Here is a 72,089-nt window from a genome sequence, read left to right on the forward strand (position 1 = left end):
AAGGTTGAGCTCCAGGTTTCAGTTTGATGTCGTACGGCTGACGTACTTCACCGAGACCACTGCATAGCTTTGGGTAGCACTTTTTAAGCGTCTCTATAGTTATGCTCTCCAGACGAGCCACAAGCTCCAGCTTGCTAATGGCAGGTCAGTAGTAATACACTTGCACTTTTTTTGCCCCCCCCCCCCCCACCACCCCACCCCCCACCCCACCCCACTCTGGGAAGTAGCATGGGAGTGTGAACCTTAAGGTGTGAAACAGTTGTGTACTGAGGCTAGACTAATTTTATAAATCTGACAATATCTCAGCTTGCTGCGATGCATGCAATTTATTTTAAAAATGGTACAAGTGGGAATTTCTTCCGAATGGATAATGTCGGCATGTTCACAAGCGTTTTATTTAATTTAACTAGTTTTTCCCACATCTACTGGGTTTCTTTCCAGGGTTGATGCGATCATTTTATTTAAAAATCGGGATTTCGCAATGTTGAACTAAGACAAACCTGCCTAGACAAATGGTAGGGGGGTGGGGTGTAGTAAGGTTGTTGGTGGGAAACAGGACCTCCAGAGTAGGTGTCTTTTGTCTCTTCGAGAACTCTGGGAAGTAGCATGGGAGTGTGAACCTTAAGGTGTGAAACAGTTGTGTACTGAGGCTAGACTAATTTTATAAATCTGACAATATCTCAGCTTGCTGCGATGCATGCAATTTATTTTAAAAACGGTACAAGTGGGAATTTCTTCCGAATGGATAATGTCGGCATGTTCACAAGCGTTTCATTTAATTTAACTAGTTTTTCCCACATCTACTGGGTTTCTTTCCAGGGTTGATGCGATCATTTTATTTAAAAATCGGGATTTCGCAATGTTGAACTAAGACAAACCTGTCTAGACAAATGGTAGGGGGGTGGGGTGTAGTAAGGTTGTTGGTGGGAAACAGGACCTCCAGAGTAGGTGTCTTTTGTCTCTTCGAGAACTCTGGGAAGTAGCATGGGAGTGTGAACCTTAAGGTGTGAAACAGTTGTGTACTGGCATTGTTCCTGGAGAAGGTATTTAACTGAGACCTATGCGAAGCTCAGGGTGAACTCAGCATTCGTCGCGACAACACCACTTTCTTTGAGACCATCAAAACTATCATCGTTCTTTATAACATGGACATCTTAAACGGTAAGTAAAACAAAACCTATTATTGTATTTTTAAAAGTGTTATGTTAACATATTATAGGATATTCAAACTATCTTTTTCCTAAAACAAAAGCTTAATTTTCAGGAGTTCGGGAGAACGGCACAGCACCCTTTTCTTTAGAAACGGGGGCTTTTACAGATGGAACAACTTCTCAAACAGGCACAAGGTGTGTACAGAATTACGCGATTTTTAATCGTATGTATGTTTTACGCTTGCGATTGTTTTAAATTATATAATAACAGAGTTTTTCTTTGATTTGTTCCAGGGTTAACAAACTGAGCAGGAAAACATTCAGACACCGCGACCACAGAGCCCATCCTTACAAAAGGTATGTATACAACGGGGTGTATAATTGTGTATATTAAAAAAAACAGCAAATGGGGTTAAACAATTCCAAATGTTCTAAAACCGACCGTTTTACACATACAGAGCCACGCCAGAGAACCTTATGTGCGGAGAACCAGGGCCGTCAGGAATAACGCACACTACAAGGTAAGCATAGGTATATATATAAATTAGATAAAAAGAGATAGAGAGGGAGACGCACTTATTCTGTTTGAAATGGGTGCATGTATAAATGTTTTAACACATATCTATCTTCACAGACTGCAGCACAGTACCCCTCCTCATAATGATCAGGACACCGTACTCCAGACGTTTTTGGAATGTTTAAACAGTATCGACCTCCCAGAACAACAAAAACCTGGAGCTTTGTGCAACAGTGGAGAATCAGAAGCGATCTTCATCAGCGGTCCTGCAACACCCCCGAGTGAGTGCTTGCCTCGTGATTTCTCTGATGTTTTTGAGTACAGTATATCAGATTTCGATCTTGTTCATATACCCACCACACCAGAATGTGTCAGAAATAGCATTGATTCACACATAGATTTTGAAGACGACGGTATAACAGACTCTCAAATATCAGCGGCGTATGATGCTTACATGAAGGTTTCAGACGCTCAACCTGTTGAACAGAGTCATATAGCTTCATTAGTTGATAAATTATGTTTGATTGAAGCTAGACTCAATCAATACCACCAAGAAGCACAGGTACAAAACCAACAGTTTATCAAATTCATAAAAAAAGTGTGTAGTACTTTAGACATCATCTGCAACAAAATTTCAAGACCCTGACTTTTAAAATCCAGACCATGGACCCTCCAAATAAATTATTTAAGCATAATAACGGAACCTCCACTCCTGTTAGATGTTTTGACTTAGAGACTTTTATGCAGTGGGCTGAAGAAACAGATAACAAATTAGACGATATTATAGCTAGACTTAATAGTGTGCCTGCATCAGCCTCATCTGATACACATCCTTGTCAGACTGTTCCTACGCCTGCTATTGCTGATGGGGCTAATGTTGTTGTTGTTAATAATAGTGATAGTACATCAGGTGTTGCTCGGACCACTGTTGTTACTGATGCTAACCGTATTGCTGCTGCTGCTGGTGTTATTGAGTCTGTTACCGCTTCTACCAGTACTACAGACACACATGCGTGTCCGGGCACCGCTGCAACACCACACACCCCCTCAGTCATTGTAAATTTCTCACAAAGTGATACTATCGTGATTGAGCCCGTTGTGCAATCTGGATCTGGCAGGCGCTCCCAGCCACACATTAGAGAGATACCTAATTTTAATGCTCGCGAATTGCGTGAGCGCCTTGATTTTAGGGGTATAAGTCTTGATCATCCAGAACAAGTACCTGCGCGAGTGCGCGAGTGCTTAGCCAATGTGGTAGACCGAGCTGTGGCTGGATCTCAACAGGGCAGTGTTCTAAACGTGGTCCTGCGTGGCCCCTCGCTGGCTTCAGATGTTCAGGCTGTTTTAAACGCTGATGATCGGTATGATCCGGAGCTGTTTCTCGATCGAATTGCACAAGTTATGCAGAGTAATGATGAATCTATCGGTGATGATGAATTAGAGTTTATTGTCACGGTAGCTCAGAACAGTAGTGGTGGGGCTCGCTTAAGACTGGCACAAATCCCTTATGATGAGATTCTCTCAAAGAAAGGCAGACATTTATACACACCAAACAACACACACAACAATTTGTGCTTCTCCCTATGTATAGCACATTCATTAAACTCATCAGCCTCTGAGCTAGAAAAACTCGCTACAGCTAAACGGATGCATGCTGAAGTAGGTCTATGCGACAAGCAGCAAGTATCATTCACCGATGTCAGTAAATTTGAGAAGCACTTCAACATTAAGATTGTAATCTATTACCACACAGAAGGGCGTAAACGCCTGGAATGTTTTTTCACACATGAAGAGCCAAACACAAACACGTTGATGATGTATCTCCATAATCAACATTACCACATGATTTTAAACCCAACCGCTTTTCTTGGTGCATCCTATGTGTGTAATTTCTGTTACAGTACATATAATACAGCATTACATCATAGCTGTAAACATAGATGTAACACATGTTATACACTCTGTCAACACCACAGGGGTCCCACAGTGAAATGCAGCGACTGTAACCGCATCTGCAAATCACAACACTGTTACCAGCAACACAAATTACCAGAATTAAAACACAACATGATCCCCTGTGATAATATGAAACATTGCATGCACTGTGGCACCACATATAGAGAATCCAAGAAATCGCCACACAGATGTGCCCAGCCTAGATGCGAGCACTGCCGCGAGCCTAAATTACCCGGAGACTCCGACCATCAGTGTTTCATACAGCCTGTTGAAAAACAGAAGCCTACCGACAAATACATTTTATATGATTTCGAGACTAGGTACCACAACGGTAAACACGAGGCTAACTTTGTGTGTGCGTCTGATCTGAAGGGCAATAAGTTCACATTTAACACATTAAAGTGTGTGGAGGCGTTTGTGCAACATTACAGACGCCCAAGGTTTCGTGGGTACACGTTCATAGCACATAATGCATCTGGCTTTGACAACTACATACTCCTCGAGTACTTTGTCAGACAGTGCATAACACCTAGTGTCATAATGAGCGGCAGCCGTGTGATTTTGATGTATGACAGGGACTATGACCAGCGATGGATTGATTCGTTCAGCTTTTTGCCCATGGGCCTTGCCAAAATACCCTCTGCTTTAGGTTTTCAAGACCTGCAGAAGGGCCATTTCCCACACAGGTTTAATACAAGGGATAATGAGCATTATGTGGGCCCGTACCCAGACCCCTCCTTCTACGGCTATGAGTACATGTCTGAAAGCGATAAGGTGCGATTCATGGAATGGTACCAGGTTGCCTCACAGAATCCCTTTGATTTTCAGGCTGAACTCAGGCGTTACTGTGTTAACGATGTTGATGTCCTGCGTAAAGCATGCAGCATTTATCGTGACACGTTACTGGGTTGTACACAAGTTGATCCATTCATGTATACCACCTTGGCTGCATTTAGTATGGGTGTGTATAAAACGCTGTTTCTGCCTAGAGACACGCTCGCTCTCACGTATGACGGGGCATACGTTGAGCAGAATAAGACGTTTTCTAACGTCTCTATCGAATGGCTTCAATACGTGTCCCACACCACCAACAAAGTGGTAAAACATGCTCTCAGAGGAGGCGAACAGAGGGTTGGACCGTATTTTGTGGACGGTTTTGACCCCACAAGTAATACAGCTTATGAATTTGCAGGATGTTTTCACCACGGCTGTGTTAAATGTTACCCCGAGAGTGAAGTTAATCCTGTCAGCAAAGCATCCTATGGACTGCTGCATCGCATGTTTTGTGACAAAGTTGATGCACTGAGATCACAACACAGTGTGAGCGTAATAGTGATGTGGGAATGTGAATGGGCTGCCTTGAAGCAGACAGACCCTACAGTTGTGGCTTTCATGCACACATACAGAAAGCCAGAACGCATGAATCCCCGAGACGCCCTTTTTGGAGGTCGCACAAATGCTATAAAGCTGTACCACAAGACTGGTTGTGATGAAAAAATATTTTACTACGACTTCACCAGTCTCTATCCCACAGTGCAGTCTAAAAAAGACTATCCTGTAGGACACCCTCAAGTCATTTACACCAACTTTGACAAGCTAGAAAATTATTTCGGCTTTGTTAAATGCACAGTGCTCCCCCCTAAGGGTCTTTTTCACCCCGTCCTTCCCTACAGGTGCCACGGAAAACTGATGTTTCCACTCTGCAGCATGTGTGCTGAAGACCAAAACCAGCATACTGCATGTGGGCACAGGGACAGTGAGCGGGTATTGAAAGGCACGTGGGTCTCATTTGAGCTTGAAAAAGCTGTTGAGAAGGGATACAGGGTTCTTGCTATTGATGAGGTGTGGCATTTCCCCAATAAGACCGACACATTGTTTAAAGACTATGTGAAAGCCTTCCTAAAACTCAAACAGGAGGCCTCGGGGTATCCTGAACACGTCAAGACACCTGACGAACAGAAGAAGTACATAGACGAGTATTATGAGAAGGAGGGAATAATGCTAGACCCATCCAAGATTTGTGTAAATAAAGCTGTTCGTAACTGTAACAAGCTGTTGCTAAACTCGTTATGGGGTCGTTTCAGCATGAGGTCAAATATGGCGTCATCTGAGCTCATTACAGACCCTTCCAGATTTAGCCAGCTAATGTTTAGCGACCAGTACGATGTGCGTCAGTTTTGTTTCATCTCTGACGACGTCGCAATGGTGCAGTGGCGGCATGCTGATGGTAGAGCTTCCCGTGTGAAGGACGTTAATGTCTTTGTCGGTGCCATGACCACTGCACACGCCAGACTCATGCTGTATGATTTGCTAGACAACTTGCAGCAGCGCATGCTGTATTGTGACACGGACAGTGTCATTTTCACGGCACGCCCTGGCGAGTGGATGCCTCCTCTAGGTCCGTTTCTGGGGGATCTCACAAGCGAATTAGACTGTGGAGAGGGTGGTGTGGAGGATTACATAGCGGAATTTGTTTCCGGTGGGCCAAAATGCTACGCGTATCACACATCGCTGGGCAAGACCCAGGTCAAATGTAAAGGCGTGACACTGAACGCACTAAACTCAAAAGTTGTCACCCATGAATCCTTGAAAGGTTTAGTCCACAAGTTTGTAACCAATCAGACATCAGACGCACACCTAGTTGCCGTGTCTGATAGCATCAGACGCGATAAAAAGAAGCTTCATTTGAAGAATAAAACCATTGTGAAAAAAGTTAAAGTTGTTTACAATAAGCGCCGTGTGCTCCCAGACTATACAACCGTACCTTATGGATTTTAAATTAGAACAGGGGTTTGACGCCCGGTTGCAGCACCCGTTCAGTATGGTGGTCAGCGGTCCCAGTAACTGCGGCAAGACTTTTTTTGTTAAAAGCATAATTGAAAATTCTTCCCGGATTATATCATGCAGCATTGACAATATTGTATATATATACTCATGCTGGCAGCCATTATATGACCAGCTTCTTAAGATAAGAGACATAAACTTTGTTAACGGTATACCCGAATCTCTTGCTGATGACACCCTTCTTCCTGCAGAAAAGAACAATTTGTTAATTATAGACGATGTAATGAACGATGCAGCTAACAATTTAGAAGTACAAAATGTGTTCACAAAGTATGTGCATCATAGGAATTTGAGTTGTATATATCTAGTTCAGAATTTGTTTATTCAAGGAAAATCCAGTAGAACCATTTCCTTGAACACTAACTATCTAATATTGTTTAAAAATCCGAGAGATAAATATCAGGTTATGCTTTTAGGTAGGCAAATGTTTCCGGGTAATACTAAATATTTTATAGAAGCGTTTAATGATGCCACATCCACAACATACGGGTATCTTTTAATAGACTATAAAGCTAAGACCCCGGACTATTTAAGACTCAGAACAAATTTACTATCAGAGCGTCCGGTTGTTTACATTCCAAAACAAAAATCAGCAAAGAGGTGAAAGGATGTCATCACGCATGCGGAGGAATCTGTCTCTGTTGGAGATGATATACAGGGCTCCTCCTACTCTACGCAGAGTTATTATTAGTAATTCAAACTTAGATTTTATCAATGCGCTGTGTGAGATAGCCTTTAATGTATTGCATGGTAACATACCACTGACCAATCAGCAGTAAAAACAGCTGAAAAAGAAAAAATCAATAATCAGACTGATTGCAGACAAAAAAATAAAAACTTTGAAAAAGAGAAAGACAATCAACCAATCTGGAGGGTTTTTACTGCCGCTATTAGGGGCTGCAATCCCTTTCATAACCAGTCTGATAGCAAACAGGTGAAAATGGAACATGTGCAAAAGATGTTTTTGGTACCCCAACACCAGTTGGACTTAATAAAGCAACAGCAGCAGCAGCAGTAGCAGCAAACAGGCAGCATCAGACAACAGTCTCAGAACGAGTTGGACAAGGAGATGTTACAAGTGTTACAAGATTCTGACATAGATGTGTATGAGAAGGCTAAAAAATACAGCGATATTCTCCAAAGATACCTTACCCTTGTGAGACAAGGTGCCCGTGAAAAGAATGTATTGTCTTTATCATTACCTGAACAATTTAACAGGGATGTGCAACCCCAGTCGGCGGACACATCGCCTGTTCATGGTGATGCAGGGGTGAGGGATCTTGTTGCGGAGAATGTTTTAACACACATACCTAAAAGGAGTAGGAGGAATGCAGAACTTATTCTATCAGCGGTGAGCCGTTCGCCACACTTGATCTCTTACAACGACAAAGGCGAAATTGTTGTTGATAAACACACCATCCCTGGTTCACACATTTATGATCTAATTAAAGGCGTCACAACCACACACACACCCTCTGAGGGTTTGAGACCTATCGGCTGGACAGAGTTTTTAAAAGCTGTCTCAGATTTAAACGTACCGTTATCAGCCATATCTAACACAGGCATACGTAAGACCGTCGCCATGTATAAAACCGATCACACACTGTCTGAAGACCCTGGTTTTTTAAAACACACACCAAAAAAGATCACCCCTGGCGCACCGCTGCGACATAGTACACTAAAAAAAATAAAGAATAAAAAAAACAAATTAAAGGGGGGTCCTGTAGAGTGGTTGGATTTTTGAATTCAGGTTTTTTCTTATTGCACCTGAAATTGTTTTTCTGCTAAAAATATTCGCTGTTTGGTGTTTTTCTACTGTAATGTTTTTTTTCACTTACTGCTGCTAAATTGTTTTGGTTTGTTTTATTTTATTACTGTTAAATATATTATGTCTTTATTACTGTTAAATATATGTTTTTCTTTTTTATTACGGGTTAATGTTTGATTTCTTTTATGTATGTTTAAACAATGTATGTTGTAAATCTATATATTTATATACGAGATTTGATAATAAATACCATTGACTCGATTATCATGCTCTCATGTTGTTTTTATTATTCTCATTAGTACATGTCAGTATCCGCATTGCACACACACGTAATCACTGCATACAGCAACAGGTTGTATGTTGTTGACAAATCGACACACCATAGCATCATTACAAATTAAATCAGACCCATACATGTTAAGCACACGCTCATAAGATACACCATTTTGCACATGATATAAAAAAAATACACAATGTTGACCGCATGTGATGGAGAAGTCGTTCTGCACTTGTTTTCCTGAATATAAAACAGTGGAACAGTTTTTTAGAAGAAACATCTTTATTGCTGGGGGAAAACTGTCTAACGAGTGACCAAAACTATCAAAAAAATAACCGCGTCTGTCTCTCGAAATATAAACAGCAAGCCAATGTTCCCCAGGCATCGTAGAAGGGTGGGTGTTTACAATACCCATAGCAGGGAGTCTTTGAAGCCGTTCAGTGGTTAGCTGATCATAGGCTAACACGCCTAGGAAATGTGTGTTTTTATTGATAATGCTGCCGATCACGGCTGATAGTTCTATAGTGTTCATGACCGTTTTTGTCTCAATAGTAGTCCAAGAGCACCTGTCTCATGTTAGATATTTCAATGACTGAATCAAATACCGAATAACACAAGAGGTTCACTGTACGGGGTAGTGGATTTCTGAAACGGGTTTCCAATCTCACGTTCCCAGTTTTAATTAACGACACATTCCCTGAATGTCCTTTGTCAGCTTCCAGATTGAAACAGAATAAAGTGTAGCCGTTACCAACGTCCGCACGTGTAATAGCTAAGGATCTGTCCTTTAAATGTCTTCCTGTGGTTTGTATCAGCTGGTAAAATTCTCTGGTATAGTGTTTTCTCTGGAAATTTGGCTGGAATGGTTTAGCAGGATAAGCCTGACTATCAGCATATAAAGACATAAATTCTATATCGCAGTTTTCAAAATGAAATGGATTACGCTGGTAGGAGCCAGTGTATGCTTCATTGTCTATAAATGCAATGATCACAAATTTAGGTATCCTACCCATAAATAAATTGTCATTTGTTGATATTCTAGCCCCTGCAGGTATGGAGAAGGTCTTTAAAGACACTCTGTCTACCGTGTATTTTGCGTTTGCATGGTGCAATGCCTTGCTGTGTGCAAGTCTGACGGTCGGTGATACACTAACTTTCTTGACAAAGAGACTGGCTGAGACAATTTTAACTCTGTATGCATTGGCATCCGCTGTCATGAGAGCAAATTCGTCTTTAGAGCGCACAAATTTCAGTGACAGGTCGATTCCATTCAGTAACAGTTTTTCTTGAAAAAACAGGTCTGCATGTACTGGTGCAATCAATTCAACAATACTGCTATTTGCTGTGTAGCCACCTCTGGTCACCAGGCCCTGGTTCTCTCCTTCTATAGATGTGTCATTCATGTGTGATGATGTATCCTTACAGAATAACCCGGTGCTGAACTGTGTGTCTAAAGTGTCCTTATTATAATTGATAAGACATTCTATCACACCTCTGTATGGATATGTGTTGGATGATTGACTAATGAGCCGGTCTCCCAAATTAACATCAACTTGACTAAATATGCTGCATCCAGGATAATTAATAAATCCTACATTAGCGTCCCTAGCCAGGTTTGAGCCATCAGCGTTTGTGATTCTCACACGTGTGTAGATATATGAGTCATTTAGATCCAGGTAATCTTCACCGGACGATGAGATGTAAAACTCGATCGGCCCTCCATCAGTGATTGCAGATACAGGTGGGATTTCGATAAATGTACTTTTCTCAATGCTAGTCTGTGTGTAGGGAACAGTAAACAGGTCCAGCTCTGTTTTTACACATTCTCCAGAATGACTGTGTAACAGTGCCATTTAGAATATGTCAAACGCTGCAGTTTTTGAACGACTGGTTCTGGGTCTTTTCACTCTGCGTGGCGGTGTCCGTTTGCTAGCTCTCTTGCTAGGTTTTGTGGTTTTACGCTTTTTAGACAACGGCTGCCCTGGGGGTGGGGTCTTAGATGGTCTGGGCGTATACACATACAATCCGCTACCGTCCTGCTTAGTGGTTGAGGGTCTGGTTATGTTGGTTATGACATCAGACACTATGCCCGATGCGGCTGTTTTTAGGTGTGGTTTGACTATGCTAACTCCTTTTTTAAACAGTGGTACAGCAAATCTAAACAAGCTGCGGAACAACCCACCCAGCCCTGACCCATATTGCGTACTGGTCCCAACATACCCTCCGAGCTCTCCACCAGCCTGTGATAAGTAGTATTTTACATATTTTGAGTCATCAGTGTTGTAGACGGCCATCCTTTTTTTTTTCAAAAATGGTGGGTTATCGGTCGGAAGTGTAACTTGACAAACACCTTGCCGTATAAAAAGGGTATGTGTTGATTTCGATCGTCTTTCAAATCAATTTCTATGTCGTCGATCAATGTCTTTGACACAGGTGTGTAGTGTGGGCTGTCAAATTGTAGAATAGGCAAGCGGCGGTCATCGTCCGTGATATTTATAGCTCTTAATAGCCTCGCGTGGGCGTCACCCACAAGCTGGTAATCAACGATATCTGCATAAATAAAGATGTTATATTTTCCCCCGTATATGTCTGCGGGGTGCGGGGCATATGTGTTTTTATAATGAAGTACAAACGGCTCTCCTGTTTTGAATCCTAGGATTTCCGCCAGTCTCCCTCTAAATGTGAGAATAGTCCCCCTAGGTCCCATAACACAGGCATGGTTAGTAACTGTGTTGTATTGCATTTTAAGGTCTGCAGTGGTTTGGTACTGCTGACATTTAAAATTAAATTCTTTTATTATCTGTTCCACAGATGCATAATGACCCACAGACAGTTCGATCATGGTTACGGCGATGGTTCCATCTTTGACTGGGTCATGAATTTCCACTTGCGAATCTGATTGTGGAAAAGACATCCATATGCGTGGGTACTGTATCTCTATAACAGCGACCTCATACGGCTGATCCAAAACGATAGGTTTTGCTAGCTTTGTTCTAAAATTAGATATCTTATTACCCGGGTAAACATGCGCCGAAGCATTCGAGAAGAGGCTTACATAGAAGCCTGCATTGTTGTTGTTCTTTTTATTCATGCTTTCTCTGTCTATGCTCAGTGTTGAATGAATGTGTGTAGAGCTGCGTCATCTGAGTTAATTACGCCTCAACGATGTCTTTCTCTGGAATCCACGAATTAAAGCTGTCGGGCCATCCTAGCCATTTCACTAGCACATGCTTTTTCCGACCCACTTTTTTTCTAGCCAATATGTTTTCAATTTTAAATGTTTTGTTTTCATCAACAACCACACGTTGTATCTCAGGCTCATAAAATGACCCTTTCAATACCTCTCCTGCTAGATCCGCTAGTCTGTACACTGGGGGCTGTCTCCCTATACGTTCCTTGACTGTGAAAATCTCATCGGTGTAGGTCTGCTCGTATCCTTTTCGAAACTTTCCTCTCAGTTTTGATATTCGTACAGTGTCGCCAATATTAAATTTAAAGCACAGTTCCCTCTGAGGCCTCGTTTTGTACAGCGCGTTAAAGACCGACTTCTCATTATCCTTATTCACCTCTGCCGGAGCCATTTGGATAGATCTGTGATAAGCATTGTTATATGCTTGTGTGAGATCTGGTATGACATCTACATATCTCCGGGAGTTGGCTGATGTTAAGTACTTCCACATTCTACCCTTGAAGCTACGATTGAATCTCTCGACAATACTGCATTTAACCTCGCTAGCTGTTGAGAAATGCTTGATATTATATCGCTCCATTAGGTGTTTAAAGGTTGTATTATAAAACTCTTTGCCTTCATCTGTTTGTAGTTTCACAGGGATCCTACCCTCACTAAGTATATCCTCAAAAGCAGCTGATACAACATTCGCTGTCTTGTTTGTTAGGCATCTAACCCATGCGTATTTTGAGAATACATCTATACATGTTAGCAGATATCTCACATTATCATTATCTGACACATATTCACACATGTCAACCAGATCGGCTTGAAACTGTTTGTCGATCCCTGTCACCAATACTCTATTTCTGGGGAAATGGATCCTCACAGGTTTATGGAGTGTGTAAGTGTCGTCTTGTTCTAAATAATGTTTGACCTGAGATATTGGAGGTGTTACACCTGATGCCTCCCCTGCCGCTATACGTAGCTTATTTAAACTGGCCAACCCCGCAGGATGGGCTGGATCATGATATATTTTATGCAATGTGCTTTCCATGACTGTGCAAACCACAAATGACTAAGAAGTTGGTGTTAACACGTCTTTTTATTTAATTTTCACACAGACACAATCACAGACAATGGATACTTGAACAGCACACATTAAACCAGGTGTCTCCCACCCCAGTAGTTTCCAATCATGCGGAGCATGGCTGGTTTAACACGTCGGGCGCAAGTACTTGCTTCTAGCAGGTCCACAATGTTGTCATTAATGGCGCATACTATATTTCGCTCTGATCTCAGTTCACACATGAGGTGTTCTGCAACTCTGCGGATTTGTGTTCCAGTCCCATCTGTGGTGTTTGAGCGTACAAACAGCTGGATGGCTGGGATGAATCGGTCTGTCTTGAGCCTTATCATCACATCGTCATAGTAGGTGTCGAAGAAATACTCAGACAATTCCTGCAAGCAGCTGTGTTGCACCTGACTGGGGTGGCCTGTTTGGCATCCGTAACATGTCTCTTGTAGAAACTCATTCAGCGCCAACATCAACAGGTGGAGAGTTGCGAGTTTGATGTCGATTACAGTTTCCTCCCACAGGTCTGATATGAGGGGGTCCTGCGAGCATGATGGTGAAGGTGGTGGAGTCTGGGGGGTCGGGATTAGCAGCCCTATTGATGGTGACTCTGACAGGTCCCACGATGGTGAGTCCTTCTCTGTAAAATGAAAACCACAAGCTCTTAATTTGTCACATAGATACACACACAACCCCACACACACACCCCTCACATTAAACCTACCAGTTTATTGTTTAGTTGTCGGAAGGTCTTATGATTTTAGGTTTGCACAGGGTAGCAGGCAAACCAGTCTTCGGACAACTCGCCAGATCGTCAAAAACAAGGCGTTTTCTAATACTCTCGTACGCAGTGTTGAGTCTGTCCCTCTTGATCGCGTCGTCAATCTGGCTAAACAGACGTGACAAACCTCTCCAGTCGTACCACTGTATAAAAAACAAGTCCTTAAACCATCTTGTGCGCTCTTCAAGGTTTAGAGGGTAAGGATTTAACCTCCAGTTTTCAAGCCCTCTGGAAGCAATAAGACTATCCCTGTCATCACATGCACTGAGAAAAATAAAGTCTTCAGGGTTGCGATTGAAACGATCAGCCTCAACCCTGTAAAGCTCAGGGCCTGATGCACTGTTCCACTGGGAAACATACAGCACCTCTGGGAAGCCCACATTGTCCAGGTCCGCACACACTACGGTCCGGAAGAGCTTCCAGTTTTTGGTAGAGATGTTTTGGGGTTCCCCCCAAAACAATCCCTCGCCACAATCTACACCAAGCATAACTGTCCCTTCGGTATATTTAATGGTATACACATACCCTTCAGCGCCGCGATATTCTAACTTAAATACAGTCCCATCTACGGCATTTTCACAGCGTTGCTTTTTACTTTTTGCCTGCAGACGAGCTCACCGCTCGTCTGCAGGCGAGCTCACCGCTTGCCTACTTAATCCAAGCACACAAGGACAACATACAACCAAGCTTGATGAAGAGCCTACATGACCACGGGGCAGGGTCAGCAGAGTCTCCCTGAGTCTAGCATGGCTCTCAGTTAAATACCTTCTCCAGGAACAAAAGGCAGTACACAGCTGTTTCACACCTTAAGGTTCACACTCCCCTGCTACTTCCCAGAGTCCTCGAAGAGACAAAAGACTGGTCCTCTGGAGTTCCTGTTTCCCCCAACATCCTTACTACACCCCCTACCATTTGTCTTACAGTATGAGTGTCAGACATGTTAATACAATAACATAATGTGATTAATACCTTGGTAAAAGAAATTCCTATACATGTGACTTGAGCTTCATTCTTCCTTTATGACACTTATAAACACAAAAATAAATAAACAAAACGCAAAAATGTTACTCTTCAGCGATTTTTTGCTGATAACTAATTAACTCACAGTAGTAAATAATTAAGTTACTGGAAAGAAAAACAAAATGTCTCAAATGGCAAGTCATTTAGGCCCCACCCATACTCACCCTTCTTCCTTAATGGTTGGTGTGCAAGATTAAACAACACAAAATGTCAATAAAAGAGAATGACATAGAAATAAAACCTAATGACTGCAATCAGTGATTCAGAAAGCTGTCATGTGCTCAACTTTGAGAACCAATTTGCTCTTGCTTGTTTTGCTGTCTTGCTACTTTACCTCGGTCATATCTTTTTCTCAGTTTCCCCTCTCATGTCAGTTACAGGGACAGTTTGATCTAAATGGGATGTACAAGACTGGAGATGTGGTTCTAGGGGGACTGTTTCAAATCCACTTCTTTTCAAGTGTTGCTATTCAGTCTTTTACTTCAGAACCACAACAGCCTACTTGCAGTGGGTAAGTATGACAGGAAAACAGCATAGAAAAAGAAAAAAAAAAGAAATGAAAATTATTGTAATGGAAATATGAGCTTTTAATTCATGCCTAAGGTAACTGTACTTTTCAGTTTAAAATCGTTTAGGATAAATGCATGTATCTTGAATCATAAATTTATATTTGTTAATCAAAATATCCTGTTAATTGTTATTCAGTTTCTTTATTTGTATATAAAAATAAGTAATTTTGCCACATTTAAAGTATCTTAGATAAATATCTATCTTGATGAAAAAGTATTTTTTTCAATAATTAACTTTTTCTTGTCTTAGTGTTTATGCCCTAGGATTTAAGCTCGCACAGACCATGGCGTTTGCTATTGATGAAATCAACAGAAACTCAAACCTGCTACCAAATGTGACTCTGGGATATACTCTGTATGATAGCTGCCTTGAACTTGGAATTGGATTTCGTGCAGCATTGTCATTAGCCAATAGTCAAGAAGAGAAAATTATATTAAATGATACATGTTCTGGAAATCCTTCAGTCATAGGGATTGTGGGCGATCAGTCTTCTACACCTTCAATTGCCATCGCCAACGTCTTAGGTTTGTACAGAGTACCTATGGTAAGTTTTCTGCTTGACCATGTAATAGTTTTCTTTGATTGTTTTCATTTAATAGCAAATGTAGAGCCACTTGTACAAAACAATGCATAACAAAGTTTAAAAAAAATGTTGGATATCACTGCATATAGTCTCTATTTTTCACAGGTGAGTTATTTTGCCACATGTTCCTGCCTGAGTGACCATCAAAAGTATCCATCCTTCTTTAGGACGATCCCAAGTGATGCTTTCCAGGTGAAAATCTGTCAACAAAGTTAAAATGGAAAAGCTAATGAATTCTGGTTAAAGAAATTACGTGCTTTGCAACAATATGCTTACAACAACGCAAAATGTTTTGTTTTTTTTCAGTTACAGTTTTTTTGTATGAAAAAAGCTAAATTGTGACCATGAGGTGTGCATTGGAAAGTGATGCAAAAACAATCATGTGGAAAATTGTTCTTGTTTATGCATTTACACTTAGGTACGTGCTATGATTCAGATTTTAAAACACTTTGGCTGGACTTGGGTAGGTCTGCTTGTCACTGATGACGATTATGGACTTCATGCAGCCAGATCCTTTCAGTCTGAGCTGAGTCTTTCGGGTGAATCTTGCCTGGCCTACACTGAGGTTTTGCCCTGGAACAAAGACACAGATGAACTCAGGAGGATTGTTGATGTTATGAAAAAATCCACAGCTCGAGTTGTCATTGTCTTTGAACATTACAGTCGTGTGATAAATCTTATGGAAGAGGTTTGGCTTTACAAATCTTTAATTATTACTAGTTTCATAGGTCTGAATCACAAAAATATATTGTGTGAAACATGTATTACATCCTACTTGAATGAGTACAGAAAACCAGTCATTCATTTGAAGATGAATAATGACTTCAATTGCATGATAATGCCACTAAAGAAGTTGTAGTTACAATATCCCTTCATAGATGGTGTAGGTGTATGTATGATATTAGGTGTAATCTAATTCACAGGTAGTGAGGCAAAATCTAACTGGCATACAGTGGATGGCCAGTGAAAGCTGGACAGTAACAGTACCTGATGTGCTCCAAACACCTCAGCTTATGCCATACCTGCGTGGTACACTGGGCATCGCTATTCGTCGAGGAGAAATACCAGGGCTCAGGGAATTCCTGTTACAAATACGTCCTGATCTACATCACAACAATAGCTATGGAAATAGCATGGTGGGAGTTTAACTTTTTAATATACTAGTTGGAAGAATCGTATATTTTCATGATGTGTAAAAAACAATATTAAAATATTTCAGGTGAACCAGTTTTGGGAATTTGCATTTCAGTGCAGATTTGCTCCAGCTCCAGCAGGCTGGCTGGAAGGTGGAGGAGCAATATGTACTGGACAGGAAAATCTGAAAAATGTGGACAATGAGTTCTTGGACGTTTCCGACCTGCGGCCTGAGTATAATGTGTACAAAGCTGTTTATGCACTGGCATATTCCCTTGGTGACATGCTGCGGTGCAAGCCAGGAAGAGGGCCTTTCAGTGGGAACAGCTGTGCCACTTTGCAGTCACTGAAGCCATGGCAGGTGTGATATAATTTTACACTCTGTTTATAAATTCTTTGCTTTAAAATTACTTTCAGGATAGAATTTACCACAGAATTTAACATGTAGGATTAAATACAATATGATAATATTAACTATGAAAAAGCTGGAGTGAGCTCAACAGATTTTCCGCACTCCCCCCAAAAATTAGCAGTTGATATGTTTAGATCAGAGGCATGTATGCATGAATCATTACTAGTAGGGATGCACCGATACCACTTTTTTGGAAACGAGTACGAGTACTTGCATTTCAGTACTCGCCGATACCGATACCGAGTACTTAATAAAAACATGATTTAAATTTACAGGTAACAGCTTTAGTCCTATAATTTAACAAAAAAAAAAACCCCAAAAAAACAAGGGACTGGTTTGGAATTAATAACATTTATTTAAAATGAAAAGCATGTTGTATGCAACATATTACAGAATAAATAATTATGAAAATTTTTTTAAACAGTGACAGTGCAACTCAGGTATTGTTTTCAGTTTATTGTAAACTCTGCCGCTTTGGACAACACAAGGGGCATTAATAAACATCTTTGCTATTTAGTGCACAATATTTGAATAAACTAACAACATCCACTGACATAGAACTGTGGCAGTCAGTGCAGCTGAGGTAGGTATTAACATCAAGTCTAAGATGACTCACTTAATGGAGAGAAAAAGTGAGTGGCAGGGTCTTTTGTTTTTTTTTTAAAGTAGCTTTTCTGCATTGTCAGCAGTCAGCCTGTTTCTGTTTTCATCTATAATGTGTGACACTGAGCTAAAAAGCCTTTCACTTTCCACACTGCTACATGGGGCTGAGAGGTATTTACTCCTCTGTTTCTCTGTTTAGAAGTCTCACTAGCACAGTCACAGCTGGGATGACATCAGAGGCTAGTGCGTCGTAGCTGCTCACTTTTTTAGTTAGTTCCTCAAAGGGGGCCATAAGAGCCCATTGGTGAGCGGTGAGATAGTCAGGGAGTTCGTGCTCGGACACGCCCAGCACTCGCTTTTGCTCAATGAGGGACTGGAGCATGTAATACGTGCTGTTCCAGCGCGTCTGTACGTCCTGCTGCAGTCTCTTTATTGGCTGGTTGAGCTGTCCCTGAATGTCCTCGAGGCGGGAGTAGGCTAAGGCGGAATGTTTAAAATGCCCAACTATTTCCCGTCCCACTGCTATAGCATCAGCTATGCTCCTCTGTGCTAATAAGCATGGGTAAATAAGCGTGGGTAAACTCTTTGTACTCGTTGTCGTGTTGGGATTTTAGGTGCTTGATTAAATCACTTGTGTTAAATGCGCTACCTTTTGAGCCTCCTCTGGACAATTTCGCTGAGCACAATTTGCAGTCCGCCTTTGTTTTCGCGTCTTCGTTCACTTTGAAATAGTTCCACGTGGCTGACTTGTCTCGCCTGCCCTTTTCCCAGCTCTGAGCTGCAGCCGGGGCCTGGGGGCGGGCACTCGGCGCCTGTGATTAACCCCTTACATGCCACTCAAACATAGACAGGTCTCAGACCGTGGTATCGGTCCCCGGTATCGGGGGACTTTTAACGAGTACGAGTACTTTAGAAAATGTGGTATCGAGGCCGATACCCGATACCGGTATCGGTGCATCCCTAATTACTAGTGATGTAATATTCTATTTGACTATTTAATACTGGATGCCATACTAGGTTACTTTTCACCTCAGTGTGAAAAGTAATTTATTTATTATACTTTCCTTTTTAACAGCTTATTTATTACTTGGAAAGAGTGAACTTCACCACTCCATTTGGTGATGAAGTGTCATTTGACGAGAATGGTGATGTGGAGCCAATTTATGATGTGATGAACTGGTTGTGGCTCCCTGATGGAAGCACTAAAGTTCAAAATGTGGGTGAGGTTAAGGGGTCAGGTGAAGGTGAAGAACTCATACTTGATGAAAACAGAATCTTCTGGAACTTTGAATCGAAAAAGGTTAGATAGGAGTTTTAAAAGTTAACTTTTGGCATATGCCCAGTATATATCAGTGTAAAAGCTAATTAACTCATAGCAAAGCTATGTAATTTCATCCTATAGCCACCTCAATCAGTGTGTAGTGAGAACTGTCCTCCTGGTACCCACATGGTGAGAGAGAAGGGGAAACCCCAGTGCTGTTTTGACTGCATCCCTTGTTCTGAAGGAAAAATCACTAATAAGAGCAGTACGTATTGTTGTTTTTGCATGACATATTTAATTTCATTATTATGAAGAATAATATGCATTTCACCAATGTTCCCTTTTGTATCAGACTCCTTGGAGTGTACCAGTTGTCCAGAGGATTTTTGGTCAAACCCCCAGCGTGACCACTGTATTCCTAAGAAGACAGAGTTTCTCTCCTATCATGACCCTTTGGGCATTTGTTTGACAGCAACCTCCTTACTGGGAACACTTATATGTGCTGTTGTTCTGGGGATCTTTATCTGCCATCGCAGAACACCTATAGTTCGTGCCAACAATTCAGAACTTAGTTTCCAGCTATTAGTGTCACTTAAGTTATGTTTCCTTTGTTCGTTGCTGTTTATTGGACGACCCAGGCTGTGGACATGCCAACTCAGACACGCAGCATTTGGGATCAGCTTTGTGCTGTGTGTCTCATGCATCTTAGTAAAAACCATGGTTGTTCTGGCTGTGTTCAAAGCCTCCAAGCCAGGAGGGGGAGCCAGTTTGAAGTGGTTTGGTGCAATGCAGCAGAGAGGAACAGTTCTGTTTCTTACATCTATTCAGGCAGCCATCTGTACTACCTGGCTTGTCTCTTCCTCTCCAACTCCACATAAAAACACCCAATACCACAATGATAAGATAGTGTATGAGTGTGCAGTTGGGTCCACTGTTGGTTTTGCAGTGTTATTGGGCTATATTGGCTTGCTGGCTTTCCTCAGTTTTCTAATTGCATTCCTGGTGAGGAATCTCCCTGATAGTTTTAATGAGGCCAAGCTCATCACATTCAGCATGCTGATCTTCTGTGCTGTGTGGGTGGCCTTTGTTCCTGCTTATATCAGCTCACCAGGAAAACTTGCAGATGCAGTGGAGGTATTTGCCATCCTGGCTTCAGGTTTTGGACTTTTGATCACACTGTTTGGACCCAAATGTTACATAATCCTGTTGAGACCAGAGTTGAACACAAAGAAAGCTGTTATGGGTCGTGGCGTTGAGTCATAAAGAGTTCACTAATTTCAAAAGAAAGAAAAGAGAAAAATTTCTCTCTCCAGTTTTTCTCCAGACAGAAAAAATGTGTATTTAAATCAATTTAATAGTTCTTTCAAATCTTGGCGCCGGTGTCACATGATTGCAAATGTACAAATATTGTGATTTATTCTACTTTCATTTATTTTTTAAGATGCAGCTAAAGTACACACTAATCTTACTCTTAATATGTAATTACCTACTCGTTGATGCTTACTCATGAAATTTAACCCCAATTTAAACATGCAGATTGTTGATTTTTTTTTGTTTATTTAATTAAAAAAATGTTCCCATAAATCTACATTTATTAGTGTTCAATTACATCATCCAAACAATTTTTGCATCCTCATGAACTTTGAATTAATCCATTAAAAATACATAGGACATGGATCTTCCCCCTTCACCAGCTTGAATAAAGTGGAAATCATTTTTCACCTAATTGCATTTTATGTAAATAAAGAGAGAGTGGGCACACACAGAAACACAAAAAAATTAACAGGAAGAAAATTTTTGACACATTTGATCAGATATTTTTTGATAAACTGGAAAGGTATGCGCTTAGAGATGTGACATTGGACTCGGTAAAGAGTTATTTAATAAACAAGTGACAACTTATGAATCAAACCAATGCTCAATTATCAAAATTTTTGAACAATGGTTTTCCCACAGAGTCCCATCTGCGTGAATATTGGGCCCAAAACTCATGATCTTGTGTAAATGTGATGATAAATAACATTAAAATGGAAACTATACCAGATTACATTTTTTATTATTTTGTAGACTACAAAATCAACTGGAAACTTAAAATAAAATGTGTGAAATCAGATGTATCTAGAAGTATCTGTTAAATCATTTAAATCATAATTCACTTCATATACTGCATGACACAGGAGCCAAGGAGACACAAGACAGTACACATGAAAGCAAAACACAACAATGACGTGACACAGAAGACATGACACTCAGGGGAAACATGGCATGACACATATGCAGGGAAACATGGGAACAGCAGAAGGAAACAAGACACAAAGACTGACACAAACACACAGAAACACAGCAAGTGACACACGATAAAGACACAAGGAGAGTCTAAATGTACGAGAAAATAAAATAGAATAAACTACTAAATGAATCTTAAATAATAAACCAGAATACAAAATGACAACAAAACATCAGAAATTCAAAAAGCTGGGTTACTATGTCCCAGAACCATGACAACCTTGAAATATGAAGTGCCTTGAGTTGACTGTTTGTTGGCGCTGTATAAATAAAACTGATTTTAACTGAGTTGAACAGAATTGAATTGAAAATTGAATTAAAAATCAACTGTGAATAAACATTTGCATCATTTAACTTGTAATGCTGTGTGTGCCGGGTCCTTTGTCACCCGAAGAAGGTTCTTGCTTTGGTCATTTCAGGCTTTTGTTTCTACTTTCTGCAGATGATGTGGTTCTGTTGGCCTCATTAGGTTGTGGTCTCAGCTCATACTGGGGTGGTTGTCAGCATTGCAGCAAAATTTGAAGTGGAAGGAATGAGAATCAACTAGTCCAATTTAGAGGCAATGGTTTTCAGCTGACAAACCCTGAAGTGCCCAATCTAAGTAAGGGACGAGTTGCTGCCAAAAGTGGAGGAGTTTAATATCTTGGGGTCTTGTTCAAGAGTGTGGACTCACCCTGTCTATCACTAGTGATAGACAGATTGGGGTCATGTCTGCAGCTATGGTGACACTCCATTGGTGATGAAGAGAGTGGAGAAAGACAGCAAACCTGTTGATTTTGCAAGTCAATCTATGCTGTGACCCTTACCTATGTTCATGAAGATCTGGGTATTGACCAAAAGAATGAGACTGCAGATACAAATGGTGAAAACAAGTCTCCTCCAAAGGGGGGCTGTGCTGTCCTTTAGAGATTGGGTGAGAATTCTAGTCATTCAAGAGGGACTCAGCCTAGAGCTACTTCTCACCCACATCGAAATGAGCCAGTTTGACTGGTTTAGGAATCTGAATAGGATGCCTCCTTGGTGAGGTGTTAAAGGCATGTTCAGAAAGAGGCCCCAGGGAAGACTCAGGATATACTACAGAGTTTATATACTTTGGGGGAAATACTTATTTGAATCACTACTGAATTTGTAAGTTTGCTCTCTTCCAAAAAAAGTGAGCAAACTTACAATCCAGAAAACACATTACTTAAAAGTCATATATTGATTTGCATGTCACTGAGTGAAAAAAAGTATTTGATCCCCATGGCTTAGGTCTTGGTGGAAAAAACCCTTGTTGGCAATCACAGTAGTACAATGTAGTCAGTCACCAGGTTTGCACACATGTCATGAGGGATTTTGCCTCACTCATCTAGGTTCAGAGGTTTCAGCTTTCTCCACATTTTCTCTAGAACTTATTCTGGAGAGTGGCTAAGACACTTCATGACCTTAACCCTCTAGACTCAACCAATGTGTCTACACACCATATCTTCTTAGCAGAAAAACACCCCCAATTTATAATGTTTCCACAGCTATGGTTGAATGTGGGGAGTGGTAGAATTTCATGGTGGCATTTGGTGGAAGCATCGCTGTCCTTTTTTGACACATTGCTGAGCTGCTCCATGTTTTCTCTGTGGCAGGTACCCAAAACTGAGAATGTACGTTTAATATACGTTTAAGCTAGCTAGCCCTGAGATTGTGTATCCTGAGTTTTTTTTTCTGGTACACGAGCTACCCTCTCCTGTGACTGGGTGTCCGGCCCCTCCACACTGACGTTGGGTCGTTGGCTGAGAGCCGTTCTTCCAGCTTCTGGGAGTAGATCCTTTTAGCTGCTTTTATCTCCTTGGTCAGTGTGTTCCTAGCTTGCTTGTACAGGGCCCTGTCACCACTTCTGTAGGCGTCCTCCTTGGCCTTATGAAGATGTTGGAGTTTAGGAGTGAACCATGGTTTATTGTTGTTGTATGTGCAAAAGATCTTTGTTGGCACACACACGTCTTCACAGAAACTGATGTATGATGTCACAGTGTCCGTGAGCTCATCTAGGTTCTCAGATGCAGCTTCAAAAACAGTCCAATCAGTGGAGTCAAAACAGTCCTGCAGTTCCTGCTTTGCTGCGTTAGTCCACTTCTTCACAGTTTTGACTACAGGCTTCGCACGTTTGAGTTTTTGCCTATAAACTGGAATAAGATGGACCATGCAGTGATCAGAATGTCCCAAAGCTGCCCGGGGCACAGAGCGTTAGGCATCTTTTAGAGTGGTGTAGCAGTGATCCAGTATGATGTTGTCCTTGGTGGGGCAGTCTATATGCTGTCTGTATTTAGGGAGTTCGTAGTTTAGGTTTGCTCTGTTAAAATCCCCAAGAATAATTGTAAAGGAATCCGGGAATTTCCTCTCCAGGGTAGTAATCTGGTCAGCCAGCTTGCACAGTGTGTTGTTCGCATTGGCCTGTGGAGGGATGTAAACTCCGACCAGCATGAAGGAGGAAAACTCCCGCGGTGAATAAAAAGGTTTACAGCTGATAAAAAAACTTTCCAAGTGTGGGCTGCAGTGTTTCTGTAACACTGTGACATCAGTACACCAACCTTCATTAATGTAGAAGCAGACTCCACCACCCTTTGTTTTCCCTGAGAGCTCTGTTTCGCGGTCCGCCCGGTGAAGTTGGAAGCCCGGCAGATTTAAGACAGCGTCTTGACAGCAATCTTAACAGCAATCTTAACAGAATGTGGGGGGTGGTAGAGTTTTGTTTGGTGGAAGCATCGCTGTCCTTTTTTGACACATTGCTGAGCTGCTCCATGTTTTCTCTGTGGCAGGTACCCAAAACTGAGAATGTACGTTTAATATACGTTTAAGCTAGCTAGCCCTGAGATTGTGTATCCTGAGTTTTTTTTTCTGGTACACGAGCTACCCTCTCCTGTGACTGGGTGTCCTGATCCTGTGCTGGCTACTCCAGGAACTCTTTCAGAGTTTCATGTTTCATAAGTCAAATGTATTTCTATTGCACGTTTAACTCATAATAGAAATATGCTTTAAAACGATGGGAGTCCCCAGTCTTCCACAGACAACTGTTTTACTGTGTGATGATTAGCTTACTCCTGTGCAAATCCCCCCTTTCTGCTGTCTTCCCTGTAGCAGTTTCCCTGCTGCCAACTCATTGAAACTATGTCTTGTGTCTTTTGTGTACTGGCTAAATGTGGGCCTTCTTTGTTTGAGGTTGTCCTTATAGCCTAAGTTTCTATGCCTGAGCTGGCCCAAAGATAATCTCGAAAATACCACAATATTTCAGGCTCAGGTTCTGTTCCCGCAGTCTTACATCCCGACATCCTTTCCGAAATTAGAACCTGAACTGCCTGGAAAAATCTTTGCACTTTGTATTTGACCTCAGCGGTCTGGCCACTTTTCAGCCTTGTTTACTCTTCCAGATTTGAAGCTGGGCTACAGAACTATTGTGTTCACTTTCCATCCTTGCTACTAGAGTGATTCCCATTTACTGTTGGCCACCAGGTTGATCTCACTGGGGTTACCCCCATGAGAACATATGCCTTCTCTGCTAGCCACAAGTTTAACCACGTGAATGGACCCGTCCATCACCTATATGTAACTCTGCCTTCACATCAGGCCACTTACCTACTCTGTTTTGCTGTGAGCCTTTCTACTACTTGACCACCTGAAACACCGCTCTCTCCACTGGCCACAAGTGTTGCCTCCAGAGCTTAAAAATCAGCCACCAGAAGGGTTCATCCTCTGCTAGACCACTTTATCTGTAGCATGTGCCCTGACTTGCCATTGATGGTCTGTCGCACTCAACACCTTGGCTGCCTGAGTGCATCTGGTTTAGCTTCAAATGGCTTAACATCACTACTACTGAACATCTGCTCAACTTTCAGAGAGATTCCTCTCCCCTGTTCTACTTACAGGTTGTCCTTCTGAAATGAACCATCCCTTTGACATCCATCAGGATAGTCTTCCCCATCCACTAACTTTTCCAGTCTCCTCTTGCCCTTTACACTCAGCTTCTTACAAAGCAACTAAATTTTTTCGACACTCTAAATGGTTATATTTTCCGCTTCAACTCATATTTGGACTTGATGTTTTTAATATGGAGTCTTTGAGCATGAACCTTGCTATGTGTGAAATAAGACTGTATATGTTTTGGTCTTCATTCTTGCTTTATGTCACTCGATAAATGAAATAATGAATAAAAATAAGTAAATAATAAAACACAAATGAAAATTTTATGATGGCAATCCTTAAGTGTGTGTGTGTGTTTATGTGTGTGTGTGTGTGTGTGGGCAGGGAGGGGGGGTGATATCTAATTGACTCACAGTAGTACTTAACTTCATATGGATACAAAATACAAAAACAATTTCAAGTCTTTTAGGCCCCGCCCACTCTTATCCTTCTCGGGTGGTGTGCAAGATTAAACAACACAAAATGTCAATAAAAGACAAAGGCATTGAAATAAAACCTAATGACTGAGCTCAGAAAATCAGAAAGCTGTTATGGGCTCTTCTTTACAAACCAGTTTGCTCATGCTTGTTTTGCTATCTTCTTACTGTTCTTTGGTTATATCCTCTTCTAAGTTTTCTCTCTCATGTCAGTTACAGGGACAGTTTGATCTAAATGGGATGTACAAGGCTGGTGATGTGGTTCTAGGGGGACTGTTTCAAATCCACTTCTTTTCAAGTGTTGCTATTCAGTCTTTTACTTCAAAACCACAACAACCTACTTGCAAAGGGTAAGTAAGGCTGGGGGAAAAAAGGGAAATCGAAATTAGTGCAAAGGAAATATGAGATTGTAATTCATAGTAACTGTACTTTCTGATTTATTATCATTCAGGATAAATGCATGTATCTTGTATGGTGCATCTATATTATTTGTCATGAAAATATCTTGTTTATCGTTGTTATTCAGTTTCCTTAATTGTTTATAATGTTTTTTAACAACAAGTAATTGTGACACATGTTGCAGTAAAGTATCTTAGATGAAAATTTATCTTAATAAAAATGTGTTTTTCAGTTACATTTTTCTTTTCTTAGTGTTTATGCCCTAGGATTTAAGCTCGCACAAACCATGGCCTTTGCTATTGATGAGATCAATAGAAACTCAAACCTGCTACCTAATGTGACTCTGGGGTACACTATGTATGATAGCTGCCTTGAACTTGGAATTGGATTTCGTGCAGCATTGTCATTGGCCAGTGGTCAAGAAGAGAAAATTATATTAAATAGTACATGTGTTGGAAATCCTCCTGTCATAGGGATTGTGGGTGATTCATCTTCTACAAATTCTATTGCCATCTCCAACGTCTTAGGTTTGTACAGAGTACCTATGGTAAGTTTTCTGCTCGACAATGTAATAGTTTTCTTGGATTATTTTAATTTAATTTCAAATTTAAAGACACTTGAAGTAACATGACAAAGTTAAGACATCTCTTCATCAATATCGGTACAATCTGTAGTCTATATCTTTCAGGTGAGTTATTTTGCCACATGTTCCTGCCTGAGTAACCATCAGAAATACCCATCATTCTTTAGGACGATCCCAAGTGATGCTTTCCAGGTGAAAATCTGTCAACAATTGTTTTTGTTGTCGACAAAGATGTTTTGGTTAAAGAAATTGCCTACTTTTCAACAATATGCATACTATGATACTAAAATGTTTTTTTCAGTTCCAGTTTTACTTTGTTATGAACAAAGCTAATTTGCCACCATAAAGGTGTAATAATCATGTGGAAAATTGTTCTTGTCTATGCGCTTACACTTAGGTACGTGCTATGATTCAGATTCTGAAGCATTTCAGTTGGACTTGGGTAGGTCTGCTTGTCAGTGACGATGATTATGGGCGTCATGCAGCAAGATCGTTTCAATCTGAGCTGAGTCTGTTAAGTGAAAGTTGCCTGGCCTACACTGAGGTTTTGCCCTGGGACAAAGACACAGATGAACTCAGGAGGATTGTTGATGTGATGAAAAAATCCACAGCTCGAGTTGTTATTGTCTTTGAACATTACAGTCGCATGATAAACCTTATGGAAGAGGTTTGGCTTTAAAACATTCCAATTATTATTAATTGCAAAGGTCTGAATCATTGTATTGTGTAAAACATTTATTACATCATTATTTGAATGATTACAGAAAACTGTTCATGAAGAATTAATTTAAAGGTGAATAATAGCTTAAATAGCATGATAATGTCACTAAACAAGTTATAGTTACAATATCTTTTCATAGAATATGGTGTAATCTAATTCACAGGTAGTAAGGCAAAATGTAACTGGCCTACAATGGATGGCCAGTGAAGCCTGGACAGCAGCTGTTGTGCTCCAAACACCTCAGCTTATGCCATACCTGCGTGGTACACTGGGTATCGCTATTCGTCGAGGCGAGATACCAGGATTCAGGGAATTCCTGTTACAAATACGTCCTGACTTACATCACAATAACAGCTATGGAAATAGTATGGTGAGAGTTTACGTTTTTAATGTACTAGTTGGAACAATTTCCATAATTTGTAAAAAACAATAAAACATTATTTCAGGTGAACCAGTTTTGGGAATTCACATTTCAGTGCAGATTTGCTCCAGCTCCAGCAGGCTGGCTGGAAGGTGGAGGTGCAATATGTACTGGACAGGAAAATCTGAAAAATGTGGACAATGAGTTCTTGGACGTTTCCGACCTGCGGCCTGAGTATAATGTGTACAAAGCTGTTTATGCACTGGCATATTCCCTTGATGACATGCTGCGGTGCAAGCCAGGAGGAGGGCCTTTCAGTGGGAACAGCTGTGCCACTTTGCAGTCACTGGAGCCCTGGCAGGTGTGATATCATTTTACATTCAGTTTATAAATTCGTTGCTTTATAATTACTTTCAGGATAGAATTTCTCACATAGAAGTAAATACAATGTGATAATATTAACTATTAAAAAGCTGGAGTGAGCTAAATAGATTTTCCATACTCCCAGTTTCGGAGTTGTGGAGTTGTGGAGTTGTGGAGTGACATTTAATCCAGTGACACTGGAAAGGTGCATGGATCCCCGGATATCTCAACCCCCACACTTTAGATATATTTTACATGGTGATTGTAAATAAATTTTTGACTTTTCATTTGAAGAACTTCGGGTCTGAGTCAATTGAGTTAGTTTGGTATGCTGACACCCATAAAAATTAGCAGTTAATATATTTAGTTCAGAAGCTTGTATGCATAAAGCATTACTGGCGATGTAAAATACATTTCTTTATTTAATGAGGGGTGGGGGGTGGGGGGGGGTGGAGCAAGGTATGTGGCGCCGCTGCAGGGAGGCTGACACACCAGAGCTGCAGCACTTGACATACCGGACGGAGCTGCATCAGCTCACTGGAGCTGCATCAGCTCATCACGCCTCCTCTGCATTTAAGTCTGTACTAGGTACTGACTGAAGTTATTGTCGTTGTGGCAGCCAGCAGCTGGAAAAGCTGCAGCTGAGTATTATAAAAACAGCAACTGGAAATAAAAGCGTGACAATGTGGTCGGGTCAGCCATGCATCATTCACAGTGGTATCAAAACCCAGTATTGGGGCATGGTGGAACCGCGACCGGGCCAGCCAGGTTGTGGTGGACAAGCTCCCGGCTACACAGAGGGAGCAGGTAGTGGTGTTTCGCCGGCAGTTGAAACAGCTGTAGGACAGATCCCACTGCCGGATGCAGTTGATAGAGAGTCTGGCAGCTCAGATCGGGTCCTGGCCACTACTGCCGCTGCCCTTACTGATGTCCCTCAACCGCATGTGAGTGGCTGGTGTCTGATCTGTTCTGGCAGCATGCTGGTCCCCAGGGTGAGTCTGGTCCACGCCTGCTGCGCCACGCCTCATGCCCCACGCCTCATGCCCCACGCCCCACGCCGCATGCCCCACAGTGAGCCCACAGATCCAAACATCCATGTCGCTGGGGCATGGGCTGGGGACGCCACCAGTTGTGGTTGATTTCCTCACCTACTCGTGCAAGTATGTGTGTGTGTGTGTGGTAGGAGGGGTCAGCTGGATGGCTCCTCAGCCTCAGTCAGGCCATGGGGGTATGTGCTGGGGCATGATTTGTGGCGCCACTGCAGGGAGGGTGACACACCAGAGCAGCAGCACCTCATCACGCCTCCATTGCATTTAAGTCTGTACTGGGTCCTGACTGAAGTTGTTGTCGTTGTTGTGTATGTGTGGCTGGCAGCTGTAAAGCTACTGCTGAGTAAGTAATTTACTTGTTATGCATCCCTTTTTAACAGCTGGTTTATTACTTAAGATGGGTGAACTTCACCACTCCGTTTGGCGATCAAGTGTCATTTGATGAGAATGGTGATGCATTGCCAATTTATGATGTGATGAACTGGTTGTGGCTCCCTGATGGAAGCACTAAAGTTCAGAATGTGGGTGAGGTTAAAAGGTCAGCTTTCAAAGGTGAAGAACTCATACTTGATGAAGACAAAATCTTTTGGAACCTTGAATCCAAAAAGGTTAGATATGTTTTTTTTAGATTTAACTTTTGCCACATGTCTAGTATATATCAGTGTAAAGGCTAATATTTGATTTCATCCTATAGCCACCTCAATCAGTATGCAGTGAGAGCTGTCCTCCTGGTACCCACATGGTGAGAGAGAAGGGGAAACCCCAGTGCTGTTTTGACTGCATCCCTTGTTCTGAAGGAAAAATCACTAATAAGAGCAGTACGTATTGTTGTTTTTGCATGACATATTTAATTTCATTATTATGAAGAATAATATGCATTTCACCAATGTTCCCTTTTGTATCAGACTCCTTGGAGTGTACCAGTTGTCCAGAGGATTTTTGGTCAAACCCCCAGCGTGACCACTGTATTCCTAAGAAGACAGAGTTTCTCTCCTATCATGACCCTTTGGGCATTTGTTTGACGGCAACCTCCTTACTGGGAACACTTATATGTGCTGTTGTTCTGGGGATCTTTATCTGCCATGGGAGAACACCTATAGTTCGTGCCAACAATTCAGAACTTAGTTTCCAGCTATTAGTGTCACTTAAGTTATGTTTCCTTTGTTCGTTGCTGTTTATTGGACGACCCAGGCTGTGGACATGCCAACTCAGACATGCAGCATTTGGGATCAGCTTTGTGCTGTGTGTCTCATGCATCCTGGTAAAAACCATGGTTGTTCTGGCTGTGTTCAAAGCCTCCAAGCCAGGAGGGGGAGCCAGTTTGAAGTGGTTTGGTGTTATGCAGCAGAGAGGAACAGTTCTGTTTCTTACATCTATTCAGGCAGCCATCTGTACTACCTGGCTTGTCTCTTCCTCTCCAACTCCACATAAAAACACCCAATACCACAATGATAAGATCATTTATGAGTGTGCAGTTGGGTCCACTGTTGGTTTTGCAGTGTTATTGGGCTATATTGGGATGCTGGCTGTCCTCAGTTTTTTAATTGCATTCCTGGTGAGGAATCTCCCTGATAGTTTTAATGAGGCCAAGCTCATCACATTCAGCATGCTGATCTTCTGTGCTGTGTGGGTGGCCTTTGTTCCTGCTTATATCAGCTCACCAGGAAAACTTGCAGATGCAGTGGAGGTATTTGCCATCCTGGCCTCAAGTTTTGGTCTTTTGATCACACTGTTTGGACCCAAATGTTACATAATTCTGTTGAGACCAGAGATGAACACAAAGAAAGCTGTTATGGGTCGTGGCATTGGGTCATAAAAAGTCAGCTAATTTCAAAAGAAAGAAAAGCACATTATCTCTTCGTAGTACAGACAGAAAAAAATAATAAAAATCCTATATTTAAATGAAGTTAATATTCCTTTTAAATGTCTGTGCTGGTGTTAAATGACTGCAAATGTGCAGATATCTTGATTAATTCTACTTTAATTGTTTTTCATGATACAGTTGAAAAATAGAACAAAATTAAATTAAATATTGTTCCTATAAACATATACTGACTTGTGTTTATTGCATCTTCCAAGAAATTTCTATATTCTCATAAACCTTGACTTAATTTATTAAAAATACATCAGAGGGGGATGTCCCACCTTCACCATCCTGCATACAGTGGACATCGTCGTTCACATAATAGAGACTGGCTACACACATAAACACAAAACATCATATAGATCAAAGAAAGTACACAGCCAGAGCTTTTATCAACTTCAATTCAATTCAATTTGATTCAACTCAATTTTATTTATATAGCACCAAATCACAAAAAAGTTGCCTCAAGGACTTTATATTGTAAGGTAGACCCTACAATAATACATTGAAACTTGAAACCTGAAAAAAGCTTTTGATGCAATTGACTAGATATTATTTAATAAATTTAAAATGCCATTAGAGAGGTGAATAGTTATTTAAACAACAAGCAACTAATTATGAAGATGGGTAAACATTCATCAAAATGTTTGAGCACTGGTTGTGAAGGCCCACTTGGGTAAATATTGGGCCCAAAACTCACGATCTTGTATAAAATGATGTAGAGCATTAGATATATCACAGTTCAATTTATTTTATGTCATGGAGAGCATAAACAGCACTTTTTGGAGATCCTCACAAAATTTGACTAAACTAGAATGATTGTTAGATAAAAGAAATTATCACTGATTTTAAGCAAAACAAAATTTATGATAATTGGAAATTCTAGAACAGGCATGGATGTAAATGTGATGATAAACAGAGATAGAGAGTATACCAGATTTTTTGTAGACTATAAAATCAACTGGAAACGTCAAATAAAATATGTACAATCAAAATGGTCTAGAAGCATTTGTTAAATTATTTAAATCATAAATCACTTCATATACTTTACTGTTCTCTTATATTGTCAAAGTTACATCTTTGTGTAGAAGGGGTGTGCAGAGACAGTTGCTTTATGATAGTGCTGTTTAGGATTTAAGGGAGAGAGAGCTTCATTTTAGGATGTTTTAATTTGTATTTTTTTTTTTAGATTTTTTAGATTTTATTTATTGATAAAATAAATAAAATCTAAGTAAGTAGTACTTTACACTAAGTAAAAGGACAAAAAGGACTATTTGATCCCCATGAACGAGGGCTTGATGGAAAAACGCTTGTTGGCAATCACAGTAGTACAATGTTTATTGTAGTCAGTCACCAGGTTTGCACACATGTCATGAGGGATTTTGCCCTACTTCTCTTTACAGGAATTCTTTAAATCCTTTAGGTTCAAAGGTTTCAGAGCCCTCCACAGATTTTCTATGTTACTTAGGTCTGAAGAGTGGCTAAGACATTTCATGAGTAACCAGATGCACCCATGCATCATATCTTTCTGAGTTGAAAAACAGCCCAAAATATGTTTTCAGAGCCATGCTTGAATATGGGGGTGGTGTCCTTTGGGTCATACTCAGCATTTCTCTTCTCAAAGCGGTTCAAGTTGATACCAAAGAACTCAATTTGGGTTTCATATTAAGACAACTCTTTTTCCCAAGCCTTTTCTGAATAATTTAGGTCTCCATTGGCAAACTCACCAGTGTTTGCCAGTGAATGGTTCAGAATCCCCATGGATGAACTTAAGCAAGTGGCTGGGGAGAGGAAGGTCTTGCTTTCTATGCTGACTGTTGCGCACCATGCTGGCTTCTGACAAACATTGGGTGGTTGGTTGGATGGTGCTCTATGTAAAGGGACAACTACATACCTTCAGTTTAATTATCTCCCCTTACCTGAAATCAAATATGCTACCTCATACCCACAGAATGACACCCTTATCTTCTGTTCCTCTTGTGCTGGGTGGCATGTGGCTTAAAGTTGAAGATCTAGTTTCACCTGACCCTCCAGCTTCTTAATCAGGTGCCACTCAGGCCATGGTCAACCTTTCTGCTTTAAAATTGTATCATCTCTCCTGCCTTCCCACTGCATTTGGGAAAATCACTGTCCTTTTTTAAATACATATTGCTGAGTTACTCAGGTCTGTCTGTGCTGCTGCTGCCCCAAAACTGTGAATGTGTTTTTATTGTCTGAGCTAGCTAGCCAGAAAACAGTGTATCCTGGGTCTAGGGTTGCCAACCGTCCCTTAAAAAACGGAATCGTCCCGTATTTAGAAACAAAAGTACACGTCCCGTATTGAGCTAATAAGGGACGCACTTTGTCCCGTAATACAGTGAGAATCAAAAGTAGTCTATAAGTTTTAATGTAATTAACGCTTTGTTTGAAACCATAATTCCCAGCCCCGCCCCTGCTTTGTGACCAATGAGCTGACAGCACACTTATGACAATTCGAGTATGACAATTCAGATTACCGCTCATCTCATTGGTTGAGGAAAGGTCGCTTGCGGAGAAAATACCGGAAGACAACAGATGACCACAACAAAAAGCATGGCCAACAGGGAAATAAACGCCGACACTGCGGTGCAAGTCTCAGACGACAGTACACCTGAAGCTGGGCAAACACTGCGATTTTCAAACTGCACGATTGGCTCGCATGGGTTATAAGTTCGTAGGTCACGATGCAGGGTCTCACACTATACCGCCCGATGCTCTGATGCGACCTGAGTCACACTGTGCCTCCATAAAATGAAGGTCATAACAGAAAATCTGTCGCTCGCTCTCCCTCTCTGTCTTTCACTCACACAGACACACACCGCCATCAACATTGCTAAATTACTAATGACAAACATGATCAGGCAGCTGTGATTGAGCAGCAATGTAAATCCAACTATTTTCACGGTTGTTGTGGTCGTGATAATTTGGTGATGCCACATCGAAAAGGCTCGGATGAGCTTTCCAAAGTTCTACAAGTTGTGCCTCCATCGCTTGTGTCCAGATCACACGCCGCACAGCCGTGCTGCTCCGTCTTTTTCACCGACGTTTACGTGTTTGCGTGTGAGCAGTGTGAGCGGCTGCGGTGACACCCTCACGAGCGATTGATGATCGGGAGCTGGTCGTGAGGTGTTAATCGCTTCTCGTTACCCCACGTATACTACACTATGCACGATGAAGGCCAAAATCGGGCCGATCACGACTCAAAAATCGGCTCAAAATGGGCCAAAAATCGCACAGTGTGAGCCAGGCATTAGACCAGCAATGTTTGTGCCTCTCAGAGAAAGAAAAAAAGGCTGCAAAAGTGCAGGGAAGAATGGGAAAAGGAAAACACCTGGCTGGAAAAGTTCACGATAACACCTATAAAGCGCACTGCGCTGTGTGCCGGCGCACTTTTTCCATAGGCATGCTTCTAATGGTGGGCACATGAAGAACATGAGGGGCGTGAAAGCTCGGGGAACCCTTAACCAATTTTTGTCTACCAGGCCACGGCAGAACCAGATATGGTAAACACTGGTTTGTTTGTTTTTAAACCCTCTGGTTAAGGTTAAAATGGGCATGTGCAGTGAATATCAGCGCTATGTGGCCAGAAGTGTGATAATATAATTTATTTTGTGTAATAAACAACTGCAAGGATAGATGATTACAACAAATAGATGAGTAATACATAAAAGTAATACATAGATGAATAATGATGATGAGTTATGATGCGTAATCATGGGAACAAGTGGGTTTACAAACGGGAGCAAAAGCTGAAATAATGCCTCTGCTGAAGCCAATTGCACTAAATGCACTAAATGTGCACTGTTACAAGAATATTTTTCTTTCTATTATTTTCTATTAATTTATATAATTTTAAGTTAAGCAGGACAGAGTTCTTTTAAAGAAAGATTTACTTTTATTATCAAAAGTTAAGCATGACAGGCTTCTGTTTAAGAAAGAGACCTGTTTTATTGTGTTAATGTTGTCATTTTGAGCTAAAAATAAATGGCTAAATGATTTTTGTTTCCCATGTGTTGATATCACAAAGGATACGCATCTACTTAAATCAAATTCAAGTCAAATGGTTAAAAAAAATAATTTCACACACAAAAAAAGAGCTAAAAAATTCACCACACTGGGAAGGGTGAAGACAACTGGGTCGCCCGGCCCTGGCCACGAGGTGTCCCTTATTTATTTCTCAGGGAGTTGGCAACCCTACCTGGGTCTGTTTCTGATACATGAGCTAGCCTCCCCTGTGACTGGGTGTAGCAGTTTTCCTGCTACCAGTTCATCATAACCTTTTCTTATGTACTGGCTGCTGCTGAATTTGGGCTTTCTTTGAGCTAATCATCATAGCATGAGTTTCTGTGCTTGAGCTAGCCCCAAGATAATCTAGAACAGCAGTCCCCAACCCCTGGGCCACAGATTGGTACTGGTTCGTGAGTTGTTTGGTACCAGGCCGCGAGAGCTGAGGCTTGGGTGTGAAATTTATTTTTATTTTTAATTTATAGCTAACAAGTTAACAATAGTCGTTTTATTGTTAACTCGGTTTCCCTGGGTCTTTTCCTGTGTTGTAGTTGTGTGTCTTAATTTTAAAGAAATATTGACCATAGTGACCAGACAGCATTAAGGGGCAGAGAGGAGGATGTTACTCTCAATGTTGTTGCCACATTTCACTGCTAATAAAGTTATACAATTAAACAGTGTATTTGAGTTTATTATAATATTTACAACATACCACAGTTTTTGCCTTGTCATTTTATTTTGTTGTATTCATCCGCGACACCTTAAAGGCCGGTCCGTGAAAATATTGTCTGACATTAAACCGGTCCATGGTGGAAAGAAGGTTGGGGACCGCTGATCTAAAATACAGCAGCCCACAATATTTCAGGTTTAGGATGTGGTGTTGCTGTCTTCCATCCACACTTCATTTCAAACATTAGAACCTGAGCTGACTGACATCATCTTTATACCTTGTATTTGATCTTAGCGGTCTGGCCACTTTTCAGCCTCATTTACTCTTCCTGTCATTTTGGCTTTAGGGCAGGCAGGATGTAGGACCCAAATGCAGGGCAGGACTTACGACACGTAAGGATGAACTAAAGGAGGCAGCTTTTATTGCCCTATAAAAAAACTTGAATATAAAATACACGAAAGAAAACATGACTGGAAATTAGAAAACTAGGAACGAGTAGTAGAGAGTAGAGGAGTTGTCGAGTAACAACGGAAACTAGGAGCTCGGACGAAACACACAGCACAGAAAGGGTAATGACGCAACAATGGACAGTTGAAAACACAGGGCTTAAATACACCAGGGAGTGGCGAGGGAATGGGAAACAGGAGGGAAACACAGATGAGACTAATCTGACATAACAAGATAGGGAGGAAGCAAAACTGAAAACACTGAACACAGTGCATGAGACCATCAAAGTAAAACAGGAAATACAAGAAAGTCATGGAAATGTAGACTTGACAAGGAGACATGGCTGACACGGAAGACAGAGCGAACATAGAACATGAAACGTGGAATACAGTGAAAGCGAGGTAACAGAAACCTAAGGACTAGAAACTAAGAATATAACATAAGCAGAAAACAATAATGAGAATCAAAACCATGAAAACCAACAAATCCAAATATATAACTAATCAAAACACACTGGGTCCCAGACCCAGTTCTGTGACACTTCCGGGTTTGAAGCTGGGCTACAGAACTACTGAGTTCACTTTCGATCCTTGCCACCAGGGTGATTCCCATTCACCAGGTCACCAGGTCTTCCTCACTGGGGTCACCCCACTAAAAAGATCTGCCTTCTCTGCTGGCCACAAGTTTAACCCCGTGAATGGACGTGTCCATCACCTATATGTAACTCTGCCTTCACATCAGGCCACTTACCTACTCTAGTTGGCTGTGGGCCTTTCTACTACTTGACCGCTCGAGAAACACTGTTCTCTGTACTGGCCACAAGTGTTGCCTCCAGAGCTTAAAAATCAGCCATCTGTTGACGGTTTCTGCAGCACTCAACACCTTGGCTACCTGAGTGCATCTGCTTTGGCCCTGACGAGTAGAAAACACCTTTTAACACCCTGCTAGGGTATTTCGAATATCTGTTGGACTTTTGTCCATTTGTTGTGGACTTTGGCCTTACCAATGCCTCCGCTGATATCCAGGCTCTAGTAAGAGAGACTTTCTCAACTTGTTCTTTTTTGTCTATTTTGACAACATCCTGATTTTCTTCTGGACTCTGGCAGAGCATTGGACCCATATTCGGAGTGTTTTAAAGCGGCTCCTGAAAAATCAACTCTATGTGAAAGCTGAAAAGTGCGAGTTTTCACCACTTTTCTTTTTCTTGGCTTCATTCTATCAGGAGGGCAGGTGAAGACAGACCTGGCTAAGCTACAGGCAATCACTGAGTTGCCCGTCGCGGACACACGGAAACAGCTTCAATGACTCTTGGGGTTCTCCAATTTTAACCATCGATACATCCGGGAATATAGTAAACTCACCTGTCCCAAGGTGCCATATGTTCGTTCCACAGATGCAGATGGAGCACAGTTTTACAAGAAAGATAAGTTACTGAAAAAGTGCTTGTGCTTTAAGTGCTTTGGCACTCTTTGGCAATATTGTAGGCAATGTTAAACTTAATCGTCATCTCGGCCTCCTCTGACGACCTATTTACTGCTGCCTGCCGATTCGTGGTATCTGCCAGCCTGCCTATCTAGTTAATTTTGTATTCCCAGTTTAGTTAAGGTTGTTTTTCCGTGTGTTCAGCAATACAGCTGTTTTTGAATTTACTTTTCAATTGCCTGACGAGTCTGCATTTGGGTCCAATTCTGTTTGCCGCATACAGTTTATGACAGAGGATCGCGACAACACAATAGACCCAGCAGTTCACAATCCCTCCACTGAGCTCCAGGAGGACCTTATTTACATGGTGGAGTTTCTGTGTCAGGAGTAGTTAGCAATCCCTATTGAGCAATACCAGTAGGAGATAGCTCTTCCTTTAAAGAGGATCTTCCTTTATTAAAGAGGATGATTTCAGGACTTCCGTGGTTAGATGCAGTTTGTTACATCCTCTTATTCAGGACTTCCTCATCACTACCATGCACATTCGCCCACAGCAGCAGCCGCAGCACGGCGTGCCAGAGGATTTTCAGCCTGGCCCACCGGAGGATTCGGGGCACAACCCTCCGGAGGATTTGTGGCCCAATTCGCCTCCTCACCCTTCCTGGAGGAAGTGGCGTTCACACCACCATCATGCTGAGAAAACCCCGTTGGTGAGTGAAAGTGACTGTTTTTGTCATGCTCAGCCTGAGCATTTTGATTTTGGACCAACCACTGCTAAGCTAACAGGGTCAGAGACTGATTGTTTTGTTGCTGTGCCACTCAACCCCGTTCTCCTAGTTGTTCCTAGAGACTGCTAACCACGATGCTCCTCTTAGTGACTGTTTTGTGTTTCCACCTGTTCTGTCAACTGAAGTCTCTGGTGTTGCTCATTCGATCTTTCAATAGACTAATGTTAAGGTCAGTGGGGAGACAGCCTCAACTTCTAAGTTTCCCCCTAAATTTCCCCCAGTGAGATCTGATCTGTTTTCAAATTATTGTTCATTTAATTTTTTGAGCAGTGTAATACTCTGTTTATTGACACATTAGCAGCATCAAATAAAGAGCATCAGGTACTATGTCATCACCATTGATTCAGTGAAATTCAAGGCTACAAACCCCTTTTCGTCATTTAAAGCTATTGCTTATTATTATCACACTGTCAAGCTGTCTTGCGTTTATGACCTTGCGTCTTGTGCACAGGAAGCATTGTCTGTCCCTTCCAATGAGATCTAAGTTTAGATAATGTATTTTACTAGCTGATTAAGCTCAGAAACCTCAGCTATGAGAATGCCCCCTAGCCATATCACAGTAGGGGGAGGTAATTAAATATAGGTACTTTCTCCATTTATATTAAAAAGGTTCATTCTTAAAAAGCCAGGCTAGGTTTTTTTTTTAAGTATTTGCACTGTATATTTAGTTGTTAAGATGTAAGGATGAAAACAACACTTTTCATTGTAAACAGTGATTATTAAGGGTGGATTTCAATAATCGATTTCCTGATTCAAAGTGATTTTAGCTTGATATTTTAGCAATATTGATTAATTATATCCTGAATTGATTTTTAAATATAAATGTATTTAAACCCCAGAATCTCAGGTTAAAGCTCACAATTATTTCAACAACCACCAAACAGCTAAAACAGCAAATGAGAGCAGATAAAGCTCTTTAGCTCGTCTCACCTGACAGCACGTAAACAGACACACCATCTGGGCTGAAAGCCGACATCTCACAGATTCTGTAGCTCTCTCGTGATGTGGTATGAGTCATTGACTAGGAAAAGAAGCTAATGATCTCTTGTTAAGAACAGAAAATGGAATGGGAATTTATTGTTCTGCACTGTTTATGAGGATTGTTTTTTTAACTGCTAGAAAGGATTCTGGAGAACCACTGATGGTGAGTCCCACCCAAATGAGATCCTGGATGATCGTGAAATGGTGTACCAAGCCATGCAATCAGAATATGGGAATTCTCAGAAGAACTGATTCAAGCAATAACTTGGATTTCAGTTATGCCTTATGCACTATTAGTCCTACCCAGGTAGTAGACAATAGGGTCTGGACATTGACACGTCCCTAACAGTATGACTGCTTGGGTTTCAACAAACTTTAAAGGACAATTCAGATTGGAATCTTCTAACTTTAGGATGGGAAGACTTTAATTTGTTTTATTCATTTAAGAGAGCTTCAGCAAAGTCCAAAACAAACTTTTCATTTTTTTTTCATCTATTCACCCAAAAAAGCACTATTATTGTGCAAACTTGGTTGATTGTGATTGTATGTGTTTATGAGTTGTACTGAGGCAATAAAAGTCCCAGTTGTTCACTTCCAAGTCAACTCCTTTTGTGAGTCACATACATAGACCTAAAAATGCAATACATGTTTTATCTCAATACCAAATAAAGCTAAGGGGGTTTGAGGGAGTGTGCCTGATGGCTGGACCTTAATCAACAGAGACTGGTCAGGTGCAGCTTGAAGAGATAAAAATGGGTCTGCCCTCTTGTGGGGTCGTCTCTTGCAGGAGGCGCCCTAGGGAGGAGCTGGACTGTGTCCCCATCTTAGAACTCTACTAGACTTCGGCACTCCCATAAAAAATGACAGTGGATATGGGTTATGATTAGAAGGAACATAAATTTATCTAAACCAAGAGTGGTCCCTTTACCCTCCTTCGCTTTCATATATTTTTTGTTGCCCACTCAACTATTGTGTTTTCTGTTTCAATTCAAATATGGATAGAAGTTTTTAATATGGCCTTGTTGAGACATTAAGCATGAATTCTTGGTATTCTTCTTTTAAGTCCCTTGATTGGTAAGGTTGCTTGAAGCAATCTCAAATGAAAAGTATGCTCCGCCTTCTTCTCTGATGGGTGGTGTGAAAAACTAAACAACACAGCATGTCAATAAAAGGGAATGGCAAACAATAAAACTTAATGACTGGTGTAAAAAATGCAGAAAGCCGCCATGTGCTCATCTTGGCGAAACAATTTAGTCATGCTTGTTTTACTGAATTCCTGTGTTACTTCTAATGTATCATCTCCTCAGTTTTCTTTTTCCTGTCAGCTACAGGGACAGTTTCATCTAAATGAAATGCACAAGACTGGAGATGTGGTTCTGGGGGGACTGTTTCAAGTCCACTTTTCAAGTGTTCCTGATCTGTCTTTTACCTCACAGCCACAACAGCCTACTTGCCATGGGTAACTATGACAGGGAAAAAAACTACAAAAAAAAAAAAATAGAAAAAGAAAAAGAAAACTATCAAACTTAATTCAAAGAAAATATTTTGTATCTGAAATAACTATGCCATTCAGAAAAAAATGCATGTATCTTGAAAAATGCAGCTGCTTTTATTAATGTTAAACAATACATTTAATTGTAATTGTTGAAGTTTTTTTTAATTGCTCATAATATTAGTAATTTTGCAACATATGTTACATTTTAAAAATCTTGTTGTTTATTCAATAATAACTTTTTCTTGTCTTAGTGTGTATGTCCTAGGATTTAAGCTTGCACAGACCATGGCCTTTGCTATTGATGAGATCAACAGAAACACAAACCTGCTCCCTAATGTGACTCTGGGATACACTCTTTATGATAACTGCCTTGAACTTGGAATTGGATTCCGTGGAGCATTGTCATTAGCCAGTGGTCAAGAGGATCAAATTGTAGTAGATGATACATGTGTTGGAAATCCTCCAGTTGTAGGGATTGTGGGTGATTCATCTTCTACAAATTCAATTGCAATCTCCAACGTCTTAGGTTTGTACAGAGTACCTATGGTAAGTATTCTGCTTGACCATGTGACTGTTTTCATGGATTAGTTTGATATAATTGAAAATGTCATGTCATGATGACAAAGTTACGATATTTCTACGTGGATAGCTCTCCAATATACAGTCTGTATCTTTCACAGGTGAGTTATTTTGCCACGTGTTCCTGCCTGAGTGACCGTCAAAAGTATCCATCCTTCTTTAGAACGATCCCAAGTGATGCTTTCCAGGTGAAAATTTGTCACCAAAATAACAATGGAAACACAAATTTTTTGAAGAAGACAATATTTGTGTAAAGGGGGAGAACACAAAAGGATATCAAAATGTTGGAAATGATAATATAATTATTTTTAACAACTACACTCTATTTCTGTATTATCTCCGAGAAAAAAGCTAAATTGCACATAATACACTGAATAGTTTTTTTTTTAAATCTTTTTAATGCCCTTACCCTTTCATCTGTATTCACTTAGGTACGTGCAATGATTCAGATTCTAAAGCACTTCAGCTGGACTTGGGCAGGTCTGCTTGTGATTGATGATGATTATGGGCTTCATGCAGCCAGATCCTTTCAGTCTGAGCTGAGTGTGTCTGGTGAAGGTTGCCTGGCCTACACTGAGGTTTTACCCTGGGACAAAGACACAGATGAACTCAGGAGGATTGTTGATGTGATGAAAAAATCCACAGCTCGAGTTGTCATTGTCTTTGAAATTCCTAGTCGTATGATAAGCCTGATGGAAGAGGTTTGGCTTTAAAACACTTTAATTATTACTAGTTACAAAAGTCTGAATCACCATATCATGTAAAACACGTATTACATCATTATTTGAATTGGTACTGAAAATAATTACATAAATTTTATCTACAATAGCTGCTTCATTGGCATAATAATGCTACTAAAGAAGTTCTACTTATAGTATCATTTCATAGATTTGGTCTAATTTAATTCACAGGTAGTAAGGCAAAATGTTACTGGCCTACAATGGATAGCCAGTGAAGCCTGGGCAGAATCTGCTGTGCTCCAAACACCTCACTTTATGCCATACCTGGGTGGTACACTGGGAATCACCATTCGTCGAGGAGAAATACCAGGGCTCAGGGAATTCCTGTTACAAATACGTCCTGATCTATATCACAACAGTAGCTACGGAAATAGCATGGTGAGAGTTGAACCCTTTCAATCAATCAAATCAATCAATCAATCAAGGCTTTATTCGTCACGTGCAGTTTGCCCTGCAGTGAAATAGGACCCCCCCCCCCCCCCCCCCCCCGACCTTACACACACAACACAGACACCACATGAGGATAAAGGTCGGAGATCAGTAGTGTTACAGAAAAAAAAAAAACACTGAAATATACACTACAATGGGAAAGTACAAGAGAGACCTCTACTCATGCTGGGCTCCTGGGAGGACAGCATGAGAACTGGAAACAAAAAAACTCCTCTGCACAAAAAAGCACATAAATGTCCACAACACAACATTATGGAACACGTGACAAGCCACAGGGTCGGGTGGGGGGGGGTGAGGAGCAATCCGAAGCAAACACAGCAGCCATCCTGCCCAGCGCTACCATTCCAGCGTTCCCAGGAGGCAACAAGCATCGAAGGCGTTTGGAAAGGGAGGGGGGATGAGTGTGTGCATATCAGTGTATCTGTATGTGTGTGCGTGTCCAGAGTTCAGCTGAGAAAGTGTCCTTTGCCCTGCTAGGCTAAGTAAACAGTCTTCCAGCCAACCCAGGTGGCCTCGCATGGAATGGGAAGGAACAGACTAAACACAGTCGTTATCAGGGTGTTTTTGTTCGGCTCCAGTCTTGCGACTGCAGCTGGCTCCGAAAGGGTATCCGCATGAAGTGATGGTGCTTTTTACTTAAGTGCGAACAGCTCATAGTGATAGTGATAGTCACAACAAATATATATTTTCATCACGTGTAGCAAATAATTTTCAATATATTTCAGGTGAATCAGTTTTGGGAATTTACATTTCAGTGCAGATTTGCACCAGCTCCAGCAGGCTGGGTGGAAGGTGGGGGTGCACTATGCACTGGACAGGAAGATCTAGGAAATGTTGACACTGAGTACTTGGACATTTCCAACTTGAGGCCTGAGTATAATGTGTACAAAGCCGTTTATGCTCTTGCACATTCCCTTGATGATATGCTGCGGTGCAAGCCAGGAAGAGGGCCTTTTAGTGGGGACAGCTGTGCCACTTTACAGTCACTGGAGCCTTGGCAGGTGTGATATAATTTTACACACCACTTTGAATAAATCATTTGCTTTATAATTACTTTTGGTGCAAAAAGTAATGTAATTATTCTATATCCTTTTAAACAGCTTGTTTATTACATGGAAAGGGTAAACTTCACCACTCCATGTGGGGATCAAGTGTCATTTGATGAGAATGGTGATGTGGTACCAATTTATGATGTTATTAACTGGTTGTGGCTCCCTGATGGAAGCACTAAAGTTCAAAATGTGGGTGAGGTCAAAAGGACAGCTTTCAAAGGTGAAGAACTCACACTTGATGAAGACAAAATCTTCTGGAACTTTGAATCCAAAAAGGTTAGATATGTTTTTATTTGACAAGTACCTTTTATGACATTTACAGTATATAGAATTGTAGCAGGCAATATTTTTTTTTTTTTTTTTGTCCAATAGCCACCTCGATCAGTATGCAGTGAGAGTTGTCCTCCTGGTACCCACATGGTGAGAAGGAAGGCGGAGCCCGAATGCTGTTTTGACTGCATCCCTTGTTCTGAGGGAAAGATCACTAACAAGAGCAGTAGGTGTTTATCTTTCTGTATGACATATTTGATTTAATTTCTGTGAAATATAGGATGCATTTCACCATCAACCCCTCTTTGTCAGGCTCGTTGGAGTGCACCAGTTGTCCAGAGGATTTTTGGTCAAACCCCAAGCGTGATCTATGCATTCCTAAGAAGACAGAGTTTCTTTCCTATCATGACCCTTTGGGTATTTGTTTGACAACAACCTCTTTACTGGGAACATTTATATGTGTTGTTGTTCTGGGGATCTTTATCTGCCATCGCACAACACCTATAATACGTGCCAACAATTCAGAACTTAGTTTCCAGCTATTAATGTCACTTAAGTTGTGTTTCCTGTGTTCACTTTTGTTCATTGGACGACCCAGGATGTGGACATGCCAACTCAGGCATGCAGCATTTGGGATCAGCTTTGTGCTGTGTGTCTCATGCATCCTGGTAAAAACCATGGTTGTTCTGGCTGTGTTCAAAGCCTCCAAGCCAGGAGGGGGAACCAGGCTGAAGTGGTTTGGTGCAATGCAGCAGAGAGGAACAGTTCTGTTTCTTACATCTATTCAGGCAGCCATCTGCACTACCTGGCTTGTCTCTTCCTCTCCAACTCCACATAAAAACACCCAATACCACAATGACAAGATTGTTTATGAGTGTGCAGTTGGGTCCACTGTTGGTTTTGCAGTGTTATTGGGCTATATTGGTGTGCTGGCTTTCCTCAGTTTTCTAATTGCATTCCTGGTGAGGAATCTCCCTGATAGTTTTAATGAGGCCAAGCTCATCACATTCAGCATGCTGATCTTCTGTGCTGTGTGGGTGGCCTTTGTTCCTGCTTATATCAGCTCACCAGGAAATCTTGCAGATGCAGTGGAGGTATTTGCCATCCTTGCTTCAAGTTTTGGACTCTTGATCACACTGTTTGGCCCCAAATGTTACATAATCCTGTTGAGACCAGAGATGAACACAAAGAAAGCTGTTATGGGTCGTGGCATTGTGTCATAAAATTTTCAGTTTATGTCAATATATATATGTGTGTGTGTGCATACGTGTGTGTGTGTGTGTGTGTGTGTGTAGGTGTGTGTGTGTGTGTGTGTGTATTGTATATATTGCACAGTATAGACCAAATATTAAATAAAGAATTAATTGAAAAATGTTAAATATTAAAGACAGTTATTCAGTCTTTTTTGCTGTTGTTCTTTTACAATGCAGTTTACATACAAAACAACCAGACTTTTCAAAGATAGGCATTAGCTTTGTTACCTTCCACTCTAAAACTAACTTATTAAGGAAGTTAAATGTAATTGAAATTATTTTAATAAACTGAGCTTTCAAGTTGGATTCATTTAGTAGTTTTACTCTATATTCTTGTATATTTGGTCTGTCTTGACCTGATGGTGATCAAAACCATGCTGATCATTTCACGAAAACAACTCAGGCAGGACTCAAATACAGGTCTCAACTTTCAAGCTTCAGTGCAGTTTGTTCTCAGTTCAAAATGTGCGACAATCAGAACTTAAGAGTAGTGACAATGCCAGGCTCCCAGACACACAAAGCTCTCCAACACTTTCCTAGAGTGTCTTCCCAAACTTAACATGCTCCTGTGACCAGCCAATTAAGAAGAGGCACTAACAAAGTCATCAGTGACAGATGAGTGGACATCCAGTGTTATGTAGAAACCAAAAGGCAGGAACCTATGAAAAGTCCAGAAAATGCACAAAACTCAAAGTACTCAAAGTACACGGAATACACACTTGCACACACACACACACACACACACACACACAAACAAAGAGATAAGGAGAGAGATGAGGCAGAGAGAGCTAGAAACAACTTCAAGAGGTTTGGTGAAATTGGGTTTCTTTGATTGCATGTGGAGGGGAATGTTCTTTGTGGAAAAACAAACCTTTTGACCTGGTTGATAGGCTGGTGCAGGAGTTCGATTATGATCGACTACATGTTTATTTTGATCTCTGGTTCTCAGGAATTCAGATTAGGTTGCTTTCCATAGATAGCAACACCTGTGGAAATGATACTGTGCTGAGGGCACCATTAGTTCACCCTCAAACAGAGGGGAAGAAAGTAGTTTGGTAGCCAAGGGATGCCTCAAACAGTGACAGACCCGTGGCTGAGGATGTCATCGAGTTATGGCCATATTCCACCTTATTCCCCTCCAGGTGGATTGTATTCTACAGGCAATGCAGCAGAGTACGAATTCTAGCTCCTGTTTTATACGCTGTGTTTCTCTGTGGATGGAAACCAGAGGATAAACTAACCTGAGCTCATGTCCTGAACAGAACTCCTTCCATACTGGAGATGTACCTTGAGGGTCGATATTAGACACGACATCAGTGGGAGTGCCATGAAGTCAGAAGACATGTTTAATGAGGAGCTGGGCTGTTTTGATGATGGACGGAAGCTTCAGGAGAGCAACAAAATGGGCTGCTTTGGAACTCGTGTTTCAGGCTACATGAAACCAAGGTTAGCTTGAAGTGGGAAGAGGACTCAACAAACCTTCTTGCAGGGTGTTGGAAGGTTTATTCTGTGAACAGGCAAGGACATGTTCTCAGATTTCTGTCATTAAAGCAGGTCACCAGAACAGATTGTGAAGAAAAGATTTGGTATGAAAGACACAAAAATCTTGCTGTAAGTACCCAATGAATATTTTTCAAGAGGATGCAGGGCACGTAGAGCTGGTTGGGGTGTCCACCACTTGGATTCGGTTCCTTCCTCTAAGCATCCTCTAAAGACATGATTTCCGATGTTAGAGAGCCAGTGATACAAGATGGAGGTAGGATGGTTTCATCTTCGGGTTTGTTATCCATGGAGGAGAACGGTCTGGACAAAGCATCTGGTTTAATGCTCCAAGTCTGTAGATAATGGAGAAGATAAAGCAAGGAAAGAAAAGGACCCACAAGGTTTGTCATGCATTCATCCTCTCGGGAGTTTGGTCCGTCCAATCCGTGTCCTCAAGCCAGTCTCCACTCAGCCAATTGTAATTCTCCCAGCACCATCTTGATGGTGAGCAACTCCAATCTCCAGTATCACAATTCATTTTTCCCAATGAGAGAAAATAAAATGGTAAATGGCCTCTATTTGTATAGCGCTTTACTAGTCCCTAAGGACCCCAAAGCGCTTTACACATCCAGTCATCCACCCATTCATTCACAAACTGCTGATGGCAAGCTACATTGTAGCCACAGCCACCCTGGGGCGCACTGACAGAGGCGAGGCTGACGGACACTGGCGCCACCGGGCCCTCTGACCACCACCAGTAGGCAACGGGTGAAGTGTCTTGCCCGAGGACATAAAGACCGAGACTGACCAAGCCGGGGCTCGAACCGGCAACCTTCTGATTACAAGGCGACTCTTGAGCCACGATCGGGATGCACATTGCCACTCTAGAATCAGATGCATCCACCTCCATGATAAACTCTTTGGTGTAGTTGGGTGATATAAGGGCAGAAGAAAAATCCTGTTTGAGATCACTGAAGGTTTCTTGGACTGCTGAATTCCACTGAAACGGGACATTAAGTGAGATGAGACTGGTTACAGAACGATCCTGAATGCAACTCTGATAGAAATTTGTGACTCTTAAGAATTTCTGGAGTGTTTTCTATCTGAAGGGACTGGCAAATCCACGACCACCTTGAGCTTTACTAGTTCAGTTGACCTTTTCCTACAATTAAGTCAAGAAAAGAAACTGTGTCTCCGTGGAACACTCCAGCATCACTAATGGCATTTTACTTATGGAGAGTCTCTACAAATGCCAGACAGACACCTGCTCCCTGAATCGCACCCTGACATACCTGACATTTACAGTAATAGAAGCCTATTACATGGTTTCTCTAAAAAATATTTTTGTATAATGTTGTATATTGTATTTTATATAATGTTTTATATTGTAAGCTTGGCAACAGCACATACTTTGTAAATATCACTGGGGATTGTTCTGATGAAATTTGGATACTGGAGCCTGACGCTCAGACAACAACAGGTAGATAGATAGTTGGTCTGAAAACACATACACACACACACAAACTTGCATAACTAACACAGTACACACTGAGCAAGAAGGTGTAGAGGAGGCAACTGAAGGTCATGCTCCTAGCAAATCAGCCACAAGGTAAACTAAGCTAATGTAGTGAATCACTAAAGACACAGTGAATGAATACGGTGAATATAATTAGCAGGTGATTCAACAAAGAGTGTGCTTTGGTTAAAGTATGTGAAGATTGCACTAAAAAATTTAAATTTTGAACTGAATATAAAACAGTTCAAAATTTCTTTACTTTTTGCAGATGATGTGGCACTGTTTGCTTAATCGGGGGGTGACCTCCAGCTTGCACTGGAGAGTTGTGAGAATCAGCACCCCCAAGTCAGAGACCATAGTTCTCAGCCGGAAAGGGTGGAATGCCAACTCCATCTGGGACAAATAACTACCCCAAGTGAAAGAATTTAATTTAATTCTCGGGGTGTTGTTCACGAGTCTGGGGAAAGTGGAACATGAGATTGACTGATGGATTTGGGCAACATATGCAGTGATGCAGACGCTGTACCACAGGCTGGTACATATAATGGGGGTCCTGGCTAATTTGGTGCCCCCCCCCCCCCACACACACACACACACCAAAACACACACACAGACACACAACATGGATTAAGGATTGTCCGTTAACATCTGTTATTGTGAAAACTGTTCTCGGAACCATACTGAATTTAACCAGAAATATTTTATATAGAGAGAGAGAGTATGCAAATTGCTTGTCAGGCGTGGTGTGGAGGCGAGGAAGAAGGAACCCAAACGCAGGACTCACAGGTGGGTGAAGACTGGTGTTTATTGTGATGGCGTGAGCAAACAGAACAGAGGGGGACACCTCAGCTAGACTAACCAGGGACAGTGCGAGGGCGTGAAAGGCTGGATCAGGAGGTGGATGAAGAGGTGAAGTAGTAGGTGAACCAGTTAGCTCTTCCAAGCCTCTAGGGTGGCCAGGCTGGATTGAGGCTGCCCTCAGCCTGGGTGCTGGGACAGGCACGGGAGGTGGCTGGACACCAGTCACCCCCACCCGGGAAACAAGAGCGGATGTGGAGGTAGGCTGCGTCGCAGCTGCCCTCCTCCTGGGAGCTGGTACTGGTGTGGGTGTAGGCCGGGCCCTAGTCATCTGAGGTGATGAAATGGCTGAGGAGGAAGGCCGAATCTGGGCTGCCGTGCTGGTGGGAAATGGCTGAGTGACGGGTGTGGAAATAGTGACCAGGTGTGTGATACAGGCAGGTTTATCCGGGATTAGTCTGTTTCTTCTGCCACCACGATTTACAGTCTTTGCGGGAGCAGAGCAGAAAAAAATCTTCCCAGTCTACATCATCCAGGAGGGAAACTCCCCATGAATCGGAGATGAGTCCATTAGTTAATCTGGGTGAAGTGTCAAATGAGGAGGGTGGAAAACAGTTACCGGAACTCACCACCGGGAGTTGTTGAAAATAGTCCGTGTTATGGCGGCGTGTGCCCCGCTTTCTCCGGGAAGAGGAAGCGGGCGGGGTACACAGCCGAGCCTCTGGCGCGGGAGCCTCTGTTGAGCCGAGGTGGGAGGCATAGCCCCTGTGCCGTGGCGAAGTGGAGGGTCCGGCGAATGAGGCAGGTGACATGTGAGCGGGGAGCGGATCCGCGAGAGGGGGAGCCGCCGAAGCGCGGCGCGAAACGTCCACTCTCCGCGGCAGATGCTCCGGTGCATGGGAGGTAGCAGGTGGGTGAATGCGGCGTCTCCGAGGCCCGCCCAGAGCCAAGCGAGTGCCCTCGAAGACGTGCTCTCGCTCCGCGAAGAGCCGCTGTCTCTCCTTGAGCTTTTCCGCCCACAAGGAGAGCGCTGCCTCCTGCCGCTCAAAAAGGTCCGAGTCCGCTGGGTTCCAGTCGTGTCTTCGTGGCACGGGTCGTGTCATTCTGTCAGGCGTGGTGTGGAGGCGAGGAAGAAGGAACCCAAACGCAGGACTCACAAGTGGGTGAAGACTGGTGTTTATTGTGATGGCGTGAGCAAACAGAACAGAGGTAGGAAATGGCTGGCTGGCTGGACGACTGACTGAATGAATGAATGAAGGAAGGACGAACGGAATGAGTGGCTGGCTGGCTGGCTGGCGGAAACGACAACATAACATCAACATCAATGACACGACAAAGAACGAGTAGAAACAGAAGACCTAAATACACAGACTGATGAGGATGATAATGAGAGACCGGTGAGTACACAGCTGAACATAATCTGGCTAATGGCACGAGACGAGCTGACACAGGAACAAACAGGAAGTGAAACAGGCAGTGGCAAAATAAACTGAACATGAACAAAACCGAAAGCACTGGGTCGATGACCCAGGAACCCTGACATTGCTAAAAAAAACAGTCATTATAATTCATCATACATTGTGAATAGCAGAGAAATCAACAATACACCTCTTCCAATTAATGGCTAATTAATATTATGCTGAACACAGTCCAAAAGATTCAATAAGTCGCCTCAGTGTCTACTGTCGGTCTACTGTTTACTATCATAGCCAAGTGGCTAACAAACGTAAACAGAAGTTTTCCCAATCCTTACTAATGAATGTTACCTTGTTTCAGGATACATAATACCTGCCATTATGCAAAAACACATCTGCTTACCTGTATCTTTTGCAGGTAAGCAGATGCGTTTTGGCACATTGGCACATTTGCACATTTGCACATTCTCCTCCTCTTGTCCATCTTCCATCAGTAATTTTGCACTGCAGTATAATCACCCAACCCCACAACATAAACTAATAGACCAATACCTTGTATAGGGCTTTTTTCTGGGATTTCATACAACCCAGGAAAAATAATTAATACATAATGGGCTTGGATTGACAATATTATGAATGAAATGTGCACTATTTGGAAGCAGCCCGCCCCCTCCCCTTTCGACAAGTTGTGTGTGAGACTTCAGCACAGCATCAGCAGCAAGCAGGCACCGAGGGCGCTTGTGCTCACTTTTCGCGTATATTTGTATGATAGAATTTAGAAAACATGTCGGTGCAAATTATAAGTCTATATCATAATGTCTTCAGTTTTTGTGTTTGTTGTAGGGCTGTCAATGTTAATGAGTTAACTGCCTCATCACGATTAACGTGATTAATATTTTTAATGCAATTAACCCATCTAGAGCACAGACACAGAATGGACAAACTTTGGAAAAACTGCGCGAAATTCATCGACAGAGACATTTCAAGGATTTTGAGTCATTCTGCACTCCAAATAGATTAATTGAGTTAATCACGTTAAACATGATGACAGCATTTACATTGACAGCCCTAGTTTGTTGGTTTGTTCTTATTTTGTTTTATTTTGCGAGCTGCTTATTAGATGCCACTCCACCCAGCCATCCTGCCCCTCTCCTCCCTGTGTGGCAAGCAGCAGGAGCACCTCGCAAACATGGGCAAAAATGGGCAAGAGAAAACCAATTGGTGCCAATGCAATGCCCAAAATGCCATTGCCATGATGCCGCCCCCACCACAATGCCGCTCTGGGCAACCGCCCATTTCCCCCATATAAAAAAACGCTACTTCTCAGGACAATCTTCCACATCCATTACGTTTTCGAGTCACCTCTTGCCCTTTGTAGCTTGGGGTTCTGTCCATGCTCATGCCCCTTTGTTTTTGTTTTGTTTTGTTGTCGTCCCCGCAACAATTTTGTTTTCTATTCCCTTTCAACTCAAATATGGACTGAAGCTCTTTAATATGATGTTGTTGAGACATTCCACATGAACTTTGCTGAACATGAATTATGATCTGTTATTTTTGCTATTCTTCTTTTGTGTCAGTTGATATGCACACAGAAACACCTGTTACTCTGACAATTCTTCAGTGAGTTATTACTGATGACTAATTTACTCACAGTGTTCCCTGAGTTTGCCTGGATACAAAGCAATCTCAAATGAAAAGTATACACCTCCTTCTTCCCTAATGGGTGGTGTGCAAGATTAAACAACACAGCAAGTCAATAAAAGGGAATGGCAAACAATAAAACCTAATGACTGGTCTCAAATATTCAGAAAGCTGCCATGTGCTCATCTTTGCATAACAATTTAGTCGTGGTTGTTTTGCTGTGTTCCTGTGTTTTTTCGACTCGATCCACTCCTCAGTTTTCTTTCTCCTGTCAGCTGCAGGGACAGTTTCATCTAAATGAGATGCACAAAACTGGAGATGTGGTTCTGGGTGGACTGTTTCAAGTCCATTTCTTTTCAAGTGTTCCTGATCTGTCTTTTACCTCGCAGCCACAACAGCCTACTTGCCATGGGTAACTATGACAGGGAGATGGCATGAGAAAAATAGAATAAGAAAACAGTTAAACTTATTTCCAGTATAAATATGTATTTTATATCTAAAATAACTACACAATGGATCTTCATTTTTTTTAATAATATTTAATTGTTATTCAGTTTCCTTAATTGATTAAAATGTCATTACTTTTGAAACATTTTCAAACTGCACTCATTTTCTTATTTTTCAAAAATCTGCATTGTACATATATATTTTATTGTCAGATAGTTTATTGCATATATATATTGTTTCTTGTCTTAGTGTGTATGTCCTAGGATTTAAGCTTGCACAGACCATGGCCTTTGCTATTGATGAGATCAACAGAAACTCAAACCTGCTACCTAATGTGACTCTGGGATATACTCTTTATGATAACTGCCTTCAACTTGGAATTGGATTCCGTGGAGCATTGTCATTAGCCAGTGGTCAAGAGGATCAAATTGTAGTAGATGATACATGTGTTGGAAATCCTCCAGTCATAGGGGTTGTGGGTGATTCATCTTCTACAAATTCTATTGCCATCTCCAACGTCTTAGGTTTGTACAGAGTACCTATGGTAAGTTTTCTGCTTGACCATGTAACAGTTTTCTTGGATTAATTTGATTTAATTGAAAATGTAAAACCATTTTATGAAAAAAAATAATGCAGTCATGATGAAAAAGTTACGATATCTCTACATGGATAGCTCCCCAATATACAGTCTGTATATTTCACAGGTGAGTTATTTTGCCACATGTTCCTGCCTGAGTGACCGTCAAAAGTATCCATCCTTCTTTAGAACGATCCCAAGTGATGCTTTCCAGGTGAAAATTTGTCATCACAATTAAAATGGAAATGCAAAAGTATGTTTCAATATCTGTGTAAAAGAAGAAAACACAAGGATATGAAAATATTAGAAATAATAATATAATTAGTTTTGAGAATTAAACTCTATTAAATATCTGTATTATCTCAGAGATTAAGGCTAAATTGCAATTATATTTAAATGCTGTATTGTAGATGATGAAAAAAATATAACAGTGCACTTACACTTTAATCTGTATTCACTTAGGTACGTGCAATGATCCAGATTCTAAAACATTTCGGCTGGACTTGGGCAGGTCTGCTCGTCAGTGATGATGATTATGGGCTTCATGCAGCCAGATCCTTTCAGTCTGAGCTGAGTGTGTCTGGTGAAGGTTGCCTGGCCTACACTGAGGTTTTACCCTGGGACAAAGACACAGATGAACTCAGGAGGATCGTTGATTTGATGAAAACCTCTACAGCTCGAGTTGTCATTGTCTTTGAACATCCTAGTCGCATGATACACCTTATGGATGAGGTTTCACTTTAAAATACTTTAAATAATTACTAGTTACAGAGGTCTTCATAATTATATTGTTTAAAACACGTATTACATATCATTGTGAGTACACAAATGAGTACAGAAATGTAATAATTCAGAATTCATTTTAAAGATCATAAACTGTTTATGTTCATAAACCGATGCCATATCTCACCTGCTCCACACATCCCTGAGTCACCTGGACACTGGCAGAGGATGCTGTTCGTGGACTACAGTTCAGCATTCAACACAATAATTCCCTCTAAGCTTTTCACCAAGTTGACGGATCTAGGACTCAGCTCATCACTGTGTCAGTGGATCCTCAACTTCCTCACAGACAGACCCCAATCAGTGAGGGTGGGAAAACAAGTCTCCCCCTCCATCTCATTCAGCACTGGAGTACCTCAGGGCTGTGTTTTAAGCCCCCTGCTGTACTCACTGTACACTTATGACTGTGTAGCCACATCAGACACCACCTCCATTGTCAAGTTTGCTGACGACACTGTTGTTGTGGGCCTGATCTCCGACAACATCGAGATGGCCTACCTGGAGGAGACCTGGTGCCAGGAGAATAACCTCCTCCTAAACGTCAGCAAGACTAAGGAGCTGATCGTGGACTTCACTACAAAGCAGGCGAGGAATTACAAGCCCCTCATCATCAGTGGCACGCCAGTGGAGAGAGTGGACAGTTTCCGATACCTGGGTGTCCACATCACTCAGGACTTGTCATGGTCCTGTCACATCAACACCCTGGTTAAGAAAGCCCGTCAGCGTCTCTTCTTCCTCAGAAGACTTAGAGACTTCCATCTGCCACTGAAGGTGCTCAAGAACTTTTACTCTTGCACCATCGAGAGTGTCCTGACGGGAAACATCTGCACCTGCTTTGGGAACAGCGCCAAGCAGGACAGATGAGATCTGCAAAGAGTGGTGCGCTCAGCCGAACGCATCATTCAATCAGAGCTCCCTGACCTGCTGTCCATCTACCGCAAGCGGTGCAAGACCAAAGCTAGGAAGATTATGATGGACCTCTCCCATCCCAACAATGGACTCTTCTCACTGTTGAGGTCTGGGAAGCGCTTCCGCTCCCTTAAGGCCAAAACAGAGAGAATGAGGAGGAGCTTCTTCCCCCAGGCTATTCGGGCCGTGAACCAGGTGTAGGACTCTCCCACACACATCACTATAAGACTACACTCTCACACACATCACATCACCACACGCACTCTGGTTTTTCTTCATGCACACTTCCTATAATTTATAATCTCTTTCTGCTATTTGCACAGTTTTACTGTAAATTTCCAAGTTAAATCTGTAAATTTTGAAATAACCTGTAAATTGTAAATACTGTAAAACCACTGTCATTTAATGGTCGGGCATTGCACAGCTACAGGCATTTCACCGCATGTTATACTGTGTATGGTTGTGTGTGTGACAAATAAAATTTGAATTTGAATTTGTTTCAGTAAAGAAGTTGGAATTACAATATTATTTCATAGATTTGGTCTGATCTAATTCACAGGTAGTAAGGCAAAATGTGACAGGCCTACAGTGGATAGCCAGCGAGGCCTGGACAGAATCTGCTGTGCTCCAAACACCTTACTTTATGCCATACCTGGGTGGTACACTGGGTATCACCATTCGTCGAGGAGAGATACCAGGGCTCAGGGAATTCCTGTTGCAAATACGTCCTGATCTACATCACAACAGTAGCTACGGAAATAGCTTGGTGAGACTTAAACACTTTTACTGTGGTAGAACAATTATATATTTTCATAATGTGTAACAAACATTTTTCAAAATATTTCAGGTGAATCAGTTTTGGGAATTTACATTTCAGTGCAGATTTGCTCCAGCTCCAGCAGGCTGGCTGGAAGGTGGAGGTGCACTATGCACTGGACAGGAAGATCTAGAAAATGTCGACACTGAGTACTTGGACATTTCCAACCTGAGGCCTGAGTATAATGTGTACAAAGCTGTATATGCACTGGCATATTCCCTTGATGATATGCTACGGTGCAAGCCAGGAAGAGGGCCCTTCAGTGGGAACAGATGTGCCACTTTACAGTCACTGGAGCCTTGGCAGGTGTGGTATCATTTTACACTCCATCTCTGAACACGTGATTTGGTTTTTTTGTTTTGTTTTGTTTTGGTTTTTTTGTTTGTTTGTTTGTTTTGTTGTTGTTGTTTTTTTTTTTGGGGGGGGGGTTGATTTACTCTCCTGTTCCGTTTGGTTCTTTAGCCATCAGAATTATTGTCTGAGGGACAGATTTAATTTATCAAGTGGATCGTCACAACCTTGCCGTATTGGTCCATTTGATTGCCCTTAGTTATTATTATTTATGCATTTTTATTTTATTTTAAGTTTTTACAGATGGGACAGACATGACTTTGGAATAGGAAAGGAAGTGAGAAAGAAAGGGACGGACAGAAAAACACAGGGGAAGAGGGACAGTGAGAGAAGACAATTAAAAAATAAAAATAAAAAACCACTGGATCACCTGTTGAATGAGAACAAAAAGAAAAAGAAAACAAGGAAAAGGAGAGAAACACAATAAACATTACACCACAGCAATAAACTATATAACTGTAACTATCACTAAATACTAATACGAAGCACAATGTGCTTTGAGGTAGCAGCAGCCAAGAAAGATATAGTTTATGTCTGTGAGCACCCGTGTGTACACCCATGTGCACACCTGTATGCGTGAGCTTGTACGCTTGTATTCAAAAGGTTTCTTCATGTAACAATCTGGTTACAGATGGCCGCCTCTCCCTGAGCCTGGTTCTGCCGGAGGTTTCTTCCTGTTAAAAGGGAGTTTTTCTTACCCACTGTTGCTAAAGTGCTTGCTCACAGGGAATCATTTGATTGCTGGGTTTTTCTCTGTATTTATTATTGTAGGGTCTACCTTGAGGCGACTGCTGTTGTGATTTGGCGCTGTATAAATAAAATTGAATTGAATTGAAATAGAGGGTGTGGGGAGCCATAGCCTCGTCCCCCAGGGCATAAAGCAGGCATGGAGGAGATCCAGGCCCCAGACATTCAGAGGCCCCCACAGCATGAGAGCCCAAGGTAGACTATCAGAAGGGCCACCGTGTCAGGCCCCACCAAGCAGCCACCGGGAGTGAGCCGGCACACATCTGAGTGCCCAGCCCCGGAAACCCAGAACCACCAACTTACCGACGTCTGTGGGCATCACCCACCGGCAGGGAGGGTGATGACCCCAGAGGGGTGATGGTACCTCCTCCCAGCCCCCACCCCGATGGTAACCAGAGAATAGGGGTGTGAAGACCCCATGCCTGCCTCTGCCGACTGATATGTGGTGTTGCTGTGTGCTGTTCTAAAGTGCATTTGAAACATGGGAGGGGCATGCCCTCCATTATTTTAAATGCACATTGGGCTTCTTGGGCTCTCGTGTTCTGGGGGCCACTGGATGTCTGGGGCCTTGATCCCACAGAATTTCTGAAAGGGGATTTGCCATACTTGTGAGTAAAAGTAGTTCATGTATTTAAGTCATGGAGGTCATTAACTTCTATGCAGAACTTTTAGTAATGTGCCTTGGTTGATTGTGACTTAGATATAAATGACTTTATATATGTAGGCACCATAGATACAATTATTAATTTTATTTTTTATTTTATTAATTATTATTTAATTATTATATCTGATTACTAAACTGAAAAATTGCCTCTGATTTCACTGTAAAGTTACTGGAGCCATGGCAGATGTGATATCATTTTACGCTCCATCTATGAAAAAAACATTCTTTCTATAATTGGTTTCAGAGTAAAAAGGAATTAATTTATTATACATTCCTTTTAAACAGCTTGTTTACTACATGGAAAGAGTGAACTTCACCACTCCATTTGGCGATCAAGTGTCATTTGACGAGAATGGTGATGTAGTACCAATTTATGATGTTATTAACTGGTTGTGGCTCCCTGATGGAAGCACTAAAGTTCAGAATGTGGGTGATGTTAAAAGGACAGCTTTCAAAGGTGAAGAACTCACACTTGATGAAGACAAAATCTTCTGGAACTTTGAATCCAAACAGGTTAGATATGTTTTTATTTGACAAGTACCTTTTATGACATTTACAGTATATAGAATTGTAGCAGGCAATGAATATTTATTTTTTATGTCCAATAGCCACCTCGATCAGTATGCAGCGAGAGTTGTCCTCCTGGTACCCACATGGTGAGAAGGAAGGCGGAGCCCGAATGCTGTTTTGACTGCATCCCTTGTTCTGAGGGAAAGATCACTAACAAAAGCAGTAGGTGTTTATCTTTCTGTATGACATAATTGATTTAATTTCTGTGAAATATAGGATGCATTTCACCATCAACCCCTCTTTGTTAGGCTCATTGGAGTGCACCAGTTGTCCAGAGGATTTTTGGTCAAACCCACAGCGTGACCACTGTGTTCCTAAGAAGACAGAGTTTCTCTCCTATCATGACCCTTTGGGTATTTGTTTAACAGCAACCTCCTTACTGGGAACATTTATATGTGTTGTTGTTCTGGGGATCTTTATCTACCATTGCACAACACCTATAGTACGTGCCAACAATTCAGAACTTAGTTTCCAGCTATTGTTGTCACTCATGTTGTGTTTTCTGTGTTCACTTTTGTTCATTGGACGGCCCAGGATGTGGACGTGTCAGCTCAGGCATGCAGCATTTGGCATCAGCTTTGTGCTGTGTGTCTCATGCATCCTGGTAAAAACCATGGTTGTTCTGGCTGTGTTCAAAGCCTCCAAGCCAGGAGGGGGAGCCAGTCTGAAGTGGTTTGGTGCTATGCAGCAGAGAGGAACAGTTCTGTTTCTTACATCTATTCAGGCAGCCATCTGTACTACCTGGCTTGTCTCTTCCTCTCCAACTCCACATAAAAACACCCAATACCACAATGACAAGATAGTGTATGAGTGTGCAGTTGGGTCCACTGTTGGTTTTGCAGTGTTATTGGGCTATATTGGTGTGCTGGCTTTCCTCAGTTTTTTAATTGCATTCCTGGTGAGGAATCTCCCTGATAGTTTTAATGAGGCCAAGCTCATCACATTCAGCATGCTGATCTTCTGTGCTGTGTGGGTGGCCTTTGTTCCTGCTTATATCAGCTCACCAGGAAATCTTGCAGATGCAGTGGAGGTATTTGCCATTCTTGCTTCAAGTTTTGGACTGTTGATCACACTGTTTGGACCCAAATGTTACATAATCCTGTTGAGACCAGAGATGAACACAAAGAAAGCTGTTATGGGTCGTGGCATTGTGTCATAAAATTTTCAGTTTATGTCAAAAGGATTTTTTTTTTTTGCACAGTTTAGGCCAAAAATTAAATAAACAAATACAATTAACAAATGCTAAATATTAAAGACAGTTATTTAGTCGGTTTTTTGTTGCTATTCTTTTAAAATGCAGTTTAAATACAAAACAACCAGACTTTTCAAAGAGAAGCTTTGACTTCATTACACTTCACTGTAAAATTAACCTATTAACCTCCTAAGACCCAAACTCTTTCATGGCATGCATTTTTATTTTCTCTTTGCTATTTGGGCTGATTGGGACCTGATGAATGTAAAACCAAAGAATTGCCAGATATATTTTTTTGACCTGATGTTTGTGTCTGAGAAAAATGAGATCCACATATGAGGACATTTGTTTGAAATTTCAATAGAACAGTGGAGGTATAACATCCTTACATGTGGAAATCAGGCCCTTGTAGAGCAAAATTTAGTATTTTGGTCTAGCCAACCCAAAATGTGATGTCCACATATGTGGACGCCAAGTCCTAGGAGGTTAAGGAAGGTAAATGTAATTGAAATTATTTTAATAAACTGAGCTTTCAAGTTGGATTCATTTAGCACTTTTACTCTATATTCTTGTATATTTGGTCTGTCTTGAACTGATGGTGATCAAAACCATGCTGATCATTTCACAAAAACAACTCAGGCAGGACTCAAATACAGGTCTCAACTTTCAAACTTCAGTGCAGATTATTTTCAGTTTAAAATGTGTGACAATCAGAACTTAAGAGTAGTGACAATGCCAGGCTCCCAGACACACAAAGCTCTCCAGCAGTTTTCTTAGAAGGTCTCTCCAAACATACTCTAAAAAGATTCTCATCCAGAGAGTTTATCTCCAAACCAGATTCAGAATACTAGCATACTTTATTAATCCCTAAGGAAATTATGTGGGCTAGAGTTTCCCCAAGACAGTAACAGTAACAGTTTAAACAATTTAAACAATATGATATCTTACAGATTTTTACAAATTTAAGAAATAGCACTAATATATACAAATCACTTCATTATAAATATCAAGAGTTAACAGAGGTGATTTTAAATAAATATCGAGAATATTGACAAGGATATTACAGAGTAGAAAAGAGCATGCACAAAAAGGCTCAGTCTCTCACTCAATGTGCCCCTGTGACTAGCCAGCATGTCATGGAGTGGGTGGGAGGTATCATCCAGCATTTTCTTTACCTTGGAAAACAGCCACCTCTCAGACACTACTAGGGCTAGGGGCAATATGGCCTAAAATCCATATTGCGATATATTATTTTCTTCTGTGTACCGCATTTTCTGCAGAATAAGGTGCAGTCAAAATCCTTTTCTGAAAAAATCAACAGTGTGTCGTATAACCTGGCGTGCCTTATGTATGAATTCTGTTTCTGCTTACTGACCTCGAACCGATTTTATGTGGTACACACCATTCAAAAAGCTGTCAAAAAATGTTTTAGTATGACTTTAGTAAACTACAAAGTTGCACCGCTTGATGGATTGTCTGAGCATTACGGCTACCATAGTCAGGAGCCTAATCTGGGTCCAAAACTCTGTCCGCTTCAGGTCCCAAAGTCAAACAAACACTGCAGCATCACTGAGAGTTAAAAACTGTCTAAATTCTTTAATCTTTAATAAAATGGTCAGCGTTGCTGCTTTACCAGTTATAACAATAAAGTTTAACATCCAGGCATTCATGAAAACAGAATTTTTTTAATTTAACAGAATTAGAAGTTAGCAGGAAGTTAGCTCACTAGCTTCCACCTAAACATGATATGCCATGTTCTGACTGAGAGATTTCTGAAAAAATGAAAACGTACAACTCTGCTATCACTTCCAACATAAATGAATACAGAAAACTAAACAGCAGTGATTTTTTTAGGGTTTTTTAGGGTTACTGATGTTGGGTTAGCTGGTATATAATGATGTGCTACGTGATCGATAGCCACACAGCTATCCTAGCAACACAGGATGAACGCTAACTTTTTTCCACTCTATAAAAATTAATGGGAGAACAAATGCAATCGCATGGCAGGATACTGTAAATGGACCAAACTTCAGTCAGGAGAACAACTGAAATAATCCACTTTAGTCATTAACCCTTTAAAACCGGTCGGAGCGGGCACGCTCTGTTTTGCGTAACTATTTTTAAATCCCGGTAGCACTGCAACCACATAAGCTAGCGCAATAAATTTTTTTGCATATGAAACTGGAGGAGTTGTACTTACATCTTATGCCATTAGCTTGTCCTAGGTCATGGTTTCCTTCCACATATAACTGCATAAAAAGCGCTTGCCGCAACAAAAACATAATATTCCAGAAACAGGCTTTGCCGATCCAATCAGCTGTTCATAACACTTCCTATGTTGAAATAGACGTCAGAGCAAACTTTCGCATGTCCGCCATTACCTGCCCGAAACCGGAAGTGATGTCATTTTCGCAGAAATGTAGTTTTTTACCATCAGGGCCTCATGAGCCTATACTGGTGTTTTTAAAAGTTATCTTTGACTTTATGACTTTCTGTGTCGTTTCTGGGATGCTTAGGACTCATATTGCACTGCTGGAAATAATTTATTTTGATGCATATGCTGCTTATTTGCAAATTTGCACTATAATATTTATTTTCGTTTTTGGTGGGAAACTATTTTGTGCAACTTTTTTGTATATACAGTTTTGAGGGATAAGCCTCTTAAATTTCTCTAACTAGAAATATATGTTAAAAAAACAAAAACGGTTTTAAATTTTTTTGTAGTTTATTACACTTTCTTGCAATTTATGCCATTGCTATGCACTTAATGCATACATATTATTACAATTTGGGCTATAATGGTTGTATTGATGTATATCAACTTGAAATGCTCCCAAAAATGGCACCACAGCATGTAAAAATATAATATAAGCTCTGGAGGACTTGGTTCTATGGTAGATCTTAAAAGGTTAATGAATGAATGGTACGGAGTGGAGTAAGCGCAGTTTTTGGCTTTCCCCATATTCCAAAATGTACTTCGTCTCTTTGCTATTACTGTCACCCAGCATAATTTGCAGATATTGCTTGCAGCCACTGTGATGCTTTCAACCAAAACAGGAGCAGCTTACTGACACCATCATCATGCACTATCGCGGTAGAGTGGTATAGTCAAAATCTCTACCGTTGGCCAAATTCATATCGGTTCTACCGTATACCATTTATACCGCCCATCCCTAGACACTACCCTAAGGAAGCTCCATTCCCACAACATTACTGGCCTTGTGGATCAGTTTATTTAGTCAGTTGGCATCTGTGACTCTCAACCTGCTTTCCCAGCATGCAACAGCATATAGGATAGCACTGGCCACAACAGAATCATAGAAAAGTCTCAGCATTGTGCGACAGATGTTGAAGGACCTCATCCGCCTCAGAATATAGAAACGATTCTGGCCGGTAAAGTGCAGTCAATCACAATCAGTCACTTGTCAGCAACTCTGTCTTTCCCCAACAGATCTGAGCATAAAGACAAGCAGGCAAGTTTTGTTCACAGATAAGTCAAAATGCATACAGTACAGGGCCCAGGCTTACTAATGGTGCCAATGGCAATGATCCACCAAAGACTTATGCTCAGCCGTTCGCTTAAGACGAGGCACTAGCAAGTTATCAGTCTCAGGTGAGTGAACATCCATTGGTGTGTAGAAACCACAAGGCAGGAACCTATAAAAAGTCCAGATAAACCCCAGCACACTGTACACGCAAACACACACACACACACAAATGCACACAGATAAGGAGAGAGATGAAGCAGAGAGAGCTTGAATCGACTTCAGGAGGTTTGGTGAAATTGGGTTTCTTTGATTCCATGTGGAGGGGAATGTTCTTTGTGGAAAAACAAACCTTTTGACCTGGTTGATAGGCTGGTGCAGGAGTTCCATGAAGATCAGCTACGTGTTTATTTTGATCTCTGGTTCTCAGGAGTTCAGATCAGGTTGCTTTCTATAGATAGCGACACCTGTGGAAATGATACTGTGCTGAGGGCATCATTACTTCACCCTCAAGCAGAGGGGAAGAAAGTAGTTTGGTAGTCAAGGGATGCCTCAAACAGTGACAGATCCGTGGCTGAGGATGTCATCGAGTTATGGCCATATTCCACCTTATTCCCCTCCAGGTGGATTGTATTCTGGAGGCAATGCAGCAGAGTGTGAATTCTAGCTCCTGTTTCACATGCTCTATTTCTCTGTGGATGGAATCTAGGATAAACTAACCTGAGCTCAAGTCCTGAACAGAACTCCTTCCATGAATATTCCAATGAATAATTTTCAAGAGGATGCAAGGCACTTAGAGCTGGTTGGGGTGTCCACCACTCGGATCCGGATCCTTCCACTAAGCATCCTCTAAGGATTCAGTTTCCAATGTTGTGATACAAGATGGAGGTAGGATGGTTTCATCTTCGGGTTGGTTATCTGTGGAGGAGAACTGTCTGGATAAAGCATCTGGTTTAACATTCCATGATCCGATTCTGTAGATAATGGAGAATATAAAGCAAGGAAAGAAAAGGGCCCATAAGGCTTGTCATCCATTAATCCTCTCGGGAGTTTGCTGGCAAGCAAGAGTTTTATGGTCCGTCTAATCCGTGTCCTCAAGCAGTCTCCACCAGTTTTCATTCTTCCAGCACCATCTTGATGGCTGGAAGAATGGAGAGCAGCCCTGTAGCAGCGTTCTGCTGTACGGATCACTCTCTGAAGAGCTTTTTTATCCTTGACACAGCTGTTCCCAGCTGTGATGTTCCATTTGCGCAACATCTCTAAAATTAGAAATATCCTGTCTCAGAGTGATGCTGAAAAACTAGTTCATGCATTTATTACTTCCAGGCTAGACTACTGCAATTCATTATTATCAGGATGTCCAAAAAACTCACTGAAAAGCCTTCAGTTAATCCAAAATGCTGCAGCAAGAGTACTGACAGGGACTAGAAAGAGAGAGCATATTTCTCCTGTTTTGGCTTCCCTTCATTGGCTTCCTGTTAAATCCAGAATTTAATTCAAAATCCTGCTCCTCACATACAAGGTCTTAAATAATCAGGCCCCATCTTATCTTAATGACCTTGTAGTACCATATCACCCTATTAGAGCACTTCGCTCTCGCTCTGCAGGCCTACTTGTTGTTCCTAGAGTATTTAAAAGCAGAATGGGAGGGAGAGCCTTCAGTTTTCAGGCCCCTCTTCTGTGGAACCAGCTTCCAGTTTGGATTCAGGAGACAGACACTATCTCTACTTTTAAGATTAGGCTTAAAACCTTCCTTTTTGCTAAAGCATATAGTTAGGGCTGGACCAGGTGACCCTGAATCCTCCCTTAGTTATGCTGCAATAGATGTAGGCTGCCGGGGGATTCCCATGATGCATTGAGTTTTTCCTTTCCAGTCACCTTTCTCACTCACTATGTATTAACAGACCTCTCTGTATTGAATCGTATCTGTTATTAATCTCTGTCTCTCTTCCACAGCATGTCTTTATCCTGTCTTCCTTCTCTCACCCCAACCGGTCGCAGCAGATGGCCGCCCCTCCCTGAGCCTGGTTCTGCCGGAGGTTTCTTCCTGTTAAAAGGGAGTTTTTCCTTCCCACTGTCGCCAAAGTGCTTGCTCATAGGGGGTCATATGATTGTTGGGCTTTTCTCTGTATCTATGAAGCGCCTTGAGGCGACATTTGTTGTGATTTGGCGCTATATAAATAAAATTGAATTGAATTGAATTGAATGTTCTGTGTGAGGATGCTATCCACAGTGCCTGTATAGAAAGTTCTGAGGATCCCTGGAGAGACCCTGAACTTCCTCAGTTGCATTTTCTAGCAGATGATCACTTTTTGGCACAACATCTGGAGCTAAGGGGGCAAAACAATCGCATGAGTGCTGCTGTTTGACTGAGGAAAAATAAAGTAGTCGTGGTAAGCCAATCACATGACCACTTTAAGATTACAAAACAACAAGGTGATATATACCAGCTTTTAAATTGTGCTGATAGGCCACATAAAATCACAGTCATGATAAACAATATATATGCTGAGTTTTTTCCTGAATAGTTTCGCCACGTTTACTGTCTAAGGACAATGCTGGCAAGCACTCTCTGCTTATGACCAAAAAAAAAAAAAAAACAAAACAAAAAACAGCCTGTTTGTGTTGGTGGAAAAATGCACCATGTCGACCAATCAAAAAATGATATGGCAACATGACATTTGGTCGTTTAAGAAGAGGGGGAAGTTTTAGGAGTGACGGCGAGAGAGAGAGAGAGACAGCAGAAAAAGAGAGAGCGAGTTTTGAGATGTGAGAGATTTGTGACATTTAGCATTTTTGGAGTGTGTAGTTAATGTGTTGTCTTGTGTAGTTAGTGTGTAGTATTGTGGATAGTTTTGTGTTGTGTGTCGGAACAATGAGGCGTCTCCAGGAAAAAAACAGGAGCGATACACCTGCTACTGTCAGACTTGCAGGTATCAGGCTGTGATGTTCTCCTTTATAGTGGAGAGAAATTATTTTTTTTGGAGTGGCACAAATAATTTGTGTGGCATCTTATTTAATGCAGAACACCTGATTGTTATATAAATAGTTTGAAATGGTTATTTTAAAAAAGGGTAAAAGGTAAATGGCTGCAAATAACGTTGTTGTTTGCAAAACTTGTGCATATGGTTTTAAAATTGACAATTTATAGTTGCATTTAAAGATATGAAATATGATTCAATAAACATGCTTGTGGTTGTTACAGTAAAGAATACAACTTTTTCTACTCAGGTTTTATGTTTTTTCTCTTATTTTAGATCAGTTGTGTTAGTACAGTGTGTCAAAATGAAAACATAACTGTAAATTCAGACATGTGAGTTTGTGCTGAAAAGGATGATACCAAACAAGGCAAAGTAAATAGTATTTAAAGGTGAAATGTAGAGGAAACATCAAAAGTAGTCTAAAATGGCCAATCATACCCTGGGACACAGAGGGTTAAACATTTTTTTTTAAAGTAACGCAATAGTTACTTTTCAAGTAATTAATTACTTCTTTTAATCTTTTAACTCAGTTACTCACTCACTTACTTTTTTGAAAAAAGTAACTAGTAACTATAATTAATTACTTTTTCAAAGTAACTTGCCCAACACTGCTCGTAACACTGTGGTACAAAGAACTGAAGAAGTTTCATCTAATATTAAGAGACAGTGGATTTTGACTTTTTTTCAATAGCTTGTGACAAAAGCACAGATGCATCTGAAAATGAACGTGAGTGAAGAGCTACTTGACCTCCAGAGCCTTAAGGACCAAAAAAGAGGAACAGATTTATTTGCTGCTGTTTGCTCCACTGTAGATGACATGAAACTACCATGGAATAAAGTCACTGGTATTATTACGGATGGCGCATCTGCCATGGCTGGTGAGAGAAATGGATTAACAACCCTAGTCTGTAACAAAGTCAAAAAAAAAAACATGATGGTAAAAAAAAAGTGGTCAAAATGATGGTCAAAGAAACAAAACAAAACAACTAAAGAACGAGTGATGTACAGATTTATATGGCCCACAATGTTTTGCACTTTTCATGTTTTTTTCCTGTTCACATGTTTTGAATTTAGACACCCCTGCATTAAACTCTGTCAGGGGACTGTGTTAAATTACACCCACAAAGGCTGGATTTTAGGCCTTTTGCTTCATGTGCGGATGAAACTAAGCTGAGGGATCATGACACTGGGAAAGTCTGTACCAGCATACTGGAGGGTCTATCTGTTACCTGAACCTCTGATTGAACAATGAGGTTTTCATCCAGGCTGTGGAACTGAACAAGCTCTTTATATTCTCAAGGATGTTTGAGAAAGTGGGCAAGTGTGGACAGAATATCTTGGTCTGTCCAGGCTGGTGGATGTTCTCCACTATGATGGCCTCAGGATTTCATCTTTACTTTTTGCAGATGATGTGTTACTGTTTGCTTAATCAGGTGGTGACTTCCAACTTGCATTGGAGTGGTTTTCAGCCAAGTGTGAAAATCAGCACCCCCAAGTCAGAGACCATAGTTCTCAACCGGAAAAGGTGGAATGCCAACTCCATCTGGGACAAATTACTACCCCAATTGAAGGAATTTAAATCTCTTAGGGTCTTGTTCACGAGTTTGGGGAAACTGATGGATTTGGGAAACATGTGCAATGATAGAGGCACTGTACAGTCTGAGCTAATTTTTTAATTTACAGGTCAATTTAGATTACAACTTAGATTTAGATTTCAACTATTCAACTGTGGCCACGAACTCTGGGTAGTGATCAAATAAGTAAGTTGTTGTCCCTCTCTTTTAAATCAAATATGGACTGGAGTTTTTAATATGATTCTGTTGTACATTCCACGTTAACTTTGCTGTACATGAATAATGTTATGTTATTTTTGCTATTCTTCTTTTGTGTCACTTGATATGCACACAGAAACACCTGTTACTCTGACAATTCTTCAGTGAGTTATTACTGATGACTAATTTACTCACAGTGTTCCCTGAGTTTGCCTGGATACAAAGCAATCTCAAATGAAAAGTATACTCCGCCTTCTTCCCTGATGGGTGGTGTGCAAGATTAAACAACACAGTAAGTCAATAAAAGGGAATGACAAACAATAAAACCTAATGACTGATCTCAACAATTCAGAAAGCTGTCATGTGCTCATCTTTGCGAAACAATTTAGTCGTGGTTGTTTTGCTGTGTTCCTGTGTTTTTTCGACTCTATCCACTCTTCAGGTTTCTTTCTCCTGTCAGCTGCAGGGACAGTTTCATCTAAATGAGATGCACAAAACTGGAGATGTGGTTCTGGGCGGACTGTTTCAAGTCCATTTCTTTTCAAGTGTTCCTGATCTGTCTTTTACCTCGCAGCCACAACAGCCTACTTGCCATGGGTAACTATGACAGGGAAACAGAATGAAAAAAATACAATAAGAAAACTGTCAAACTTAGTGCCAGTATAAATATGTATTTTGTATCTGAAATAACTACACAATGCGTCTTCTTTTTCATTTTTTTCTTAATATATGTCTTTGTTATTCAGTATTCTTAATTGTTTATAATATTTCTACTTTTGCAACTTTTTCAAAAGGCACTCGTTTCCTTGTAATTTAATACATGTGTTGTATTATATATATTAGTAATTAAAGTTTTCTTGTCTTAGTGTGTATGTCCTAGGATTTAAGTCCGCACAGACCATGGCGTTTGCTATTGATGAGATCAACAGAAACTCAAACCTGCTACCTAAATGTGACTCTGGGATACACTCTTTATGATAACTGCCTTCAACTTGGAATTGGATTCCGTGGAGCATTGTCATTAGCCAGTGGTCAAGAGGATCAAATTGTAGTAGATGATACATGTGTTGGAAATCCTCCAGTCATAGGGATTGTGGGTGATTATACCTCTACAAATTCTATTGCAATCTCCAACGTCTTAGGTTTGTACAGAGTACCTATGGTAAGTTTTCTGCTTGACCATGTAACAGTTTTATTGGATTACGTTGATTTAATTAAAAATGTAAAACCATTTTACGAAAAAACTAATACTAATAATGCAGTCATGATGACAAAGTTAAGATATATCTATATGGATAGCTCCCGAATATACAGTCTGTGTCTTTCACAGGTGAGTTATTATGCCACGTGTTCCTGCCTGAGTGACCGTCAAAAGTATCCATCCTTCTTTAGAACGATCCCAAGTGATACTTTCCAGGTGAAAATTTGTCATCAAAATTAAAATGGAAACGCAAAAGTATGTTTCAATATCTGTGTAAAAGAAGAACAAAGAAAGATATGAAAATATTAGAAATATTAATATACTTAGTTTTGAGAATTGTGCTCTATTTCATTTCTGTATTGTGTCAAAAAATACAGCTAAATTGCAATTATATTCAAAGTTTTTTCTTCTTTTTAATGCACTTACACTTTAATCTGTATTCACTTAGGTACGTGCAATGATCCAGATTCTAAAGCATTTTGGCTGGACTTGGGCAGGTCTGCTTGTCACTGATGATGATTATGGGCTTCATGCAGCAAGATCCTTTCAGTCTGAGCTGAGTGTGTCTGGTGAAGGTTGCCTGGCCTACACTGAGGTTTTACCCTGGGACAAAGACACAGATGAACTCCGGAGGATTGTTGATGTGATGAAAACCTCTACAGCTCGAGTTGTCATTGTCTTTGAACATCCTAGTCGCATAATACACCTTATAGATCAGGTTTCACTTTAAAACACTTTAATGATTAGTAGTTACAGAGGTCTTTATAATTATATTGTGTAAAACACGTATTACGTATCATTGTCAGTACAGAAATGAGTACAAAAATGTAATAATTCAGAATTCATTTTAAAATTCAAAAACTGTTTCAGTAAAGAAGTTGGAGGTTCAGTATTACTTCATAGACTTGGTCTAATTTAATTCACAGGTAGTAAGGCAAAATGTGACAGGTCTACAGTGGATAGCCAGCGTGGCCTTGACAGAATCTGTTGTGCTCCAAACACCTCACTTTATGCCATACCTGGGTGGTATACTTGGTATCGCCATTCGTCAAGGAGAGATACCAGGGCTCAGGGATTTTCTGTTGCAAATACGTCCTGATCTACATCACAACAGTAGCTACGGAAATAGCTTGGTGAGACTTGAACATTTTTACTGTGTGTGTGTGTCACAACAATTATATATTTTCATAATGTGTAACAAACATTTTTCAAAATATTTCAGGTGAATCAGTTTTGGGAATTTACATTTCAGTGCAGATTTGCTCCAGCTCCAGCAGGCTGGCTGGAAGGTGGAGGTGCACTATGCACTGGACAGGAAGATCTAGGAAATGTGGACAATGAGTACTTGGACATTTCCAACCTACGAACTGAGTATAATGTGTACAAAGCTGTATATGCACTGGCATATTCCCTTGATGACATGCTGCGGTGCAAGCCAGGAAGAGGACCTTTCAGTGGGAACAGCTGTGCCTCTTTGCAGTCACTGGAGCCTTGGCAGGTGTGTTATCATTGTACACTCCACCTTTGAACACATTGTTTTTGCAGGCTTTCAGACTTTCTGAAAAGGGATTTGCCATACTTGTGAGCAAAAGTAGTTAAGTTATTTAAGTCATGGAGGTCATTAACTTCTATACAGGATTATTAGTAATGTGCCTTGGTTGATTGAGACTTAGATAAAAATGACTTTATATATGTAGGTACCATAGATATAATATTATATTTGATTACTGAACTGAAAAATTGCAACTGTTTGCACTGTAAAGTTACTGGAGCCATGGCAGATGTGATATCATTTTATACTCCATCTATGAATAAATCATTTGTTCTATAATTAATTTTGGAGCAAAAAGTAATTTACTTATTATACATTCCTTTTAAACAGCTTGTTTATTACATGGAAAGAGTGAACTTCACCACTCCATTTGGCGATCAAGTGTCATTTGACAAGAATGGTGATGTAGTACCAATTTATGATGTTATTAACGCACTGTGGCTCCCTGATGGAAGCACTAAAATTCAGAAAGTGGGTGAGGTTAAAAGGTCAGCTTTAAAAGGTGAAGAACTCACACTTGATGAAGGCAAAATCTTCTGGAACTTTGAATCCAAAAAGGTTAGATATGTTTTTATTTGACAAATACCTTTTATGACATTTACAGTATATAGAATTTTTAGCAGGCAATAAATATTTTTTTTTCATGTCCAATAGCCACCTCGATCAGTATGCAGTGAGAGTTGTCCTCCTGGTACCCACATGGTGAGAAGGAAGAGAGAGCCCGAATGCTGTTTTGACTGCATCCCTTGTTCTGAGGGAAAGATCACTAACAAGAGCAGTAGGTCTTTGTCTTTCTGTATGACACATTTGATTTAATTTCTGTGAAATATAGGATGCATTTCAACATCAACCCTTCTTTGTCAGACTCCTTGGAGTGCACCAGTTGTCCAGAGGATTTTTGGTCAAACCCACAGCGTGACCACTGTGTTCTTAGGAAAACAGAGTTTCTCTCCTATCATGACCCTTTGGGTATTTGTTTGACAGCAATCTCCTTACTGGGAGCATTTATATGTGCTGTTGTTCTGGGGATCTTTATCTGCCATCGCAGAACACCTATAGTACGTGCCAACAATTCAGAACTTAGTTTCCAGCTATTAATGTCACTCATGTTGTGTTTTCTGTGTTCACTTTTGTTCATCGGACGACCCAGGATGTGGACATGCCAACTCAGACATGCAGCATTTGGGATCAGCTTTGTGCTGTGTGTCTCATGCATCCTGGTAAAAACCATGGTTGTTCTGGCTGTGTTCAAAGCCTCCAAGCCAGGAGGGGGAGCCAGTCTGAAGTGGTTTGGTGTTATGCAGCAGAGAGGAACAGTTCTGTTTCTTACATCTATTCAGGCAGCCATCTGTACTACCTGGCTTGTCTCTTCCTCTCCAACTCCACATAAGAACACCTTATACCACAATGACAAGATTGTTTATGAGTGTGCAGTTGGGTCCACTGTCGGTTTTGCAGTGTTATTGGGCTATATTGGTGTGCTGGCTGTCCTCAGTTTTCTAATTGCATTCCTGGTGAGGAATCTCCCTGATAGTTTTAATGAGGCCAAGCTCATCACATTCAGCATGCTGATCTTCTGTGCTGTGTGGGTGGCCTTTGTTCCTGCTTATATCAGCTCACCAGGAAATCTTGCAGATGCAGTGGAGGTATTTGCCATTCTTGCTTCAAGTTTTGGACTCTTGATCACACTGTTTGGACCCAAATGTTACATAATCCTGTTGAGACCGGAGATGAACACAAAGAAAGCTGTTATGGGCCGTGGCATTGTGTCATAAAATTTTTGGTTCAAGTCAAAATGTTTTTTTTTATTTGCACTCTATTGACCAAAAATTAAATAAACAAATACAATTAACAAATGCTAAATATTAAAGACAGTTATTTAGTCGTTTTTGTTGTTGTTCTTTTAAATTG

General features: G+C 41.1%; 5 protein-coding genes, 1 long non-coding RNA gene and 1 pseudogene across 7 annotated transcripts in view; all 7 read left to right on the plus strand.

Annotated features, from left to right (window-relative positions):
- The first annotated feature begins 1,399 nt into the window (after positions 1–1,399).
- On the plus strand, positions 1,400–2,245 carry LOC146503456 (uncharacterized). The gene is made up of 3 exons (XR_014868856.1): positions 1,400–1,508; positions 1,610–1,672; positions 1,786–2,245. It is a non-coding gene; the product is annotated as an uncharacterized LOC146503456 (long non-coding RNA).
- Positions 2,246–17,930: 15,685 nt separating this feature from the next.
- LOC146503457 (vomeronasal type-2 receptor 26-like) lies at positions 17,931–21,124 on the plus strand. Its single transcript, XM_085130840.1, has one exon. It carries the CDS (start codon positions 19,455–19,457, stop codon positions 20,382–20,384), a length of 930 nt encoding a protein of 309 aa, XP_084986966.1. The 5' UTR covers positions 17,931–19,454; the 3' UTR covers positions 20,385–21,124.
- An 8,273-nt stretch (positions 21,125–29,397) lies between these two features.
- On the plus strand, positions 29,398–31,228 carry LOC146503458 (vomeronasal type-2 receptor 26-like). Its single transcript, XM_085130841.1, has one exon. It carries the CDS (start codon positions 30,131–30,133, stop codon positions 31,058–31,060), a length of 930 nt encoding a protein of 309 aa, XP_084986967.1. The 5' UTR covers positions 29,398–30,130; the 3' UTR covers positions 31,061–31,228.
- A 9,867-nt stretch (positions 31,229–41,095) lies between these two features.
- Positions 41,096–42,226, plus strand: LOC146503459 (extracellular calcium-sensing receptor-like). The gene is made up of 3 exons (XM_085131208.1): positions 41,096–41,521; positions 41,647–41,701; positions 41,945–42,226. Exons 1-3 carry the CDS (start codon positions 41,130–41,132, stop codon positions 42,224–42,226), a joined length of 729 nt encoding a protein of 242 aa, XP_084987334.1. The 5' UTR covers positions 41,096–41,129.
- Positions 42,227–44,154: 1,928 nt separating this feature from the next.
- On the plus strand, positions 44,155–45,282 carry LOC146503460 (vomeronasal type-2 receptor 26-like). Its single transcript, XM_085130838.1, has one exon. It carries the CDS (start codon positions 44,307–44,309, stop codon positions 45,246–45,248), a length of 942 nt encoding a protein of 313 aa, XP_084986964.1. The 5' UTR covers positions 44,155–44,306; the 3' UTR covers positions 45,249–45,282.
- Positions 45,283–57,884: 12,602 nt separating this feature from the next.
- Positions 57,885–59,233, plus strand: LOC146503461 (vomeronasal type-2 receptor 26-like). The gene has a single exon (XM_085131728.1). It carries the CDS (start codon positions 58,213–58,215, stop codon positions 59,152–59,154), a length of 942 nt encoding a protein of 313 aa, XP_084987854.1. The 5' UTR covers positions 57,885–58,212; the 3' UTR covers positions 59,155–59,233.
- Positions 59,234–66,524: 7,291 nt separating this feature from the next.
- Positions 66,525–72,089, plus strand: part of LOC146503462 (extracellular calcium-sensing receptor-like) — a 6,221-nt pseudogene continuing 656 nt past the window's right edge. Inside the window, exons 1-6 of the transcript XR_014868778.1 lie at positions 66,525–66,531; positions 69,497–69,759; positions 69,849–70,124; positions 70,509–70,736; positions 70,833–70,956; positions 71,043–72,089. The exon at positions 71,043–72,089 is cut by the window's right edge and continues 656 nt beyond it. The product of XR_014868778.1 is annotated as an extracellular calcium-sensing receptor-like (transcript). The remainder of the gene's footprint in view (positions 66,532–69,496; positions 69,760–69,848; positions 70,125–70,508; positions 70,737–70,832; positions 70,957–71,042) is intronic.

This window comes from Neolamprologus multifasciatus, chromosome 14 (genome assembly GCF_963576455.1).
Source record: "Neolamprologus multifasciatus chromosome 14, fNeoMul1.2, whole genome shotgun sequence".
In the NCBI taxonomy this organism is placed as follows: domain Eukaryota; kingdom Metazoa; phylum Chordata; class Actinopteri; order Cichliformes; family Cichlidae; genus Neolamprologus; species Neolamprologus multifasciatus.

Bases quoted from the DNA above. Each gene is read 5' to 3' on its own strand.
- LOC146503457 (XM_085130840.1), top strand. From the start codon at position 19,455: ATGTTCCCTTTTGTATCAGACTCCTTGGAGTGTACCAGTTGTCCAGAG.
- LOC146503459 (XM_085131208.1), top strand. From the start codon at position 41,130: ATGTTACATTTTAAAAATCTTGTTGTTTATTCAATAATAACTTTTTCT. The intron at 41,522-41,646 runs GTTTGATATAAT...TTCCTGCCTGAG, and splicing joins GTGACTGTTTTCATGGATTA to TGACCGTCAAAAGTATCCAT. The intron at 41,702-41,944 runs GTGAAAATTTGT...GTATTCACTTAG, and splicing joins TCCCAAGTGATGCTTTCCAG to GTACGTGCAATGATTCAGAT.
- LOC146503461 (XM_085131728.1), top strand. From the start codon at position 58,213: ATGCATTTCACCATCAACCCCTCTTTGTTAGGCTCATTGGAGTGCACC.
- LOC146503458 (XM_085130841.1), top strand. From the start codon at position 30,131: ATGTTCCCTTTTGTATCAGACTCCTTGGAGTGTACCAGTTGTCCAGAG.
- LOC146503460 (XM_085130838.1), top strand. From the start codon at position 44,307: ATGCATTTCACCATCAACCCCTCTTTGTCAGGCTCGTTGGAGTGCACC.